At 56.3% G+C, this 62,308-nt stretch overlaps 20 protein-coding genes across 20 annotated transcripts; all 20 read right to left on the bottom strand.

Annotated features, from left to right (window-relative positions):
* Positions 1-11,176: 11,176 nt before the first annotated feature.
* Positions 11,177-11,584, bottom strand: LOC138249345 (apolipoprotein A-IV-like). Its single transcript, XM_069203305.1, has one exon. The coding sequence runs from the start codon at positions 11,582-11,584 to the stop codon at positions 11,177-11,179; it is 408 nt and encodes a 135-aa protein (XP_069059406.1).
* Positions 11,585-12,818: 1,234 nt separating this feature from the next.
* On the bottom strand, positions 12,819-13,940 carry LOC138249344 (apolipoprotein A-IV-like). Its single transcript, XM_069203304.1, has one exon. It carries the CDS (start codon positions 13,938-13,940, stop codon positions 12,819-12,821), a length of 1,122 nt encoding a protein of 373 aa, XP_069059405.1.
* Positions 13,941-14,375: 435 nt separating this feature from the next.
* On the bottom strand, positions 14,376-14,783 carry LOC138249343 (apolipoprotein A-IV-like). Its single transcript, XM_069203303.1, has one exon. The coding sequence runs from the start codon at positions 14,781-14,783 to the stop codon at positions 14,376-14,378; it is 408 nt and encodes a 135-aa protein (XP_069059404.1).
* A 1,421-nt stretch (positions 14,784-16,204) lies between these two features.
* Positions 16,205-16,666, bottom strand: LOC138249342 (apolipoprotein A-IV-like). The gene has a single exon (XM_069203302.1). It carries the CDS (start codon positions 16,664-16,666, stop codon positions 16,205-16,207), a length of 462 nt encoding a protein of 153 aa, XP_069059403.1.
* Positions 16,667-17,450: 784 nt separating this feature from the next.
* On the bottom strand, positions 17,451-17,912 carry LOC138249341 (apolipoprotein A-IV-like). Its single transcript, XM_069203301.1, has one exon. The coding sequence runs from the start codon at positions 17,910-17,912 to the stop codon at positions 17,451-17,453; it is 462 nt and encodes a 153-aa protein (XP_069059402.1).
* Positions 17,913-18,093: 181 nt separating this feature from the next.
* Positions 18,094-19,005, bottom strand: LOC138249340 (uncharacterized). The gene is made up of 2 exons (XM_069203300.1): positions 18,537-19,005; positions 18,094-18,299 (listed from the first exon to the last, which is right to left on the bottom strand). Exons 1-2 carry the CDS (start codon positions 19,003-19,005, stop codon positions 18,094-18,096), a joined length of 675 nt encoding a protein of 224 aa, XP_069059401.1.
* Positions 19,006-19,655: 650 nt separating this feature from the next.
* LOC138249338 (apolipoprotein A-IV-like) lies at positions 19,656-20,087 on the bottom strand. Its single transcript, XM_069203298.1, has one exon. The coding sequence runs from the start codon at positions 20,085-20,087 to the stop codon at positions 19,656-19,658; it is 432 nt and encodes a 143-aa protein (XP_069059399.1).
* A 2,397-nt stretch (positions 20,088-22,484) lies between these two features.
* LOC138249337 (apolipoprotein A-IV-like) lies at positions 22,485-22,946 on the bottom strand. The gene has a single exon (XM_069203297.1). The coding sequence runs from the start codon at positions 22,944-22,946 to the stop codon at positions 22,485-22,487; it is 462 nt and encodes a 153-aa protein (XP_069059398.1).
* Positions 22,947-30,133: 7,187 nt separating this feature from the next.
* LOC138249336 (apolipoprotein A-IV-like) lies at positions 30,134-30,673 on the bottom strand. The gene has a single exon (XM_069203296.1). The coding sequence runs from the start codon at positions 30,671-30,673 to the stop codon at positions 30,134-30,136; it is 540 nt and encodes a 179-aa protein (XP_069059397.1).
* Positions 30,674-31,220: 547 nt separating this feature from the next.
* LOC138249334 (apolipoprotein A-IV-like) lies at positions 31,221-32,111 on the bottom strand. Its single transcript, XM_069203295.1, has one exon. It carries the CDS (start codon positions 32,109-32,111, stop codon positions 31,221-31,223), a length of 891 nt encoding a protein of 296 aa, XP_069059396.1.
* Positions 32,112-34,505: 2,394 nt separating this feature from the next.
* Positions 34,506-35,045, bottom strand: LOC138249333 (apolipoprotein A-IV-like). The gene has a single exon (XM_069203294.1). It carries the CDS (start codon positions 35,043-35,045, stop codon positions 34,506-34,508), a length of 540 nt encoding a protein of 179 aa, XP_069059395.1.
* A 567-nt stretch (positions 35,046-35,612) lies between these two features.
* Positions 35,613-36,020, bottom strand: LOC138249332 (apolipoprotein A-IV-like). Its single transcript, XM_069203293.1, has one exon. It carries the CDS (start codon positions 36,018-36,020, stop codon positions 35,613-35,615), a length of 408 nt encoding a protein of 135 aa, XP_069059394.1.
* A 1,454-nt stretch (positions 36,021-37,474) lies between these two features.
* LOC138249331 (apolipoprotein A-IV-like) lies at positions 37,475-37,969 on the bottom strand. The gene has a single exon (XM_069203292.1). The coding sequence runs from the start codon at positions 37,967-37,969 to the stop codon at positions 37,475-37,477; it is 495 nt and encodes a 164-aa protein (XP_069059393.1).
* A 181-nt stretch (positions 37,970-38,150) lies between these two features.
* On the bottom strand, positions 38,151-39,062 carry LOC138249330 (uncharacterized). Its single transcript, XM_069203291.1, has 2 exons — positions 38,594-39,062; positions 38,151-38,356 (listed from the first exon to the last, which is right to left on the bottom strand). The coding sequence occupies exons 1-2, from the start codon at positions 39,060-39,062 to the stop codon at positions 38,151-38,153; spliced, it is 675 nt and encodes a 224-aa protein (XP_069059392.1).
* A 1,970-nt stretch (positions 39,063-41,032) lies between these two features.
* LOC138249329 (uncharacterized) lies at positions 41,033-41,944 on the bottom strand. The gene is made up of 2 exons (XM_069203290.1): positions 41,476-41,944; positions 41,033-41,403 (listed from the first exon to the last, which is right to left on the bottom strand). Exons 1-2 carry the CDS (start codon positions 41,942-41,944, stop codon positions 41,033-41,035), a joined length of 840 nt encoding a protein of 279 aa, XP_069059391.1.
* A 2,100-nt stretch (positions 41,945-44,044) lies between these two features.
* LOC138249328 (uncharacterized) lies at positions 44,045-45,034 on the bottom strand. The gene is made up of 2 exons (XM_069203289.1): positions 44,521-45,034; positions 44,045-44,250 (listed from the first exon to the last, which is right to left on the bottom strand). Exons 1-2 carry the CDS (start codon positions 45,032-45,034, stop codon positions 44,045-44,047), a joined length of 720 nt encoding a protein of 239 aa, XP_069059390.1.
* Positions 45,035-46,617: 1,583 nt separating this feature from the next.
* Positions 46,618-47,994, bottom strand: LOC138249327 (uncharacterized). The gene is made up of 3 exons (XM_069203287.1): positions 47,693-47,994; positions 47,225-47,448; positions 46,618-46,889 (listed from the first exon to the last, which is right to left on the bottom strand). Exons 1-3 carry the CDS (start codon positions 47,992-47,994, stop codon positions 46,618-46,620), a joined length of 798 nt encoding a protein of 265 aa, XP_069059388.1.
* An 89-nt stretch (positions 47,995-48,083) lies between these two features.
* Positions 48,084-51,266, bottom strand: LOC138249326 (apolipoprotein A-IV-like). The gene is made up of 4 exons (XM_069203286.1): positions 50,965-51,266; positions 50,418-50,708; positions 49,103-49,655; positions 48,084-48,590 (listed from the first exon to the last, which is right to left on the bottom strand). The coding sequence occupies exons 1-4, from the start codon at positions 51,264-51,266 to the stop codon at positions 48,084-48,086; spliced, it is 1,653 nt and encodes a 550-aa protein (XP_069059387.1).
* Positions 51,267-51,355: 89 nt separating this feature from the next.
* Positions 51,356-53,241, bottom strand: LOC138249325 (apolipoprotein A-IV-like). The gene is made up of 3 exons (XM_069203285.1): positions 53,075-53,241; positions 52,375-52,927; positions 51,356-51,862 (listed from the first exon to the last, which is right to left on the bottom strand). The coding sequence occupies exons 1-3, from the start codon at positions 53,239-53,241 to the stop codon at positions 51,356-51,358; spliced, it is 1,227 nt and encodes a 408-aa protein (XP_069059386.1).
* A 521-nt stretch (positions 53,242-53,762) lies between these two features.
* On the bottom strand, positions 53,763-54,524 carry LOC138249324 (apolipoprotein A-IV-like). The gene has a single exon (XM_069203284.1). It carries the CDS (start codon positions 54,522-54,524, stop codon positions 53,763-53,765), a length of 762 nt encoding a protein of 253 aa, XP_069059385.1.
* Positions 54,525-62,308: the final 7,784 nt, after the last annotated feature.

Here is a 62,308-nt window from a genome sequence, read left to right as displayed (position 1 = left end):
ATTAGTTGAGAAAGGTTGGCACCCACATCAGATAATACCATCACTCCTTTTTAGGCGTTACAGTACAAATAGCGCCAAGACGTATAAATTACCAATGATAGTCAAAGGTCACTGTAGACACTGACTGTGATGGAGCATGGGCTGGACACACCAACCAGATTCCTTCTAACTTTAGTCCTTTAAATACCAATTCACCACAAGATTATGGCCCTCATTCTGACCCTGGCAGTCGGTGATAAAGCGGCGGCCAAGCCGCCAACAGGCCGGCGGTCTAAAATATGCAATTCTGACCCTGGCGGGAACCGCCAACACAGCCCGCCAACTTAACACTCCGACCGCCACAGCGGTACAAACAAACAGCGCGGCGGTTCCCGCCAACAGCCCGGCGGCAGACAATGTACCGCCCACCCTATTACGACCCACCAATCTGCCACCTTTTCCGGGGCGGGAGCACCGCCGATAAGAACACGGCGGAAACAGACTACGAACGGGAAAACGCTCACCTCTACGCACTCCACGCGAGATTCCGGCAGTATGGAGCCAGAGTTGCAGGTCATCCCCGCACTCCTATTCCTGCTCATATACCAGGAGCACGCCCGGCGGCGCGGAAGACATCGGTGAGTACTGCACCTACGACACAGGGGAGGGAAAAGATTACCGGCACACACCCACCCACCCACACCCACTACAACACACACATCAATGCATTCCCACAGATCACTGTCACAACCCACAAACCACCCCCCTCCGAAATAATGCAAAGACCAAAAGAAGAGATCATAAACGGGCAGATATATTGAATTATGGACACCAGTAATCCCAATAAATAAATAAACTATGTACAAAATATATACAGCTACTAAATGTAGTCCAACCACTGTCCGTGGATCACAGGGGTCCTGTGCAAAGGGGCAAGGCCCAGTCCCACGACAAGAACTCCACGGAGAGAACACTGCAGGGGCATCAGAAAGAAAATAGGACAGGCACCTCAGGGGGAAGGGAAGGGGGGGCACCTCAGCCACTTGAGTACACGACGCCAGATCCACGAGGGGACTCCATGACCACTGGCCCATCCTGGGGAGAGCAAAGCCACAGTCCATACAGTCCATACAGTGGGTGGCCTGCCCACTGGGCCATCCTGGGGAGAGCAAAGCCACAGTCCATACAGTCCATACAGTGGGTGGCCTGCCCACTGGGCCATCCTGGGGAGAGCAAAGCCACAGTCCATACAGTCCATAACAGACCCCACTGCCACTGGAGGAGGCAAGTTGGCCAGAGGACATCCTGCAGCCCTGCCCGAGATAGATCCTGCCCTGCCACGTCTGCCAAAGGGCCAGCGGTTCTTGCCCTGAAGGGCCCAGTTCAGCGGTTCTTGAGACGGCGGGGCCCAGTTCAGCGCTCCTTGCCTTGAAGGGCCCAGTTCAGCGCTCCTTGCCTTGTAGGGCCCAGTTCAGCGGTCCTTGCCCTGAAGGGCCCAGTTCAGCGGTTCTTGAGACGGCGGGGCCCAGCGGAGCGGTGCGTGAGACGGCGGGGCCCAGTTCAGCGCTCCTTGCCTTGAAGGGCCCAGTTCAGCGGTTCTTGAGACGGCGGGGCCCAGTTCAGCGCTCCTTGCCTTGAAGGGCCCAGTTCAGCGGTTCTTGAGACGGCGGGGCCCAGTTCAGCGCTCCTTGCCTTGAAGGGCCCAGTTCAGCGCTCCTTGCCTTGTAGGGCCCAGTTCAGCGGTCCTTGCCCTGAAGGGCCCAGTTCAGCGGTTCTTGAGACGGCGGGGCCCAGCGGAGCGGTGCGTGAGACGGCGGGGCCCAGTTCAGCGCTCCTTGCCTTGAAGGGCCCAGTTCAGCGGTTCTTGAGACGGCGGGGCCCAGTTCAGCGCTCCTTGCCCTGAAGGGCCCAGTTCAGCGGTTCTTGAGACGGTGGGGCCCAGTTCAGCGCTCCTTGCCCTGAAGGGCCCAGTTCAGCGGTTCTTGAGACGGCGGGGCCCAGTTCAGCGCTCCTTGCCCTGAAGGGCCCAGTTCAGCGGTTCTTGAGACGGCGGGGCCCAGCGGAGCGGTGCGTGAGACGGCGGGGCCCAGTTCAGCGGTTCTTGAGACGGCGGGGCCCAGTTCAGCGGTTCTTGCCCTGAAGGGCCCAGTTCAGCGGTTCTTGAGACGGCGGGGCCCAGTTCAGCGGTTCTTGCCCTGAAGGGCCCAGTTCAGCGGTTCTTGAGACGGCGGGGCCCAGTTCAGCGCTCCTTGCCCTGAAGGGCCCAGTTCAGCGGTTCTTGAGACGGCGGGGCCCAGTTCAGCGGTGCGTGAGACGGCGGGGCCCAGTTCAGCGGTTCTTGAGACGGCGTGGCCCAGTTCAGCGGTCCTTGCCCTGAAGGGCCCAGTTCAGCGGTTCTTGAGACGGCGGACGGTCTATGGCCAACTGCTAATTGCCTGGTGGTGCCCTCCTGGGCAGCGGGGATGGTGCTCCTTCACTGCCCACCTGGGCTGTGGGTGGTGGGGCCCTCCTGGCCAGCTGGGCTGGGTCCTCCCTGGGCAGCGGCTATGGGGGTGGTGGGCTCTCCCGGGGCAGCTGTGCCGGTTCCTCCCGGGGCAGCGGCTATGGGGGTTGTGGGCTCCTCCTGGGCAGCAGGCCTGCTGCCTGACCCCTCCGACTTGCTGCCCTTGCCCTCCTTAGTCGTGGGCCTGTGGCCCTTTCCTCCCTTTGGAGCTGTGGCTGGTGACTGTCTCTGGGTGGTGTCCGGGGGGGATGTAGAAGGCGGGCTCCTGCGGCGACCCTTCCGCCTTCTGCTCCTCTTCCCAGGGGGTGGGCTGGCTGTCCCCTTGCTGCTGGGCGAAGATCCAGACATGCGGGCTGGCGGGCTCCAATACCCCTGCACCCTTGTCAAGGGGGCTGCAGGGCTGGTGGTGGCTGAGGTGCTCTTCTTACCCCGACGAGAAGGAGGGGGGGGCTCAGGGTCAGGAAAGAAGTTAGTAGTGGCGAGGAAGAGCTTCTTGGGACAATGGAGAGTGGCAGGTACAGTGGGAATGGGAGTGGAGGGAGAGGATGTGGTTGTAGGTGAGTCACGTTTGCTGTCTTTGGGTGCAGGTGCAGGAGGGATAGGCTGTCGTGAGGTGGATGGCTGTTGGGTGGGTGGGTGGCTGCGTTTGTGTGGTGTGGAAGAGGGGGTGACAGACACAGTGGGAGAGGGCTCAGGGGACGTGTAAATGGCAGTGGGGGTGGTGACTGCACGTGTGCGGACTGGAGTGGAGGGTGTGCTGGTGATGGAAACACTGGCTGATGGTGAGGTGAATGGAGGTGTGAGTGTAGACGTCACAGGGAGGGAGGAGGGAGACGAGGAGGTGGGGGTCACAGAGGTGGTAGTGACTGTTGGCATGTCTGCATCGGAATGTTGCGTGTGTGAATGTCTGCGTGATCTGTGGTGCTTATGTTTGGATGAGCTTCTCTTGGGTGTTGAGGTGTGTGCAGGCTGGTCTGATGGTGTGGGTGGGACAGGCAGAGGAACAGGAGACTGGGAGGAGGGAGTTAGTAGAGGCAGGCAGGAGACAGGGACAATGGCTGCCGTCAGTGCTGAGGCCAGAGCCTGGAACGATCGCTGATGGGCAGCCTGACCCGAATGAATGCCCTCCAGGTACGCATTGCTGCGATGAACCTCCCTCTCCACCCCCTGGATGGCATTCAAAAGGGTAGTCTGCCCAACAATGAGCGTTCGGAGGAGGTCAATGACCTCCTCACTGAGGGCAGCGGGGGTAACAGGGGCAGGGCCTGAGGTGCCTGGGGCGAAGGAGATGCCCGGCTTCCTGGCAGAGCGGGCACGGGGCGAACGCTGAGGGGCTGCTGGGAGGGCGGAGATGGTGCGCTGGGTGGCGGCTGTACCTGTAATGGCGGGGGGCACGGATGGTGCCACCCCCGCAAGGGAGCCCCCTTCCGAGGACGTGTCCGTGTCGCTGCAGGGTCCAGTCGTCCCCGTCGTGGAGCTCCCCTCGCCCTCCGTCTCACTGGTCCAGTCTGACTCTGTGGCATGGCCCTCCTGGGCCATGTGAGATGCAGCTCCCTCCTGCCCCGATGCCACTTCTCCTCCGCCTGATGATGCTGATGCACACAAGCACAGAAAGACAAACAAAAAGGGGGGGGGAGAGAGAAATAAAGGGATATTGAGTACATGGATCTCCGGTACAGTTAGCGGACATGACAGACACAGATGCCCCCTGCACTAAGTTGCGCACTTGGGGTCCGCTACGCATTCCGTGGAACATGCCCTACACGCCTAGAGTTGACAACTGCACCCATGGATGACACGGCCCAGGGATGGCTGTACTGACAAACTACTGAGGGTGGTGGCTGGGGACACAGGGGCTTACGGGGGTGCCCAGCCTACAGATATCGTCCTGGCCTAGGGGGACCCCCAGCCCTCCTCCCCCACCCAGACACCTCCACTGCGCGACAACAGAGTAGATAATGCTTGTACTCACCCCCTTGTGTCTGCTGTGCTGCCCTCACGCGCCCATCCAATTCAGGGTAGGCCACCGCCAGGATCTGGAACATCAGGGGGCTCAGTTGACGGCAGGCACCCCGCCTACGTTGGGAGGCCATCCCCAGCAGAGACTCGGCGGTCTTCTTGGTCCCGCGGCGGATGTCCTCCCACCTCTTGCGGCAGTGGGTGCCCCGTCGATGGTGGACCCCCAGGGCCCGGACTTCCTTGGCGATGGCACGCCAAATCCCGATCTTCTCATGGGCGCGGACCTATGTGACACGTACAGGGAGGGAGAAATACCACGTTCAAGTTTCTCCGCATTTTCCTTTCCAGTGGCCCAACGCCCCCCATCCCCGCCAGGCCCCCCGCCATGCCCCCGCCATGCCCAACATGCCCCCCATCCCCGTCAGGCCCCCCGCCATGCCCATCGCCAGGCCCAACATGCCCCCCATCCCCGCCAGGCCCCCCGCCATGCCCCCCGCCAGGCCCAACATGCCCCCCATCCCCGCCAGGCCCCCGCCAGGCCCAACATGCCCCCCATCCCCGCCAGGCCCCCCGCCATGCCCCCCGCCAGGCCCAACATGCCCCCCATCCCCGCCAGGCCCCCCGCCATGCCCCCCGCCAGGCCCAACATGCCCCCCATCCCCGCCAGGCCCCCCGCCATGCCCAACATGCCCCCCATCCCCGCCAGGCCCCCCGCCATGCCCCCCGCCAGGCCCAACATGCCCCCCATCCCCGCCAGGCCCCCCACCAGGCCCCCAAGCCAGCCAGTGGCCCCAAATCCATATTGAATTAAACTCACTTGTTGGTCTGGAGGACCGTAGAGTAGCGCATACTGGGGGAGGACCCCATCCACAAGTTTCTCCAACTCCTCTCCAGTGAAGGCAGGGGCCCTTTCCCCAGGCGCAGCAGCCATTGTCCCTTCCAGACCGAGGTCACAGCAACACTTGCAGTATAGGTCCTCTCCTGTGAAAGTTCAAGTCGCAAGTGGATAAGTAGATAGAAAATGGCGGTCACGTCCGCGGCGGTGCGTACCGCGGCGGTGCGTCCCGCCACCGCCGGCGCCCTTCGCCATTGGCTCCTGAAACCCATAGGCTTCAATGTTAACCAATGCGGCTTCGCGCCGCGGTCTTCGCCCGCCGCGGTGTGCCCGCCAGCGCATTGACCTCACATCCCATTGTCACACTTCACAGGTCAGGCAGCCGCCATTTCCAGGGCCCACATGGCTCAATTTCAACTGCGTCACACAGGCCTAGGCCTTGCATAGCCACTCAGACACGCCATTCACTGCATAGAGAATCGTATACTGTGCTAGCTGTGAGTACGTACCTGTGGGTTGCTTGACTGTGTGCTCCATGTTGTCCTTCCTAGGCACCGTCCGCTGGGTTGGGCGAGGAGACGGATGAATCCTCCCGTGTACCGACCGCTGGTGGACCTGTCGACAATGGAAGAACGCCACATTATCCTGACCTACCGTCTTAACCGTGCCACTATCCATGAACTGTGTGCCCAGCTGGAGCCCGACCTGATGTCCCCCATCCGCCAACCCACAGGGATTCCCCCTCTGGTGCAGGTCATGTCAGTACTCCATTTCTTGGCAAGTGGGTCATTTCAGACAACCGTGGGAATTGCTTCTGGGATGTCTCAGCCCATGTTTTCGAAGGTGTTATCCAGAGTGTTGTCTGCCCTGATGAAATCCGTGAGGAACTACATCATTTTCCCTGAGGTGGGCGAATTGGCTACAGTGAAGGGTGATTTCTACGCCCTTGGACATATTCCCAACGTAATTGGTGCCATTGATGGGACCCATGTGGCTTTGGTTCCCCCAAGAGACAGGGAGCAGGTGTACAGGAACAGAAAAAATTACCATTCAATGAACATCCAGGTGGTGTGTTTGGCTGACCAGTACATCTCGCATGTAAATGCCAAATTCCCAGGGTCAGTGCATGACGCCTACATCCTGAGGAATAGCAGCATCCCTTACGTGATGGAACAGCTACAGAGACACCGTGTATGGCTAGTGGGGGACTCTGGGTACCCCAACCTGTCGTGGCTACTGACCCCAGTAAGGAATCCCCGGACCAGGGCAGAGGAACGGTACAATGAGGCCCATGGGCGTACTAGGAGGGTGATCGAACGCACCTTTGGCCTCCTAAAGGCCAGGTTTCGGTGCCTGCATATGACAGGTGGATCCCTAATGTACTCACCTAAGAAGGTGTGTCACATCATCGTGGCCTGCTGCATGCTTCACAACCTGGCTTTGCGCCGCCAGGTGCCTTTCCTGCAGGAGGATGGTCGAGACGGTGGTGTTGTGGCAGCGGTGGAACCTGAGGAGAGTGACGAGGAGGAAGACGACGGGGCTGAAACAGACAACAGGGACAGAATCATTGAACAGTACTTCCAATAGGACACAGGTAACATTTCAAAGATAATTTAGTAAATGTTAACTACTCTCCAGCATCTCTGCTGCCTGTCTATTTGCCCCAGTGTATGATGACTGAGTTTTGGCTTTTCCCTCCCTATTTCAGATCTGGGGTCCCCACTACGAGTCCTGTGCCTCGTTTCCCCATGGACTACAGCTTTGTGGCAGCTGTTTGTTGACTTCACCATGTACAAGGACATATTTGCACTGTCATGTCAATTACAATCTATTGAAATCACAGCCAGACTCCAGATATTTTGGTGCAAAATAGGTGTTTATTTAAGTGCTCAAAATGGGATGGGTGGTTTCAAGTGGGTGGGGGCTATGGTGAAGGAATGTCCATGGCAGAGTCCAGAGTAACAGTCACACAGGTGCATTGTCCAGAGGCCTGTGGAGAGATGGAGCATGGGCAGTTCAAGGATGGACAGGGTGACTATGTGGGACAGTGGGATGACATCAGGTGGTATCCATTGCTGGCGGGGGTCTTGACATCCTACTCTGTCTTCTTGCGAGATCTCAGGGCCCTCTTGCGGGGTGGTTCTTCTCCTGCAGGAGGTGGGGGTCTGGTGGGCTGCTGCTGTGCGGGGGCCTCCTGTCCACTAGCGCCGGCGGAGGTGGTTGGCTGTTCTTGGTCCAGGCTAGTGGCAGGGGCCCTTGGGTGTTGTTCAGTGTCCGCCCTGTTGTTGACGAGGTCCTGCAGCAGCCCTACCATGGTAACCAGGGTGGTGTTGATGGCTCTGATGTCCTCCCTGTACCCCCGATAGTGTTCCTCCTGCAGCGCCTGGATCTCCTGGAACCGGGCCAGTACCGTCGCCATCGTCTCCTGGGAGCGGTTGTATGCTCCCATGATGGTGGTGAGGACCTCGTGGAGAGTGGGTTCCCTGGGCCTCTCCTCCCCCCCCTGTCGCACAGCTGCCCTCCGAGTTCCCCTGTTTCCCTGGGCCTCTGCCCCCTGGCCGGTGTGCCCACTACCACTGCCCCCAGGTCCCTGTTGTTGTTGGGGTGGTGGGTTATCCTGGGTGCCCTGTAGTGGTAGACACACCGCAGATTGACGCGCCCTGGAGACAGAGGCATGGGCCCGCTGGGTGGGAGCTGTGCTGGTGTTCCCAGAGGGGTTTGGGTCTGTAGTGGCCTGGGCCTGTGTGAGGGGAACCGACTGTCCAGAGGTCCCCGATGGTCCGGGCTGGTCATCGGTGTCCAGGTCGACAGAGCTGCTGTCATCGCTGACGGCCTCTTGGGTGGGGGGTGTGGAGAATTCTGGCCCCTCCGCCGCGGTGTGTTGACGGTCGGGTCCTGCAGGGGTATAGAGGTATGGTTATAGTTTCAATGTGTGGCATATGGGTTTATCTGTGGGTTCTCGTGTCCCCAAGTGCTGGCATTCGTGTGTGGGGGCTTTGGTGAGGGTGGCTTGTGGGGGGGATGTGTATATGCATTGGGCATGCTTTGGTGATGGGTGTCCATGCTTAGTGGACGCATGCAGGCCTAGGTTTTGGGATGTGTGGGTTGTGATGGTGAGACATTGGCGGGGAATAGGTGTGCTGGGGCTGGGGGTGAGGATGGTGGTGGGGGTGAGGATGGTGGTGGGGGTGAGGGTGGGGGTGACGATGGGGGTGGGGGTGAGGGTGGGGTTCGAGGATGGGGGTGAGGTTTGGGGTCTGATTTGGCATGCAGGTGGGGGGGAAGCAGCATTGAAGCTTCAACTTACCAGTATCCATTCCTCCGCCGACTCCTGCGAGGCCGTCAGGATGCAGGATGTTCAAGACTTCCTCCTCCCATGATGTGAATTGTGGGGGTTGAGGTGGGGGTCCTCCGCCAGTCTTCTGCACGGCGATGTTGTGCCTGGATACCATGGAACGCACCTTCCCCCGTAGGTCGTTCCATCGCTTCCTGATGTCTTCCCGATTTCTGGGGTGCTGTCCCACTGCGTTCACCCTGTCGACAATCCTCTGCCATAGCTCCGTCCTCCGGGCAATGCTGGTGTATTGTATCTGTGTGCCGAACAGCTGGGGCTCTACCCGAACGATTTCCTCCACCATGACCCTGAGTTCTTCGTCTGTGAAGCGGGGTTGTCTTTGGGGTGCCATGGGGTGGTGTGTATGATGTGTGGGGTGGAGTATGTGTATTTAAGTGAGTTGAGTGTGGTGGTGTGTGTTGTTTTGTGTGTGGATAGTGTGTGGGTGATGGTGTTGAGTGGCTGTGGCTGTTATTTTTTGGATGCTGGTGTCTCGCTCTTGCCTTCTTGACGAATTTTTTAGCGTAGGGGTTTGTGGGTGATGTGGGTGTGTGTTTTATATTGTATTGTGTGTGTGGGAGTGGTGTGTGTATGTGTATCAGGTGTGTGGGATTCAAATCGTCCAATGTGGCTGAGTTTTGTTCGTTTGTGTGTATTCTGACCGCGGCGGTGTGTCCCGCCAATGGAATACCGCGTTTGAATGACAGCTGCGTGGATTCGTGGGTCGTAATGGGATGGGCGTATTTCTGTTGGCGTGACGGTGGAGGTTTGGTCACCTCCACCTTTCCGCCGACCGCTGGTCTGGCGGTCTGTTGTGGCGGTCGGATTTTCGGAGGTTTGCCTTCTGCGGGTCAGAATGACCGTGGCGGGTTTCCGCGACCGCGGCGGGATTATGGAGGATTTCTGACCGGCGGTAGGCGCCTTTTACCGCCGAGGTCAGAATGACCCCCTATATTTCTAAAGCCCTGAGGACCTCAGGGCAGGCACTTTTAGATTCACGGTGTGTCCTTCAGCCGCCTGCATGGTTCTTCAGCCGCTCTTGCAAGGTCCCTGCACGGTACTTCAGCCGCTTTTGCAAGGTCCCTGCATGGTGCTTCAGCCGCTCTTGCAAGGTCCCTGCATGGTCCTTCAGCCGGTCTTGCATGGTCCCTACATGGTCCTTCAGCCGCTCTTCCAAGGTCCCTGCATGGTCATTCAGCCGTTCTTGCAAGGTCCCTGCAAGGTCCTTCAGCCGTTCTTGCAAGGTCCCTGCATGGTCCTTCAGCCGCCTGCATGGTCCTTCAGCTGCTCTTGCAAGGTCCCTGCAAGGACCTCCAGCCGCTCTTGCAAGGTCCCTGCACGGTACTTCAGTCAGTCTTGCAAGTACCCTGCACGGTCGTTCAGCAGCTCTTGCAAGGCCAATGCATGGCCCTTCAGCCGTTCCTGCGTGGTCCCTGCCCGGTGCTTCAGCCGCTCTTGCAAGGTCCCCGTACGGTCCTTCAGCCGCTCTTGCAAGGTCCCTGCACGGTCCTTCAGCCAATCTTGCAAGGTCCGTGGATGGTCCTTCAGCAGCTCTTGCAAGGTCCCTGCATGGTCCTTTGGCCGCTCTTGCAAGGTCCCTGAATGGTCTTTCAGCAGCTCTTGCATGGTCCCTGCATGGTCCTTCAGCCGCTCTTGCATGGTCCCTCCATGGTCCTTCATCCGCTCTTGCAAGGTCCCTGCACAGTCCTTCAGCAGCTCTTGCAAGATTTTGCAAGGTCCCTGCACAGTCCTTCAGCAGCTCTTGCAAGATCCCTACACGGTCCTTCAGCCGCTCTTGCGTGGTCCCTGCATGGTCCTTCAGCCGCTCTTGCAAGGTCCCTGCACGGTACTTCAGCCGCTCTTGCAAGGTCTCTGCACGGTGCTTCAGCCACTCTTGCAAGGTCCCTGCACTGTCCTTCAGCAGCTCTTGCAAGGTCCCTGCATGGTCCTTCAGCTGCTCTTGCAAGGTCCCTGCATGGTCCTTCAGCCGCTCCTGCACGGTCCCTGCATGGTCCTTCGGCCGCTCTTGCACGGTCCCTGCACGGTCCTTCAGCCACTCTTGCAAGGTCACTGCACGGTCCTTCAGCAGCTCTTGCAAGCTCGCTGCACGGTCCTTCAGCCGCTCTTGCATGGTCCCTGCACGGTCGTTCAGCCGCTCTTGCATGGTCCCTGCACGGTCCTTAAGCAGCTCTTGCAAGGTCCCTGCATGGTCCTTCAGCTGCTCTTGCAAGGTCCCTGAATGTTCCTTCAGCAGCCCTTGCAAGGTCCCTGCATGGTCGTTCAGCAGCTCTTGCATGGTCCCTGCATGGTCGTTCAGCAGCTCTTGCAAGGTCCCTGCATGGTCGTTCAGCAGCTCTTGCATGGTCCCTGCATGGTCGTTCAGCAGCTCTTGCATGGTCCCTGCATGGTCCTTCAGCAGCTCTTGCATGGTCCCTGCATGGTCCTTCAGCCGCTCTTGCACCATCCTATCCCAGTCGTGGGGGTTGAGAGTGATGTCCTTCTTCACTATCAGTCATCAGTCACAGATTCAACTGACCTGCCTTGTCTTAGTGCTTTATTTTGTAACTTACTCTTGCAAGGTCGCTGCATGGTCCTTCAGCCGCTCTAGCAAGGCCCCTGCATGGTCGTTCAGCCGCTCTTGCAAGGTCCCTGCATGGTCCTTCAGCCGCTCTTGCAAGGTCCCTGCATGGTTCTTCAGCCGATTCTGTAAAGTCCCTGCATGGTCCTTCAGCCGCTCTTGCAAGTTCCCTGCATGGTCCTTCAGCAGCTCCTGCATGGTCCCTGCATGGTCCTTCAGCCGCTCTTGCAAGGTCCCTGCATGGTTCTTCAGCCGATTTTGTAAAGTCCCTGTATGGTCCTTCAGCAGCTCTTGCATGTTCCCTGCATGGTCTTTCAGCAGCTCTTGCATGGTCCATGCATGGTCCTTCAGACGCTCTTGCAAGGTCCCTACACGGTCCTTCAACCGCTCTTGCATGGTCCCTGCACGGTCCTTCAGCCGCTCTTGCAAGGTCCCTGCGTGGTACTTCAGCTGCTCTTGCAAGGTCCCTGCATGGTACTTCAGCCGCTCTTGCAAGGTCCCTGCATGGTCCTTCAGCTGCCTGCATGGTCCTTCAGCCGCTCTAGCAAGGTCCCTGCACGGTCCTTCAGCTGCTCTCGCAAGGTCCTTGCATGGTTCTTCAGCCGCTCTTGCAAGGTCCCTGCATGGTCCTTCAGCCGCCTGCATGGTCCTTCAGCCGCTCTAGCAAGTTCCCTGTACGGTCCTTCAGCTGCTCTCGCAAGGTCCTTGCATGGTCCTTCAGCCGCTCTTGCAAGGTCCCTGCAAGGTCCTCCAGCCGCTCTTGCAAGGTCCCTGCACGGTCGTTCAGCAGCTCTTGCAAGGCCAATGCATGGCCCTTCAGCCGTTCTTGCGTGGTCCCTGCCCGGTCCTTCAGCCGCTCTTGCAAGGTCCCCGTACGGTCCTTCAGCCACACTTGCAAGGTCCCTGCATGGTCCTTCAGCCAATCTTGCAAGGTCAGTGGATAGTCCTTCAGCAGCTCTTGCAAGGTCCCTGCATGGTCCTTCAGCAGCTCTTGCATGGTCCTTCAGCAGCTCTTGCATGGTCCCTGCATGGTCCTTCAGCCGCTCTTGCATGGTCCCTCCATGGTCCTTCAGCCGCTCTTGCGTGGTCCCTGCATGGTCCTTCAGCCGCTCTTGCAAGGTCCCTGCACAGTACTTCAGCCGCTCTTGCAAGGTCCCTGCACGGTGCTTCAGCCACTCTTGCAAGGTCCCTGCACGGTCCTTCAGCAGCTCTTGCAAGGTCCCTGCATGGTGCTTCAGCTGCTCTTGCAAGGTCCCTGCATGGTCCTTCAGCCGCTCCTGCACGGTCCCTGCATGGTCCTTCAGCCGCTCTTGCACGGTCCCTGTACGGTCCTTCAGCCACTCTTGCAAGGTCCCTGCACGGTCCTTCAGCAGCTCTTGCAAGCTCCCTGCACGGTCCTTCAGCCGCTCTTGCATGGTCCCTGCACGGTCGTTCAGCCGCTCTTGCATGGTCCCTGCACGGTCCTTAAGCAGCTCTTGCAAGGTCCCTGCATGGTCCTTCAGCTGCTCTTGCAAGGTCCCTGAATGTTCCTTCAGCAGCCCTTGCAAGGTCCCTGCATGGTCATTCAGCCGTTCTTGCAAGGTCCCTGCAAGGTCCTTCAGCCGTTCTTGCAAGGTCCCTGCATGGTCCTTCAGCCGCCTGCATGGTCCTTCAGCCGCTCTTGCAAGGTCCCTGCACGGTACTTCAGCCGCTTTTGCAAGGTCCCTGCATGGTGCTTCAGCCGCTCTTGCAAGGTCCCTGCATGGTCCTTCAGCCGGTCTTGCATGGTCCCTACATGGTCCTTCAGCCGCTCTTCCAAGGTCCCTGCATGGTCATTCAGCCGTTCTTGCAAGGTCCCTGCAAGGTCCTTCAGCCGTTCTTGCAAGGTCCCTGCATGGTCCTTCAGCCGCCTGCATGGTCCTTCAGCCGCTCTTGCAAGGTCCCTGCAAGGACCTCCAGCCGCTCTTGCAAGGTCCCTGCACGGTACTTCAGTCAGTCTTGCAAGTACCCTGCATGGTCGTTCAGCAGCTCTTGCAAGGCCAATGCATGGCCCTTCAGCCGTTCCTGCGTGGTCCCTGCCCGGTGCTTCAGCCGCTCTTGCAAGGTCCCTGTACGGTCCTTCAGCCGCACTTGCAAGGTCCCTGCACGGTCCTTCAGCCAATCTTGCAAGGTCCGTGGATGGTCCTTCAGCAGCTCTTGCAAGGTCCCTGCATGGTCCTTTGGCCGCTCTTGCAAGGTCCCTGAATGGTCTTTCAGCAGCTCTTGCATGGTCCCTGCATGGTCCTTCAGCCGCTCTTGCATGGTCCCTCCATGGTCCTTCATCCGCTCTTGCAAGGTCCCTGCACAGTCCTTCAGCAGCTCTTGCAAGATTTTGCAAGGTCCCTGCACAGTCCTTCAGCAGCTCTTGCAAGATCCCTACACGGTCCTTCAGCCGCTCTTGCGTGGTCCCTGCATGGTCCTTCAGCCGCTCTTGCAAGGTCCCTGCACGGTACTTCAGCCGCTCTTGCAAGGTCTCTGCACGGTGCTTCAGCCACTCTTGCAAGGTCCCTGCACTGTCCTTCAGCAGCTCTTGCAAGGTCCCTGCATGGTCCTTCAGCTGCTCTTGCAAGGTCCCTGCATGGTCCTTCAGCCGCTCCTGCACGGTCCCTGCATGGTCCTTCGGCCGCTCTTGCACGGTCCCTGCACGGTCCTTCAGCCACTCTTGCAAGGTCACTGCACGGTCCTTCAGCAGCTCTTGCAAGCTCGCTGCACGGTCCTTCAGCCGCTCTTGCATGGTCCCTGCACGGTCGTTCAGCCGCTCTTGCATGGTCCCTGCACGGTCCTTAAGCAGCTCTTGCAAGGTCCCTGCATGGTCCTTCAGCTGCTCTTGCAAGGTCCCTGAATGTTCCTTCAGCAGCCCTTGCAAGGTCCCTGCATGGTCGTTCAGCAGCTCTTGCATGGTCCCTGCATGGTCGTTCAGCAGCTCTTGCAAGGTCCCTGCATGGTCGTTCAGCAGCTCTTGCATGGTCCCTGCATGGTCGTTCAGCAGCTCTTGCATGGTCCCTGCATGGTCCTTCAGCAGCTCTTGCATGGTCCCTGCATGGTCCTTCAGCCGCTCTTGCACCATCCTATCCCAGTCGTGGGGGTTGAGAGTGATGTCCTTCTTCACTATCAGTCATCAGTCACAGATTCAACTGACCTGCCTTGTCTTAGTGCTTTATTTTGTAACTTACTCTTGCAAGGTCGCTGCATGGTCCTTCAGCCGCTCTAGCAAGGCCCCTGCATGGTCGTTCAGCCGCTCTTGCAAGGTCCCTGCATGGTCCTTCAGCCGCTCTTGCAAGGTCCCTGCATGGTTCTTCAGCCGATTCTGTAAAGTCCCTGCATGGTCCTTCAGCCGCTCTTGCAAGTTCCCTGCATGGTCCTTCAGCAGCTCCTGCATGGTCCCTGCATGGTCCTTCAGCCGCTCTTGCAAGGTCCCTGCATGGTTCTTCAGCCGATTTTGTAAAGTCCCTGTATGGTCCTTCAGCAGCTCTTGCATGTTCCCTGCATGGTCTTTCAGCAGCTCTTGCATGGTCCATGCATGGTCCTTCAGACGCTCTTGCAAGGTCCCTACACGGTCCTTCAACCACTCTTGCATGGTCCCTGCACGGTCCTTCAGCCGCTCTTGCAAGGTCCCTGCGTGGTACTTCAGCTGCTCTTGCAAGGTCCCTGCATGGTACTTCAGCCGCTCTTGCAAGGTCCCTGCATGGTCCTTCAGCTGCCTGCATGGTCCTTCAGCCGCTCTAGCAAGGTCCCTGCACGGTCCTTCAGCTGCTCTCGCAAGGTCCTTGCATGGTTCTTCAGCCGCTCTTGCAAGGTCCCTGCATGGTCCTTCAGCCGCCTGCATGGTCCTTCAGCCGCTCTAGCAAGTTCCCTGTACGGTCCTTCAGCTGCTCTCGCAAGGTCCTTGCATGGTCCTTCAGCCGCTCTTGCAAGGTCCCTGCAAGGTCCTCCAGCCGCTCTTGCAAGGTCCCTGCACGGTCGTTCAGCAGCTCTTGCAAGGCCAATGCATGGCCCTTCAGCCGTTCTTGCGTGGTCCCTGCCCGGTCCTTCAGCCGCTCTTGCAAGGTCCCCGTACGGTCCTTCAGCCGCACTTGCAAGGTCCCTGCATGGTCCTTCAGCCAATCTTGCAAGGTCAGTGGATAGTCCTTCAGCAGCTCTTGCAAGGTCCCTGCATGGTCCTTCAGCAGCTCTTGCATGGTCCTTCAGCAGCTCTTGCATGGTCCCTGCATGGTCCTTCAGCCGCTCTTGCATGGTCCCCCCATGGTCCTTCAGCCGCTCTTGCGTGGTCCCTGCATGGTCCTTCAGCCGCTCTTGCAAGGTCCCTGCACAGTACTTCAGCCGCTCTTGCAAGGTCCCTGCACGGTGCTTCAGCCACTCTTGCAAGGTCCCTGCACGGTCCTTCAGCAGCTCTTGCAAGGTCCCTGCATGGTGCTTCAGCTGCTCTTGCAAGGTCCCTGCATGGTCCTTCAGCCGCTCCTGCACGGTCCCTGCATGGTCCTTCAGCCGCTCTTGCACGGTCCCTGTACGGTCCTTCAGCCACTCTTGCAAGGTCCCTGCACGGTCCTTCAGCAGCTCTTGCAAGCTCCCTGCACGGTCCTTCAGCCGCTCTTGCATGGTCCCTGCACGGTCGTTCAGCCGCTCTTGCATGGTCCCTGCACGGTCCTTAAGCAGCTCTTGCAAGGTCCCTGCATGGTCCTTCAGCTGCTCTTGCAAGGTCCCTGAATGTTCCTTCAGCAGCCCTTGCAAGGTCCCTGCATGGTCGTTCAGCAGCTCTTGCAAGGTCCCTGCATGGTCCTTCAGCAGCTCTTGCATGGTCCCTGCATGGTCGTTCAGCAGCTCTTGCATGGTCCCTGCATGGTCCTTCAGCAGCTCTTGCATGGTCCCTGCATGGTCCTTCAGCCGCTCTTGCACCATCCTATCCCAGTCGTGGGGGTTGAGAGTGATGTCCTTCTTCACTATCAGTCATCAGTCACAGATTCAACTGGCCCGCCTTGTCTTAGTGCTTTATTTTGTAACTTACTCTTGCAAGGTCGCTGCATGGTCCTTCAGCCGCTCTAGCAAGGTCCCTGCATGGTCGTTCAGCCGCTCTTGCAAGGTCCCTGCATGGTGCTTCAGCCGCTCTTGCAAGGTCCCTGCATGGTTCTTCAGCCGATTTTGTAAAGTCCCTGCATGGTCCTTCAGCCGCTCTTGCAAGTTCCCTGCATGGTCCTTCAGCAGCTCCTGCATGGTCCCTGCATGGTCCTTCAGCCGCTCTTGCAAGGTCCCTGCATGGTTCTTCAGCCGATTTTGTAAAGTCCCTGTATGGTCCTCCAGCAGCTCTTGCATGTTCCCTGCATGGTCCTTCAGAAGCTCTTGCATGGTCCCTGCATGGTCCTTCAGACGCTCTTGCAAGGTCCCTACACGGTCCTTCAGCCGCTCTTGCATGGTCCCTGCACGGTCCTTCAGCCGCTCTTGCAAGGTCCCTGCGTGGTACTTCATCCGCTCTTGCAAGGTCCCTGCATGGTACTTCAGCCACTCTTGCAAGGTCCCTGCATGGTCCTTCAGCCGCCTGCATGGTCCTTCAGCCGCTCTAGCAAGGTCCCTGCACGGTCCTTCAGCTGCTCTCCCAAGGTCCTTGCATGGTTCTTCAGCCGCTCTTGCAAGGTCCCTGCATGGTCCTTCAGCCGCCTGCATGGTCCTTCAGCCGCTCTAGCAAGGTCCCTGCACGGTCCTTCAGCTGCTCTCGCAAGGTCCTTGCATGGTTCTTCAGCCGCTCTTGCAAGGTCCCTGCATGGTCGTTCAGCCACTCTTGCAAGGTCCCTGCACGGTCCTTCTGCAGCTCTTGCAAGCTCCCTGCACGGTCCTTCAGCCGCTCTTGCATGGTCCCTGCACGGTCGTTCAGCCGCTCTTGCATGGTCCCTGCACGGTCCTTAAGCAGCTCTTGCAAGGTCCCTGCATGGTCCTTCAGCTGCTCTTGCAAGGTCCCTGAATGTTCCTTCAGCAGCCCTTGCAAGGTCCCTGCATGGTCGTTCAGCAGCTCTTGCAAGGTCCCTGCATGGTCCTTCAGCAGCTCTTGCATGGTCCCTGCATGGTCGTTCAGCAGCTCTTGCATGGTCCCTGCATGGTCCTTCAGCAGCTCTTGCATGGTCCCTGCATGGTCCTTCAGCCGCTCTTGCACCATCCTATCCCAGTCGTGGGGGTTGAGAGTGATGTCCTTCTTCACTATCAGTCATCAGTCACAGATTCAACTGGCCCGCCTTGTCTTAGTGCTTTATTTTGTAACTTACTCTTGCAAGGTCGCTGCATGGTCCTTCAGCCGCTCTAGCAAGGTCCCTGCATGGTCGTTCAGCCGCTCTTGCAAGGTCCCTGCATGGTGCTTCAGCCGCTCTTGCAAGGTCCCTGCATGGTTCTCCAGCCGATTTTGTAAAGTCCCTGCATGGTCCTTCAGCCGCTCTTGCAAGTTCCCTGCATGGTCCTTCAGCAGCTCCTGCATGGTCCCTGCATGGTCCTTCAGCCGCTCTTGCAAGGTCCCTGCATGGTTCTTCAGCCGATTTTGTAAAGTCCCTGTATGGTCCTCCAGCAGCTCTTGCATGTTCCCTGCATGGTCCTTCAGAAGCTCTTGCATGGTCCCTGCATGGTCCTTCAGACGCTCTTGCAAGGTCCCTACACGGTCCTTCAGCCGCTCTTGCATGGTCCCTGCACGGTCCTTCAGCCGCTCTTGCAAGGTCCCTGCGTGGTACTTCATCCGCTCATGCAAGGTCCCTGCATGGTACTTCAGCCACTCTTGCAAGGTCCCTGCATGGTCCTTCAGCCGCCTGCATGGTCCTTCAGCCGCTCTAGCAAGGTCCCTGCACGGTCCTTCAGCTGCTCTCCCAAGGTCCTTGCATGGTTCTTCAGCCGCTCTTGCAAGGTCCCTGCATGGTCCTTCAGCCGTCTGCATGGTCCTTCAGCCGCTCTAGCAAGGTCCCTGCACGGTCCTTCAGCTGCTCTCGCAAGGTCCTTGCATGGTTCTTCAGCCGCTCTTGCAAGGTCCCTGCATGGTCGTTCAGCCACTCTTGCAAAGTCCATGCACGGTCCTTCAGCAGCTCTTGCATGTTCCCTGCATGGTCCTTCAGCCGCTCTTGCATGGTCCCTGCATGGTCCTTCAGCCGCTCTTGCAAGGTCCCTGCATGGTCCTTCAGCAGCTCTTGCAAGGTCCCTGCATGGTACTTCAGCCGCTCTTGCAACGTCCATGCACAGTCCTTCAGCAGCTCTTGCATGTTCCCTGCATGGTCCTTCAGCCGCTCTTGCATGGTCCCTGCATGGTCCTTCAGCCGCTCTTGCAAGGTCCCTGCATGGTCCTTCAGCAGCTCTTGCAAGGTCCCTGCACGGTCCTTCAGCCCCTCTTGCATGGTCCCTGCACTGTCGTTCAGCCGCTCTTGCAAGGTCCCTGCATGGTGCTTCAGCCGCTCCTGCAAGGTCCCTGCACGGTCCTTCAGCCGCTCTAGCAAGGTCCCTGCACGGTCCTTCAGCAGCTCTTGCATGATCCCTGCACGGTCTTTCAGCAGCTCTTGCAAGGTCCCTCCATGGTCCTTCAGCCGCTCTTGCATGGTCCCTGCATGGTCCTTCAGCCGCTCTTTCAAGGTCCCTGCATGGTCCATCACCTGCTCTTGCAAAGTCCCTGCACGGTCCTTCAGCCGCTCTAGCATGGTCCCTGCATGGTCCTTCAGCCGCTCTTGCAATGTCCCTGCACGGTCATTCAGCAGCTCTTGCAAGGTCCCTGCACGCTCCTTCAGCAACTCTTGCAAGGTGCCTGCACAGTCCTTCAGCCGCTCTTTCAAGGTCCCTTCATGGTCCATCAGCTGTTCTTGCAAAGTCCCTGCACTGTCCTTCTAGCAAGGTCCCTGCATCGTCCTTCAGCCGCTCTTGGAAGGTCCCTGCATGGTCGTTCAGCCCCTCTTGCAAGGCCCCTGCACTGTACTCAGCCGCTCTTGCAATGTCCCTGCATGGTACTTCAGCCGCTCTTGCAAGGTCCCTGCATGGTCCTTCAGCCGCTCTTGCAAAGTCCCTGCACGGTCCTCCAGCTGCTCTTGCAAGGTCCCTGCATGGTACTTCAGCCGCTCTTCCAAGGTCCCTGCATGGTCCTTCAGCCGCTCTTGCAAGTTCCCTGCATGGTCCTTCAGCAGCTCCTGCATGGTCCCTGCATGGTCCTTCAGCCGCTCTTGCAAGGTCCCTGCATGGTTCTTCAGCCGATTTTGTAAAGTCCCTGTATGGTCCTTCAGCAGCTCTTGCATGTTCCCTGCATGGTCCTTCAGCAGCTCTTGCATGGTCCCTGCATGGTCCTTCAGACGCTCTTGCAAGGTCCCTACACGGTCCTTCAGCCGCTCTTGCATGGTCCCTGCACGGTCCTTCAGCCGCTCTTGCAAGGTCCCTGCGTGGTACTTCAGCCGCTCTTGCAAGGTCCCTGCATGGTACTTCAGCCACTCTTGCAAGGTCCCTGCATGGTCCTTCAGCCGCCTGCATGGTCCTTCAGCCGCTCTAGCAAGGTCCCTGCACGGTCCTTCAGCTGCTCTCGCAAGGTCCTTGCATGGTCCTTCAGCCACTCTTGCAAGGTCCCTGCATGGTCCTTCAGCCGCTCTAGCAAGGTCCCTGCACGGTCCTTCAGCTGCTCTCGCAAGGTCCTTGCATGGTTCTTCAGCCGCTCTTGCAAGGTCCCTGCATGGTCGTTCAGCCGCTCTTGCAAAGTCCATGCACGGTCCTTCAGCAGCTCTTGCATGTTCCCTGCATGGTCCTTCAGCCGCTCTTGCATGGTCCCTGCATGGTCCTTCAGCTGCTCTTGCAAGGTCCCTGCATGGTCCTTCAGCAGCTCTTGCAAGGTCCCTGCATGGTACTTCAGCCACTCTTGCAAGGTCCATGCACAGTCCTTCAGCAGCTCTTGCATGTTCCCTGCATGGTCCTTCGGCCGCTCTTGCACGGTCCCTGCACGGTCCTTCAGCCACTCTTGCAAGGTCCCTGCACGGTCCTTCAGCAGCTCTTGCAAGCTCGCTGCACGGTCCTTCAGCCGCTCTTGCATGGTCCCTGCACGGTCGTTCAGCCGCTCTTGCATGGTCCCTGCACGGTCCTTAAGCAGCTCTTGCAAGGTCCCAGCATGGTCCTTCAGCTGCTCTTGCAAGGTCCCTGAATGTTCCTTCAGCAGCCCTTGCAAGGTCCCTGCATGGTCGTTCAGCAGCTCTTGCATGGTCCCTGCATGGTCGTTCAGCAGCTCTTGCAAGGTCCCTGCATGGTCGTTCAGCAGCTCTTGCATGGTCCCTGCATGGTCGTTCAGCAGCTCTTGCATGGTCCCTGCATGGTCCTTCAGCAGCTCTTGCATGGTCCCTGCATGGTCCTTCAGCCGCTCTTGCACCATCCTATCCCAGTCGTGGGGGTTGAGAGTGATGTCCTTCTTCACTATCAGTCATCAGTCACAGATTCAACTGACCTGCCTTGTCTTAGTGCTTTATTTTGTAACTTACTCTTGCAAGGTCGCTGCATGGTCCTTCAGCCGCTCTAGCAAGGCGTACTGCATGGTCGTTCAGCCGCTCTTGCAAGGTCCCTGCATGGTCCTTCAGCCGCTCTTGCAAGGTCCCTGCATGGTTCTTCAGCCGATTCTGTAAAGTCCCTGCATGGTCCTTCAGCCGCTCTTGCAAGTTCCCTGCATGGTCCTTCAGCAGCTCCTGCATGGTCCCTGCATGGTCCTTCAGCCGCTCTTGCAAGGTCCCTGCATGGTTCTTCAGCCGATTTTGTAAAGTCCCTGTATGGTCCTTCAGCAGCTCTTGCATGTTCCCTGCATGGTCTTTCAGCAGCTCTTGCATGGTCCATGCATGGTCCTTCAGACGCTCTTGCAAGGTCCCTACACGGTCCTTCAACCGCTCTTGCATGGTCCCTGCACGGTCCTTCAGCCGCTCTTGCAAGGTCCCTGCGTGGTACTTCAGCTGCTCTTGCAAGGTCCCTGCATGGTACTTCAGCCGCTCTTGCAAGGTCCCTGCATGGTCCTTCAGCTGCCTGCATGGTCCTTCAGCCGCTCTAGCAAGGTCCCTGCACGGTCCTTCAGCTGCTCTCGCAAGGTCCTTGCATGGTTCTTCAGCCGCTCTTGCAAGGTCCCTGCATGGTCCTTCAGCCGCCTGCATGGTCCTTCAGCCGCTCTAGCAAGGTCCCTGTACGGTCCTTCAGCTGCTCTCGCAAGGTCCTTGCATGGTCCTTCAGCCGCTCTTGCAAGGTCCCTGCAAGGTCCTCCAGCCGCTCTTGCAAGGTCCCTGCACGGTCGTTCAGCAGCTCTTGCAAGGCCAATGCATGGCCCTTCAGCCGTTCTTGCGTGGTCCCTGCCCGGTCCTTCAGCCGCTCTTGCAAGGTCCCCGTACGGTCCTTCAGCCGCACTTGCAAGGTCCCTGCATGGTCCTTCAGCCAATCTTGCAAGGTCAGTGGATAGTCCTTCAGCAGCTCTTGCAAGGTCCCTGCATGGTCCTTCAGCAGCTCTTGCATGGTCCTTCAGCAGCTCTTGCATGGTCCCTGCATGGTCCTTCAGCCGCTCTTGCATGGTCCCTCCATGGTCCTTCAGCCGCTTTTGCGTGGTCCCTGCATGGTCCTTCAGCCGCTCTTGCAAGGTCCCTGCACAGTACTTCAGCCGCTCTTGCAAGGTCCCTGCATGGTGCTTCAGCCACTCTTGCAAGGTCCCTGCACGGTCCTTCAGCAGCTCTTGCAAGGTCCCTGCATGGTGCTTCAGCTGCTCTTGCAAGGTCCCTGCATGGTCCTTCAGCCGCTCCTGCACGGTCCCTGCATGGTCCTTCAGCCGCTCTTGCACGGTCCCTGTACGGTCCTTCAGCCACTCTTGCAAGGTCCCTGCACGGTCCTTCAGCAGCTCTTGCAAGCTCCCTGCACGGTCCTTCAGCCGCTCTTGCATGGTCCCTGCACGGTCGTTCAGCCGCTCTTGCATGGTCCCTGCACGGTCCTTAAGCAGCTCTTGCAAGGTCCCTGCATGGTCCTTCAGCTGCTCTTGCAAGGTCCCTGAATGTTCCTTCAGCAGCCCTTGCAAGGTCCCTGCATGGTCGTTCAGCAGCTCTTGCAAGGTCCCTGCATGGTCCTTCAGCAGCTCTTGCATGGTCCCTGCATGGTCGTTCAGCAGCTCTTGCATGGTCCCTGCATGGTCCTTCAGCAGCTCTTGCATGGTCCCTGCATGGTCCTTCAGCCGCTCTTGCACCATCCTATCCCAGTCGTGGGGGTTGAGAGTGATGTCCTTCTTCACTATCAGTCATCAGTCACATATTCAACTGGCCCGCCTTGTCTTAGTGCTTTATTTTGTAACTTACTCTTGCAAGGTCGCTGCATGGTCCTTCAGCCGCTCTAGCAAGGTCCCTGCATGGTCGTTCAGCCGCTCTTGCAAGGTCCCTGCATGGTGCTTCAGCCGCTCTTGCAAGGTCCCTGCATGGTTCTTCAGCCGATTTTGTAAAGTCCCTGCATGGTCCTTCAGCCGCTCTTGCAAGTTCCCTGCATGGTCCTTCAGCAGCTCCTGCATGGTCCCTGCATGGTCCTTCAGCCGCTCTTGCAAGGTCCCTGCATGGTTCTTCAGCCGATTTTGTAAAGTCCCTGTATGGTCCTCCAGCAGCTCTTGCATGTTCCCTGCATGGTCCTTCAGAAGCTCTTGCATGGTCCCTGCATGGTCCTTCAGACGCTCTTGCAAGGTCCCTACACGGTCCTTCAGCCGCTCTTGCATGGTCCCTGCACGGTCCTTCAGCCGCTCTTGCAAGGTCCCTGCGTGGTACTTCATCCGCTCTTGCAAGGTCCCTGCATGGTACTTCAGCCACTCTTGCAAGGTCCCTGCATGGTCCTTCAGCCGCCTGCATGGTCCTTCAGCCGCTCTAGCAAGGTCCCTGCACGGTCCTTCAGCTGCTCTCGCAAGGTCCTTGCATGGTTCTTCAGCCGCTCTTGCAAGGTCCCTGCATGGTCCTTCAGCCGCCTGCATGGTCCTTCAGCCGCTCTAGCAAGGTCCCTGCACGGTCCTTCAGCTGCTCTCGCAAGGTCCTTGCATGGTTCTTCAGCCGCTCTTGCAAGGTCCCTGCATGGTCGTTCAGCCACTCTTGCAAAGTCCATGCACGGTCCTTCAGCAGCTCTTGCATGTTCCCTGCATGGTCCTTCAGCCGCTCTTGCATGGTCCCTGCATGGTCCTTCAGCCGCTCTTGCAAGGTCCCTGCATGGTCCTTCAGCAGCTCTTGCAAGGTCCCTGCATGGTACTTCAGCCGCTCTTGCAACGTCCATGCACAGTCCTTCAGCAGCTCTTGCATGTTCCCTGCATGGTCCTTCAGCCGCTCTTGCATGGTCCCTGCATGGTCCTTCAGCCGCTCTTGCAAGGTCCCTGCATGGTCCTTCAGCAGCTCTTGCAAGGTCCCTGCACGGTCCTTCAGCCCCTCTTGCATGGTCCCTGCACTGTCGTTCAGCCGCTCTTGCAAGGTCCCTGCATGGTGCTTCAGCCGCTCCTGCAAGGTCCCTGCACGGTCCTTCAGCCGCTCTAGCAAGGTCCCTGCACGGTCCTTCAGCAGCTCTTGCATGATCCCTGCACGGTCTTTCAGCAGCTCTTGCAAGGTCCCTCCATGGTCCTTCAGCCGCTATTGCATGGTCCCTGCATGGTCCTTCAGCCGCTCTTTCAAGGTCCCTGCATGGTCCATCACCTGCTCTTGCAAAGTCCCTGCACGGTCCTTCAGCCGCTCTAGCATGGTCCCTGCATGGTCCTTCAGCCGCTCTTGCAATGTCCCTGCACGGTCATTCAGCAGCTCTTGCAAGGTCCCTGCACGCTCCTTCAGCAACTCTTGCAAGGTGCCTGCACAGTCCTTCAGCCGCTCTTTCAAGGTCCCTTCATGGTCCATCAGCTGTTCTTGCAAAGTCCCTGCACTGTCCTTCTAGCAAGGTCCCTGCATCGTCCTTCAGCCGCTCTTGGAAGGTCCCTGCATGGTCGTTCAGCCCCTCTTGCAAGGCCCCTGCACTGTACTCAGCCGCTCTTGCAATGTCCCTGCATGGTACTTCAGCCGCTCTTGCAAGGTCCCTGCATGGTCCTTCAGCCGCTCTTGCAAAGTCCCTGCACGGTCCTCCAGCCGCTCTTGCAAGGTCCCTGCATGGTACTTCAGCCGCTCTTCCAAGGTCCCTGCATGGTCCTTCAGCCGCTCTTGCAAGTTCCCTGCATGGTCCTTCAGCAGCTCCTGCATGGTCCCTGCATGGTCCTTCAGCCGCTCTTGCAAGGTCCCTGCATGGTTCTTCAGCCGATTTTGTAAAGTCCCTGTATGGTCCTTCAGCAGCTCTTGCATGTTCCCTGCATGGTCCTTCAGCAGCTCTTGCATGGTCCCTGCATGGTCCTTCAGACGCTCTTGCAAGGTCCCTACACGGTCCTTCAGCCGCTCTTGCATGGTCCCTGCACGGTCCTTCAGCCGCTCTTGCAAGGTCCCTGCGTGGTACTTCAGCCGCTCTTGCAAGGTCCCTGCATGGTACTTCAGCCACTCTTGCAAGGTCCCTGCATGGTCCTTCAGCCGCCTGCATGGTCCTTCAGCCGCTCTAGCAAGGTCCCTGCACGGTCCTTCAGCTGCTCTCGCAAGGTCCTTGCATGGTCCTTCAGCCACTCTTGCAAGGTCCCTGCATGGTCCTTCAGCCACTCTTGCAAGGTCCCTGCACGGTCCTTCAGCAGCTCTTGCAAGCTCCCTGCACGGTCCTTCAGCCGCTCTTGCATGGTCCCTGCACGGTCCTTCAGCCGCTCTTGCATGGTCCCTGCACGGTCCTTAAGCAGCTCTTGCAAGGTCCCTGAATGTTCCTTCAGCAGCCCTTGCAAGGTCCCTGCATGGTCGTTCAGCAGCTCTTGCATGGTCCCTGCATGGTCGTTCAGCAGCTCTTGCAAGGTCCCTGCATTGTCGTTCAGCAGTTCTTGCATGGTCCCTGCATGGTCGTTCAGCAGCTCTTGCATGATCCCTGCATGGTCCTTCAGCAGCTCTTGCATGGTCCCTGCATGGTCCTTCAGCCGCTCTTGCACCATCCTATCCCAGTCGTGGGGGTTGAGAGTGATGTCCTTCTTCACTATCAGTCATCAGTCACAGATTCAACTGGCCCGCCTTGTCTTAGTGCTTTATTTTGTAACTTACTCTTGCAAGGTCGCTGCATGGTCCTTCAGCCGCTCTAGCAAGGTCCCTGCATGGTCGTTCAGCCGCTCTTGCAAGGTCTCTGCATGGTCCTTCAGCCGCTCCTGCATGGTCCCTGCATGGTCCTTCAGCCGCTCTTGCAAGGTCCCTGCATGGTTCTTCAGCCGATTTTGTAAAGTTCCTGCATGGTCCTTCAGCCGCTCTTGCAAGTTCCCTGCATGGTCCTTCAGCAGCTCCTGCATGGTCCCTGCATGGTCCTTCAGCCGCTCTTGCAAGGTCCCTGCATGGTTCTTCAGCCGATTTTGTAAAGTCCCTGTATGGTCCTTCAGCAGCTCTTGCATGTTCCCTGCATGGTCCTTCAGCAGCTCTTGCATGGTCCCTGCATGGTCCTTCAGACGCTCTTGCAAGGTCCCTACACGGTCCTTCAGCCGCTCTTGCATGGTCCCTGCACGGTCCTTCAGCCGCTCGTGCAAGGTCCCTTCGTGGTACTTCAGCCGCTCTTGCAAGGTCCCTGCATGGTACTTCAGCCGCTCTTGCAAGGTCCCTGCATGGTCCTTCAGCCGCCTGCATGGTCCTTCAGCCACTCTAGCAAGGTCCCTGCACGGTCCTTCAGCTGCTCTCGCAAGGTCCTTGCATGGTTCTTCAGCCGCTCTTGCAAGGTCCCTGCATGGTCCTTCAGCCGCCTGCATGGTCCTTCAGCCGCTCTAGCAAGGTCCCTGCACGGTCCTTCAGCTGCTCTCGCAAGGTCCTTGCATGGTTCTTCAGCCGCTCTTGCAAGGTCCCTGCATGGTCGTTCAGCCGCTCTTGCAAAGTCCATGCACGGTCCTTCAGCAGCTCTTGCATGTTCCCTGCATGGTCCTTCAGCCGCTCTTGCATGGTCCCTGCATGGTCCTTCAGCTGCTCTTGCAAGGTCCCTGCATGGTCCTTCAGCAGCTCTTGCAAGGTCCCTGCATGGTACTTCAGCCACTCTTGCAAGGTCCATGCACAGTCCTTCAGCAGCTCTTGCATGTTCCCTGCATGGTCCTTCGGCCGCTCTTGCACGGTCCCTGCACGGTCCTTCAGCCACTCTTGCAAGGTCCCTGCACGGTCCTTCAGCAGCTCTTGCAAGCTCGCTGCACGGTCCTTCAGCCGCTCTTGCATGGTCCCTGCACGGTCGTTCAGCCGCTCTTGCATGGTCCCTGCACGGTCCTTAAGCAGCTCTTGCAAGGTCCCAGCATGGTCCTTCAGCTGCTCTTGCAAGGTCCCTGAATGTTCCTTCAGCAGCCCTTGCAAGGTCCCTGCATGGTCGTTCAGCAGCTCTTGCATGGTCCCTGCATGGTCGTTCAGCAGCTCTTGCAAGGTCCCTGCATGGTCGTTCAGCAGCTCTTGCATGGTCCCTGCATGGTCGTTCAGCAGCTCTTGCATGGTCCCTGCATGGTCCTTCAGCAGCTCTTGCATGGTCCCTGCATGGTCCTTCAGCCGCTCTTGCACCATCCTATCCCAGTCGTGGGGGTTGAGAGTGATGTCCTTCTTCACTATCAGTCATCAGTCACAGATTCAACTGACCTGCCTTGTCTTAGTGCTTTATTTTGTAACTTACTCTTGCAAGGTCGCTGCATGGTCCTTCAGCCGCTCTAGCAAGGCGTACTGCATGGTCGTTCAGCCGCTCTTGCAAGGTCCCTGCATGGTCCTTCAGCCGCTCTTGCAAGGTCCCTGCATGGTTCTTCAGCCGATTCTGTAAAGTCCCTGCATGGTCCTTCAGCCGCTCTTGCAAGTTCCCTGCATGGTCCTTCAGCAGCTCCTGCATGGTCCCTGCATGGTCCTTCAGCCGCTCTTGCAAGGTCCCTGCATGGTTCTTCAGCCGATTTTGTAAAGTCCCTGTATGGTCCTTCAGCAGCTCTTGCATGTTCCCTGCATGGTCTTTCAGCAGCTCTTGCATGGTCCATGCATGGTCCTTCAGACGCTCTTGCAAGGTCCCTACACGGTCCTTCAACCGCTCTTGCATGGTCCCTGCACGGTCCTTCAGCCGCTCTTGCAAGGTCCCTGCATGGTCCTTCAGCAGCTCTTGCAAGGTCCCTGCATGGTACTTCAGCCACTCTTGCAAGGTCCATGCACAGTCCTTCAGCAGCTCTTGCATGTTCCCTGCATGGTCCTTCGGCCGCTCTTGCACGGTCCCTGCACGGTCCTTCAGCCACTCTTGCAAGGTCCCTGCACGGTCCTTCAGCAGCTCTTGCAAGCTCGCTGCACGGTCCTTCAGCCGCTCTTGCATGGTCCCTGCACGGTCGTTCAGCCGCTCTTGCATGGTCCCTGCATGGTCCTTAAGCAGCTCCTGCATGGTCCCTGCATGGTCCTTCAGCCGCTCTTGCAAGGTCCCTGCATGGTTCTTCAGCCGATTTTGTAAAGTCCCTGTATGGTCCTTCAGCAGCTCTTGCATGTTCCCTGCATGGTCCTTCAGCAGCTCTTGCATGGTCCCTGCATGGTCCTTCAGACGCTCTTGCAAGGTCCCTACACGGTCCTTCAGCCGCTCTTGCATGGTCCCTGCACGGTCCTTCAGCCGCTCTTGCAAGGTCCCTGCGTGGTACTTCAGCCGCTCTTGCAAGGTCCCTGCATGGTACTTCAGCCACTCTTGCAAGGTCCCTGCATGGTCCTTCAGCCGCCTGCATGGTCCTTCAGCCGCTCTAGCAAGGTCCCTGCACGGTCCTTCAGCTGCTCTCGCAAGGTCCTTGCATGGTCCTTCAGCCACTCTTGCAAGGTCCCTGCATGGTCCTTCAGCCACTCTTGCAAGGTCCCTGCACGGTCCTTCAGCCGCTCTTGCAAGCTCCCTGCACGGTCCTTCAGCCGCTCTTGCATGGTCCCTGCACGGTCCTTCAGCCGCTCTTGCATGGTCCCTGCACGGTCCTTAAGCAGCTCTTGCAAGGTCCCTGCATGGTCCTTCAGCTGCTCTTGCAAGGTCCCTGAATGTTCCTTCAGCAGCCCTTGCAAGGTCCCTGCATGGTCGTTCAGCAGCTCTTGCATGGTCCCTGCATGGTCGTTCAGCAGCTCTTGCAAGGTCCCTGCATTGTCGTTCAGCAGTTCTTGCATGGTCCCTGCATGGTCGTTCAGCAGCTCTTGCATGATCCCTGCATGGTCCTTCAGCAGCTTTTGCATGGTCCCTGCATGGTCCTTCAGCCGCTCTTGCACCATCCTATCCCAGTCGTGGGGGTTGAGAGTGATGTCCTTCTTCACTATCAGTCATCAGTCACAGATTCAACTGGCCCGCCTTGTCTTAGTGCTTTATTTTGTAACTTACTCTTGCAAGGTCGCTGCATGGTCCTTCAGCCGCTCTAGCAAGGTCCCTGCATGGTCGTTCAGCCGCTCTTGCAAGGTCTCTGCATGGTCCTTCAGCCGCTCCTGCATGGTCCCTGCATGGTCCTTCAGCCGCTCTTGCAAGGTCCCTGCATGGTTCTTCAGCCGATTTTGTAAAGTTCCTGCATGGTCCTTCAGCCGCTCTTGCAAGTTCCCTGCATGGTCCTTCAGCAGCTCCTGCATGGTCCCTGCATGGTCCTTCAGCCGCTCTTGCAAGGTCCCTGCATGGTTCTTCAGCCGATTTTGTTAATTCCCTGTATGGTCCTTCAGCAGCTCTTGCATGTTCCCTGCATGGTCCTTCAGCAGCTCTTGCATGGTCCCTGCATGGTCCTTCAGACGCTCTTGCAAGGTCCCTACACGGTCCTTCAGCCGCTCTTGCATGGTCCCTGCACGGTCCTTCAGCCGCTCTTGCAAGGTCCCTGCGTGGTACTTCAGCCGCTCTTGCAAGGTCCCTGCATGATACTTCAGCCACTCTTGCAAGGTCCCTGCATGGTCCTTCAGCCGCCTGCATGGTCCTTCAGCCACTCTAGCAAGGTCCCTGCACGGTCCTTCAGCTGCTCTCGCAAGGTCCTTGCATGGTTCTTCAGCCGCTCTTGCAAGGTCCCTGCATGGTTCTTTAGCCGCCTGCATGGTCCTTCAGCCGCTCTAGCAAGGTCCCTGCACGGTCCTTCAGCTGCTCTCGCAAGGTCCTTGCATGGTTCTTCAGCCGCTCTTGCAAGGTCCCTGCATGGTCGTTCAGCCGCTCTTGCAAAGTCCATGCACGGTCCTTCAGCAGCTCTTGCATGTTCCCTGCATGGTCCTTCAGCCGCTCTTGCATGGTCCCTGCATGGTCCTTCAGCCGCTCTTGCAAGGTCCCTGCATGGTCCTTCAGCAGCTCTTGCAAGGTCCCTGCATGGTACTTCAGCCACTCTTGCAAGGTCCATGCACAGTCCTTCAGCAGCTCTTGCATGTTCCCTGCATGGTCCTTCGGCCGCTCTTGCACGGTCCCTGCACGGTCCTTCAGCCACTCTTGCAAGGTCCCTGCACGGTCCTTCAGCAGCTCTTGCAAGCTCGCTGCACGGTCCTTCAGCCGCTCTTGCATGGTCCCTGCACGGTCGTTCAGCCGCTCTTGCATGGTCCCTGCACGGTCCTTAAGCAGCTCTTGCAAGGTCCCAGCATGGTCCTTCAGCTGCTCTTGCAAGGTCCCTGAATGTTCCTTCAGCAGCCCTTGCAAGGTCCCTGCATGGTCGTTCAGCAGCTCTTGCATGGTCCCTGCATGGTCGTTCAGCAGCTCTTGCAAGGTCCCTGCATGGTCGTTCAGCAGCTCTTGCATGGTCCCTGCATGGTCGTTCAGCAGCTCTTGCATGGTCCCTGCATGGTCCTTCAGCAGCTCTTGCATGGTCCCTGCATGGTCCTTCAGCCGCTCTTGCACCATCCTATCCCAGTCGTGGGGGTTGAGAGTGATGTCCTTCTTCACTATCAGTCATCAGTCACAGATTCAACTGACCTGCCTTGTCTTAGTGCTTTATTTTGTAACTTACTCTTGCAAGGTCGCTGCATGGTCCTTCAGCCGCTCTAGCAAGGCCCCTGCATGGTCGTTCAGCCGCTCTTGCAAGGTCCCTGCATGGTCCTTCAGCCGCTCTTGCAAGGTCCCTGCATGGTTCTTCAGCCGATTCTGTAAAGTCCCTGCATGGTCCTTCAGCCGCTCTTGCAAGTTCCCTGCATGGTCCTTCAGCAGCTCCTGCATGGTCCCTGCATGGTCCTTCAGCCGCTCTTGCAAGGTCCCTGCATGGTTCTTCAGCCGATTTTGTAAAGTCCCTGTATGGTCCTTCAGCAGCTCTTGCATGTTCCCTGCATGGTCTTTCAGCAGCTCTTGCATGGTCCATGCATGGTCCTTCAGACGCTCTTGCAAGGTCCCTACACGGTCCTTCAACCGCTCTTGCATGGCCCCTTCACGGTCCTTCAGCCGCTCTTGCAAGGTCCCTGCATGGTCCTTCAGCAGCTCTTGCAAGGTCCCTGCATGGTACTTCAGCCACTCTTGCAAGGTCCATGCACAGTCCTTCAGCAGCTCTTGCATGTTCCCTGCATGGTCCTTCGGCCGCTCTTGCACGGTCCCTGCACGGTCCTTCAGCCACTCTTGCAAGGTCCCTGCACGGTCCTTCAGCAGCTCTTGCAAGCTCGCTGCACGGTCCTTCAGCCGCTCTTGCATGGTCCCTGCACGGTCGTTCAGCCGCTCTTGCATGGTCCCTGCACGGTCCTTAAGCAGCTCTTGCAAGGTCCCAGCATGGTCCTTCAGCTGCTCTTGCAAGGTCCCTGAATGTTCCTTCAGCAGCCCTTGCAAGGTCCCTGCATGGTCGTTCAGCAGCTCTTGCATGGTCCCTGCATGGTCGTTCAGCAGCTCTTGCAAGGTCCCTGCATGGTCGTTCAGCAGCTCTTGCATGGTCCCTGCATGGTCGTTCAGCAGCTCTTGCATGGTCCCTGCATGGTCCTTCAGCAGCTCTTGCATGGTCCCTGCATGGTCCTTCAGCCGCTCTTGCACCATCCTATCCCAGTCGTGGGGGTTGAGAGTGATGTCCTTCTTCACTATCAGTCATCAGTCACAGATTCAACTGACCTGCCTTGTCTTAGTGCTTTATTTTGTAACTTACTCTTGCAAGGTCGCTGCATGGTCCTTCAGCCGCTCTAGCAAGGCGTACTGCATGGTCGTTCAGCCGCTCTTGCAAGGTCCCTGCATGGTCCTTCAGCCGCTCTTGCAAGGTCCCTGCATGGTTCTTCAGCCGATTCTGTAAAGTCCCTGCATGGTCCTTCAGCCGCTCTTGCAAGTTCCCTGCATGGTCCTTCAGCAGCTCCTGCATGGTCCCTGCATGGTCCTTCAGCCGCTCTTGCAAGGTCCCTGCATGGTTCTTCAGCCGATTTTGTAAAGTCCCTGTATGGTCCTTCAGCAGCTCTTGCATGTTCCCTGCATGGTCTTTCAGCAGCTCTTGCATGGTCCATGCATGGTCCTTCAGACGCTCTTGCAAGGTCCCTACACGGTCCTTCAACCGCTCTTGCATGGTCCCTGCACGGTCCTTCAGCCGCTCTTGCAAGGTCCCTGCATGGTCCTTCAGCAGCTCTTGCAAGGTCCCTGCATGGTACTTCAGCCACTCTTGCAAGGTCCATGCACAGTCCTTCAGCAGCTCTTGCATGTTCCCTGCATGGTCCTTCGGCCGCTCTTGCACGGTCCCTGCACGGTCCTTCAGCCACTCTTGCAAGGTCCCTGCACGGTCCTTCAGCAGCTCTTGCAAGCTCGCTGCACGGTCCTTCAGCCGCTCTTGCATGGTCCCTGCACGGTCGTTCAGCCGCTCTTGCATGGTCCCTTCATGGTCCTTAAGCAGCTCCTGCATGGTCCCTGCATGGTCCTTCAGCCGCTCTTGCAAGGTCCCTGCATGGTTCTTCAGCCGATTTTGTAAAGTCCCTGTATGGTCCTTCAGCAGCTCTTGCATGTTCCCTGCATGGTCCTTCAGCAGCTCTTGCATGGTCCCTGCATGGTCCTTCAGACGCTCTTGCAAGGTCCCTACACGGTCCTTCAGCCGCTCTTGCATGATCCCTGCACGGTCCTTCAGCCGCTCTTGCAAGGTCCCTGCGTGGTACTTCAGCCGCTCTTGCAAGGTCCCTGCATGGTACTTCAGCCACTCTTGCAAGGTCCCTGCATGGTCCTTCAGCCGCCTGCATGGTCCTTCAGCCGCTCTAGCAAGGTCCCTGCACGGTCCTTCAGCTGCTCTCGCAAGGTCCTTGCATGGTCCTTCAGCCACTCTTGCAAGGTCCCTGCATGGTCCTTCAGCCACTCTTGCAAGGTCCCTGCACGGTCCTTCAGCCGCTCTTGCAAGCTCCCTGCACGGTCCTTCAGCCGCTCTTGCATGGTCCCTGCACGGTCCTTCAGCCGCTCTTGCATGGTCCCTGCACGGTCCTTAAGCAGCTCTTGCAAGGTCCCTGCATGGTCCTTCAGCTGCTCTTGCAAGGTCCCTGAATGTTCCTTCAGCAGCCCTTGCAAGGTCCCTGCATGGTCGTTCAGCAGCTCTTGCATGGTCCCTGCATGGTCGTTCAGCAGCTCTTGCAAGGTCCCTGCATTGTCGTTCAGCAGTTCTTGCATGGTCCCTGCATGGTCGTTCAGCAGCTCTTGCATGATCCCTGCATGGTCCTTCAGCAGCTTTTGCATGGTCCCTGCATGGTCCTTCAGCCGCTCTTGCACCATCCTATCCCAGTCGTGGGGGTTGAGAGTGATGTCCTTCTTCACTATCAGTCATCAGTCACAGATTCAACTGGCCCGCCTTGTCTTAGTGCTTTATTTTGTAACTTACTCTTGCAAGGTCGCTGCATGGTCCTTCAGCCGCTCTAGCAAGGTCCCTGCATGGTCGTTCAGCCGCTCTTGCAAGGTCTCTGCATGGTCCTTCAGCCGCTCCTGCATGGTCCCTGCATGGTCCTTCAGCCGCTCTTGCAAGGTCCCTGCATGGTTCTTCAGCCGATTTTGTAAAGTTCCTGCATGGTCCTTCAGCCGCTCTTGCAAGTTCCCTGCATGGTCCTTCAGCAGCTCCTGCATGGTCCCTGCATGGTTCTTCAGCCGCTCTTGCAAGGTCCCTGCATGGTTCTTCAGCCGATTTTGTTAATTCCCTGTATGGTCCTTCAGCAGCTCTTGCATGTTCCCTGCATGGTCCTTCAGCAGCTCTTGCATGGTCCCTGCATGGTCCTTCAGACGCTCTTGCAAGGTCCCTACACGGTCCTTCAGCCGCTCTTGCATGGTCCCTGCACGGTCCTTCAGCCGCTCTTGCAAGGTCCCTGCGTGGTACTTCAGCCGCTCTTGCAAGGTCCCTGCATGATACTTCAGCCGCTCTTGCAAGGTCCCTGCATGGTCCTTCAGCCGCCTGCATGGTCCTTCAGCCACTCTAGCAAGGTCCCTGCACGGTCCTTCAGCTGCTCTCGCAAGGTCCTTGCATGGTTCTTCAGCCGCTCTTGCAAGGTCCCTGCATGGTTCTTCAGCCGCCTGCATGGTCCTTCAGCCGCTCTAGCAAGGTCCCTGCACGGTCCTTCAGCTGCTCTCGCAAGGTCCTTGCATGGTTCTTCAGCCGCTCTTGCAAGGTCCCTGCATGGTCGTTCAGCCGCTCTTGCAAAGTCCATGCACGGTCCTTCAGCAGCTCTTGCATGTTCCCTGCATGGTCCTTCAGCCGCTCTTGCATGGTCCCTGCATGGTCCTTCAGCCGCTCTTGCAAGGTCCCTGCATGGTCCTTCAGCAGCTCTTGCAAGGTCCCTGCATGGTACTTCAGCCACTCTTGCAAGGTCCATGCACAGTCCTTCAGCAGCTCTTGCATGTTCCCTGCATGGTCCTTCGGCCGCTCTTGCACGGTCCCTGCACGGTCCTTCAGCCACTCTTGCAAGGTCCCTGCACGGTCCTTCAGCAGCTCTTGCAAGCTCGCTGCACGGTCCTTCAGCCGCTCTTGCATGGTCCCTGCACGGTCGTTCAGCCGCTCTTGCATGGTCCCTGCACGGTCCTTAAGCAGCTCTTGCAAGGTCCCAGCATGGTCCTTCAGCTGCTCTTGCAAGGTCCCTGAATGTTCCTTCAGCAGCCCTTGCAAGGTCCCTGCATGGTCGTTCAGCAGCTCTTGCATGGTCCCTGCATGGTCGTTCAGCAGCTCTTGCAAGGTCCCTGCATGGTCGTTCAGCAGCTCTTGCATGGTCCCTGCATGGTCGTTCAGCAGCTCTTGCATGGTCCCTGCATGGTCCTTCAGCAGCTCTTGCATGGTCCCTGCATGGTCCTTCAGCCGCTCTTGCACCATCCTATCCCAGTCGTGGGGGTTGAGAGTGATGTCCTTCTTCACTATCAGTCATCAGTCACAGATTCAACTGACCTGCCTTGTCTTAGTGCTTTATTTTGTAACTTACTCTTGCAAGGTCGCTGCATGGTCCTTCAGCCGCTCTAGCAAGGCCCCTGCATGGTCGTTCAGCCGCTCTTGCAAGGTCCCTGCATGGTCCTTCAGCCGCTCTTGCAAGGTCCCTGCATGGTTCTTCAGCCGATTCTGTAAAGTCCCTGCATGGTCCTTCAGCCGCTCTTGCAAGTTCCCTGCATGGTCCTTCAGCAGCTCCTGCATGGTCCCTGCATGGTCCTTCAGCCGCTCTTGCAAGGTCCCTGCATGGTTCTTCAGCCGATTTTGTAAAGTCCCTGTATGGTCCTTCAGCAGCTCTTGCATGTTCCCTGCATGGTCTTTCAGCAGCTCTTGCATGGTCCATGCATGGTCCTTCAGACGCTCTTGCAAGGTCCCTACACGGTCCTTCAACCGCTCTTGCATGGCCCCTTCACGGTCCTTCAGCCGCTCTTGCAAGGTCCCTGCATGGTCCTTCAGCAGCTCTTGCAAGGTCCCTGCATGGTACTTCAGCCACTCTTGCAAGGTCCATGCACAGTCCTTCAGCAGCTCTTGCATGTTCCCTGCATGGTCCTTTGGCCGCTCTTGCACGGTCCCTGCACGGTCCTTCAGCCACTCTTGCAAGGTCCCTGCACGGTCCTTCAGCAGCTCTTGCAAGCTCGCTGCACGGTCCTTCAGCCGCTCTTGCATGGTCCCTGCACGGTCGTTCAGCCGCTCTTGCATGGTCCCTGCACGGTCCTTAAGCAGCTCTTGCAAGGTCCCAGCATGGTCCTTCAGCTGCTCTTGCAAGGTCCCTGAATGTTCCTTCAGCAGCCCTTGCAAGGTCCCTGCATGGTCGTTCAGCAGCTCTTGCATGGTCCCTGCATGGTCGTTCAGCAGCTCTTGCAAGGTCCCTGCATGGTCGTTCAGCAGCTCTTGCATGGTCCCTGCATGGTCGTTCAGCAGCTCTTGCATGGTCCCTGCATGGTCCTTCAGCAGCTCTTGCATGGTCCCTGCATGGTCCTTCAGCCGCTCTTGCACCATCCTATCCCAGTCGTGGGGGTTGAGAGTGATGTCCTTCTTCACTATCAGTCATCAGTCACAGATTCAACTGACCTGCCTTGTCTTAGTGCTTTATTTTGTAACTTACTCTTGCAAGGTCGCTGCATGGTCCTTCAGCCGCTCTAGCAAGGCCCCTGCATGGTCGTTCAGCCGCTCTTGCAAGGTCCCTGAATGGTCCTTCAGCCGCTCTTGCAAGGTCCCTGCATGGTTCTTCAGCCGATTCTGTAAAGTCCCTGCATGGTCCTTCAGCCGCTCTTGCAAGTTCCCTGCATGGTCCTTCAGCAGCTCCTGCATGGTGCCTGCATGGTCCTTCAGCCGCTCTTGCAAGGTCCCTGCATGGTTCTTCAGCCGATTTTGTAAAGTCCCTGTATGGTCCTTCAGCAGCTCTTGCATGTTCCCTGCATGGTCTTTCAGCAGCTCTTGCATGGTCCATGCATGGTCCTTCAGACGCTCTTGCAAGGTCCCTACACGGTCCTTCAACCGCTCTTGCATGGTCCCTGCACGGTCCTTCAGCCGCTCTTGCAAGGTCCCTGCGTGGTACTTCAGCTGCTCTTGCAAGGTCCCTGCATGGTACTTCAGCCGCTCTTGCAAGGTCCCTGCATGGTCCTTCAGCTGCCTGCATGGTCCTTCAGCCGCTCTAGCAAGGTCCCTGCACGGTCCTTCAGCTGCTCTCACAAGGTCCTTGCATGGTTCTTCAGCCGCTCTTGCAAGGTCCCTGCATGGTCCTTCAGCCGCCTGCATGGTCCTTCAGCCGCTCTAGCAAGGTCCCTGTACGGTCCTTCAGCTGCTCTCGCAAGGTCCTTGCATGGTCCTTCAGCCGCTCTTCCAAGGTCCCTGCAAGGTCCTCCAGCCGCTCTTGCAAGGTCCCTGCACGGTACTTCAGTCGGTCTTGCAAGGTCCGTGCACGGTCGTTCAGCAGCTCTTGCAAGGCCAATGCATGGCCCTTCAGCCGTTCTTGCGTGGTCCCTGCCCGGTCCTTCAGCCGCTCTTGCAAGGTCCCCGTACGGTCCTTCAGCCGCACTTGCAAGGTCCCTGCATGGTCCTTCAGCCAATCTTGCAAGGTCAGTGGATAGTCCTTCAGCAGCTCTTGCAAGGTCCCTGCATGGTCCTTCAGCAGCTCTTGCATGGTCCTTCAGCAGCTCTTGCATGGTCCCTGCATGGTCCTTCAGCCGCTCTTGCATGGTCCCTCCATGGTCCTTCAGCCGCTCTTGCGTGGTCCCTGCATGGTCCTTCAGCCGCTCTTGCAAGGTCCCTGCACGGTACTTCAGCCGCTCTTGCAAGGTCCCTGCACGGTGCTTCAGCCACTCTTGCAAGGTCCCTGCACGGTCCTTCAGCAGCTCTTGCAAGGTCCATGCATGGTGCTTCAGCTGCTCTTGCAAGGTCCCTGCATGGTCCTTCAGCCGCTCCTGCACGGTCCCTGCATGGTCCTTCAGCCGCTCTTGCACGGTCCCTGTACGGTCCTTCAGCCACTCTTGCAAGGTCCCTGCACGGTCCTTCAGCAGCTCTTGCAAGCTCCCTGCACGGTCCTTCAGCCGCTCTTGCATGGTCCCTGCACGGTCGTTCAGCCGCTCTTGCATGGTCCCTGCACGGTCCTTAAGCAGCTCTTGCAAGGTCCCTGCATGGTCCTTCAGCTGCTCTTGCAAGGTCCCTGAATGTTCCTTCAGCAGCCCTTGCAAGGTCCCTGCATGGTCGTTCAGCAGCTCTTGCAAGGTCCCTGCATGGTCCTTCAGCAGCTCTTGCATGGTCCCTGCATGGTCGTTCAGCAGCTCTTGCATGGTCCCTGCATGGTCCTTCAGCAGCTCTTGCATGGTCCCTGCATGGTCCTTCAGCCGCTCTTGCACCATCCTATCCCAGTCGTGGGGGTTGAGAGTGATGTCCTTCTTCACTATCAGTCATCAGTCACAGATTCAACTGGCCCGCCTTGTCTTAGTGCTTTATTTTGTAACTTACTCTTGCAAGGTCGCTGCATGGTCCTTCAGCCGCTCTAGCAAGGTCCCTGCATGGTCGTTCAGCCGCTCTTGCAAGGTCCCTGCATGGTGCTTCAGCCGCTCTTGCAAGGTCCCTGCATGGTTCTTCAGCCGATTTTGTAAAGTCCCTGCATGGTCCTTCAGCCGCTCTTGCAAGTTCCCTGCATGGTCCTTCAGCAGCTCCTGCATGGTCCCTGCATGGTCCTTCAGCCGCTCTTGCAAGGTCCCTGCATGGTTCTTCAGCCGATTTTGTAAAGTCCCTGTATGGTCCTCCAGCAGCTCTTGCATGTTCCCTGCATGGTCCTTCAGAAGCTCTTGCATGGTCCCTGCATGGTGCTTCAGCCGCTCCTGCAAGGTCCCTGCACGGTCCTTCAGACGCTCTTGCAAGGTCCCTACACGGTCCTTCAGCCGCTCTTGCATGGTCCCTGCACGGTCCTTCAGCCGCTCTTGCAAGGTCCCTGCGTGGTACTTCATCCGCTCTTGCAAGGTCCCTGCATGGTACTTCAGCCACTCTTGCAAGGTCCCTGCATGGTCCTTCAGCCGCCTGCATGGTCCTTCAGCCGCTCTAGCAAGGTCCCTGCACGGTCCTTCAGCTGCTCTCGCAAGATCCTTGCATGGTTCTTCAGCAGCTCTTGCTAGGTCCCTGCATGGTCCTTCAGCCGCCTGCATGGTCCTTCAGCCGCTCTAGCAAGGTCCCTGCACGGTCCTTCAGCTGCTCTCGCAAGGTCCTTGCATGGTTCTTCAGCCGCTCTTGCAAGGTCCCTGCATGGTCGTTCAGCCACTCTTGCAAAGTCCATGCACGGTCCTTCAGCAGCTCTTGCATGTTCCCTGCATGGTCCTTCAGCCGCTCTTGCATGGTCCCTGCATGGTCCTTCAGCCGCTCTTGCAAGGTCCCTGCATGGTCCTTCAGCAGCTCTTGCAAGGTCCCTGCATGGTACTTCAGCCGCTCTTGCAACGTCCATGCACAGTCCTTCAGCAGCTCTTGCATGTTCCCTGCATGGTCCTTCAGCCGCTCTTGCATGGTCCCTGCATGGTCCTTCAGCCGCTCTTGCAAGGTCCCTGCATGGTCCTTCAGCAGCTCTTGCAAGGTCCCTGCACGGTCCTTCAGCCGCTCTTGCATGGTCCCTGCACTGTCGTTCAGCCGCTCTTGCAAGGTCCCTGCATGGTGCTTCAGCCGCTCCTGCAAGGTCCCTGCACGGTCCTTCAGCCGCTCTAGCAAGGTCCCTGCACGGTCCTTCAGCAGCTCTTGCATGATCCCTGCACGGTCTTTCAGCAGCTCTTGCAAGGTCCCTCCATGGTCCTTCAGCCGCTCTTGCATGGTCCCTGCATGGTCCTTCAGCCGCTCTTTCAAGGTCCCTGCATGGTCCATCCCCTGCTCTTGCAAAGTCCCTGCACGGTCCTTCAGCCGCTCTAGCATGGTCCCTGCATGGTCCTTCAGCCGCTCTTGCAATGTCCCTGCACGGTCATTCAGCAGCTCTTGCAAGGTCCCTGCACGCTCCTTCAGCAACTCTTGCAAGGTGCCTGCACAGTCCTTCAGCCGCTCTTTCAAGGTCCCTTCATGGTCCATCAGCTGTTCTTGCAAAGTCCCTGCACTGTCCTTCAGCCGCTCTAGCAAGGTCCCTGCATCGTCCTTCAGCCGCTCTTGGAAGGTCCCTGCATGGTCGTTCAGCCCCTCTTGCAAGGCCCCTGCACTGTACTCAGCCGCTCTTGCAATGTCCCTGCATGGTACTTCAGCCGCTCTTGCAAGGTCCCTGCATGGTCCTTCAGCCGCTCTTGCAAAGTCCCTGCACGGTCCTCCAGCCGCTCTTGCAAGGTCCCTGCATGGTACTTCAGCCGCTCTTCCAAGGTCCCTGCATGGTCCTTCAGCCGCTCTTGCAAGTTCCCTGCATGGTCCTTCAGCAGCTCCTGCATGGTCCCTGCATGGTCCTTCAGCCGCTCTTGCAAGGTCCCTGCATGGTTCTTCAGCCGATTTTGTAAAGTCCCTGTATGGTCCTTCAGCAGCTCTTGCATGTTCCCTGCATGGTCCTTCAGCAGCTCTTGCATGGTCCCTGCATGGTCCTTCAGACGCTCTTGCAAGGTCCCTACACGGTCCTTCAGCCGCTCTTGCATGGTCCCTGCACGGTCCTTCAGCCGCTCTTGCAAGGTCCCTGCGTGGTACTTCAGCCGCTCTTGCAAGGTCCCTGCATGGTACTTCAGCCACTCTTGCAAGGTCCCTGCATGGTCCTTCAGCCGCCTGCATGGACCTTCAGCCGCTCTAGCAAGGTCCCTGCACGGTCCTTCAGCTGCTCTCGCAAGGTCCTTGCATGGTCCTTCAGCCACTCTTGCAAGGTCCCTGCATGGTCCTTCAGCCACTCTTGCAAGGTCCCTGCACGGTCCTTCAGCAGCTCTTGCAAGCTCCCTGCACGGTCCTTCAGCCGCTCTTGCATGGTCCCTGCACGGTCGTTCAGCCGCTCTTGCATGGTCCCTGCACGGTCCTTAAGCAGCTCTTGCAAGGTCCCTGCATGGTCCTTCAGCTGCTCTTGCAAGGTCCCTGAATGTTCCTTCAGCAGCCCTTGCAAGGTCCCTGCATGGTCGTTCAGCAGCTCTTGCATGGTCCCTGCATGGTCGTTCAGCAGCTCTTGCAAGGTCCCTGCATGGGCGTTCAGCAGTTCTTGCATGGTCCCTGCATGGTCGTTCAGCAGCTCTTGCATGATCCCTGCATGGTCCTTCAGCAGCTCTTGCATGGTCCCTGCATGGTCCTTCAGCCGCTCTTGCACCATCCTATCCCAGTCGTGGGGGTTGAGAGTGATGTCCTTCTTCACTATCAGTCATCAGTCACAGATTCAACTGGCCCGCCTTGTCTTAGTGCTTTATTTTGTAACTTACTCTTGCAAGGTCGCTGCATGGTCCTTCAGCCGCTCTAGCAAGGTCCCTGCATGGTCGTTCAGCCGCTCTTGCAAGGTCTCTGCATGGTCCTTCAGCCGCTCCTGCATGGTCCCTGCATGGTCCTTCAGCCGCTCTTGCAAGGTCCCTGCATGGTTCTTCAGCCGATTTTGTAAAGTTCCTGCATGGTCCTTCAGCCGCTCTTGCAAATTCCCTGCATGGTCCTTCAGCAGCTCCTGCATGGTCCCTGCATGGTCCTTCAGCCGCTCTTGCAAGGTCCCTGCATGGTTCTTCAGCCGATTTTGTAAAGTCCCTGTATGGTCCTTCAGCAGCTCTTGCATGTTCCCTGCATGGTCCTTCAGCAGCTCTTGCATGGTCCCTGCATGGTCCTTCAGACGCTCTTGCAAGGTCCCTACACGGTCCTTCAGCCGCTCTTGCATGGTCCCTGCACGGTCCTTCAGCCGCTCTTGCAAGGTCCCTGCGTGGTACTTCAGCCGCTCTTGCAAGGTCCCTGCATGGTACTTCAGCCGCTCTTGCAAGGTCCCTGCATGGTCCTTCAGCCGCCTGCATGGTCCTTCAGCCACTCTAGCAAGGTCCCTGCACGGTCCTTCAGCTGCTCTCGCAAGGTCCTTGCATGGTTCTTCAGCCGCTCTTGCAAGGTCCCTGCATGGTCCTTCAGCCGCCTGCATGGTCCTTCAGCCGCTCTAGCAATGTCCCTGCACGGTCCTTCAGCTGCTCTCGCAAGGTCCTTGCATGGTTCTTCAGCCGCTCTTGCAAGGTCCCTGCATGGTCGTTCAGCCGCTCTTGCAAAGTCCATGCACGGTCCTTCAGCAGCTCTTGCATGTTCCCTGCATGGTCCTTCAGCCGCTCTTGCATGGTCCCTGCATGGTCCTTCAGCCGCTCTTGCAAGGTCCCTGCATGGTCCTTCAGCAGCTCTTGCAAGGTCCCTGCATGGTACTTCAGCCACTCTTGCAACGTCCATGCACAGTCCTTCAGCAGCTCTTGCATGTTCCCTGCATGGTCCTTCAGCCGCTCTTGCATGGTCCCTGCATGGTCCTTCAGCCGCTCTTGCAAGGTCCCTGCATGGTCCTTCAGCAGCTCTTGCAAGGTCCCTGCACGGTCATTCAGCCGCTCTTGCATGGTCCCTGCACTGTCGTTCAGCCGCTCTTGCAAGGTCCCTGCATGGTGCTTCAGCCGCTCCTGCAAGGTCCCTGCACGGTCCTTCAGCCGCTCTAGCAAGGTCCCTGCACGGTCCTTCAGCAGCTCTTGCATGATCCCTGCACGGTCTTTCAGCAGCTCTTGCAAGGTCCCTCCATGGTCCTTCAGCCGCTCTTGCATGGTCCCTGCATGGTCCTTCAGACGCTCTTTCAAGGTCCCTGCATGGTCCATCACCTGCTCTTGCAAAGTCCCTGCACGGTCCTTCAGCCACTCTAGCATGGTCCCTGCATGGTCCTTCAGCCGCTCTTGCAATGTCCCTGCACGGTCATTCAGCAGCTCTTGCAAGGTCCCTGCACGCTCCTTCAGCAACTCTTGCAAGGTGCCTGCACAGTCCTTCAGCCGCTCTTTCAAGGTCCCTTCATGGTCCATCAGCTGTTCTTGCAAAGTCCCTGCACTGTCCTTCAGCCGCTCTAGCAAGGTCCCTGCATCGTCCTTCAGCCGCTCTTGGAAGGTCCCTGCATGGTCGTTCAGCCCCTCTTGCAAGGCCCCTGCACTGTACTCAGCCGCTCTTGCAATGTCCCTGCATGGTACTTCAGCCGCTCTTGCAAGGTCCCTGCATGGTCCTTCAGCCACTCTTGCAAAGTCCCTGCACGGTCCTCCAGCCGCTCTTGCAAGGTCCCTGCATGGTACTTCAGCCGCTTTTCCAAGGTCCCTGCATGGTCCTTCAGCCGCTCTTGCAAGTTCCCTGCATGGTCCTTCAGCAGCTCCTGCATGGTCCCTGCATGGTCCTTCAGCCGCTCTTGCAAGGTCCCTGCATGGTTCTTCAGCCGATTTTGTAAAGTCCCTGTATGGTCCTTCAGCAGCTCTTGCATGTTCCCTGCATGGTCCTTCAGCAGCTCTTGCATGGTCCCTGCATGGTCCTTCAGACGCTCTTGCAAGGTCCCTACACGGTCCTTCAGCCGCTCTTGCATGGTCCCTGCACGGTCCTTCAGCCGCTCTTGCAAGGTCCCTGCGTGGTACTTCAGCCGCTCTTGCAAGGTCCCTGCATGGTACTTCAGCCACTCTTGCAAGGTCCCTGCATGGTCCTTCAGCCGCCTGCATGGTCCTTCAGCCGCTCTAGCAAGGTCCCTGCACGGTCCTTCAGCTGCTCTCGCAAGGTCCTTGCATGGTCCTTCAGCCACTCTTGCAAGGTCCCTGCATGGTCCTTCAGCCACTCTTGCAAGGTCCCTGCACGGTCCTTCAGCAGCTCTTGCAAGCTCCCTGCACGGTCCTTCAGCCGCTCTTGCATGGTCCCTGCACGGTCGTTCAGCCGCTCTTGCATGGTCCCTGCACGGTCCTTAAGCAGCTCTTGCAAGGTCCCTGCATGGTCCTTCAGCTGCTCTTGCAAGGTCCCTGAATGTTCCTTCAGCAGCCCTTGCAAGGTCCCTGCATGGTCGTTCAGCAGCTCTTGCATGGTCCCTGCATGGTCGTTCACCAGCTCTTGCAAGGTCCCTGCATGGTCGTTCAGCAGTTCTTGCATGGTCCCTGCATGGTCGTTCAGCAGCTCTTGCATGATCCCTGCATGGTCCTTCAGCAGCTCTTGCATGGTCCCTGCATGGTCCTTCAGCCGCTCTTGCACCATCCTATCCCAGTCGTGGGGGTTGAGAGTGATGTCCTTCTTCACTATCAGTCATCAGTCACAGATTCAACTGGCCCGCCTTGTCTTAGTGCTTTATTTTGTAACTTACTCTTGCAAGGTCGCTGCATGGTCCTTCAGCCGCTCTAGCAAGGTCCCTGCATGGTCGTTCAGCCGCTCTTGCAAGGTCTCTGCATGGTCCTTCAGCTGCTCCTGCATGGTCCCTGCATGGTCCTTCAGCCGCTCTAGCATGGTCCCTGCATGGTCCTTCAGCCGCTCTTGCAAGGTCCCTGCACGGTCATTCAGTAGCTCTTGCAAGGTCCCTGCACGCTCCTTCAGAAACTCTTGCAAGGTGCCTGCACAGTCCTTCAGCCGCTCTTGCACGGTCCCTGCATGGTCCATCAGCTGCTCTTGCAAAGTCCCTGCACTGTCCTTCAGCCGCTCTAGCATGGTCCCTGCATGGTCCTTCAGCCGCTCTTGCAAGGTCCCTGCATGGTCGTTCAGCCCCTCTTGCAAGGCCCCTGCACTGTACTCAGCCGCTCTTGCAATGTCCCTGCATGGTACTTCAGCCGCTCTTGCAAGGTCCCTGCATGGTCCTTCAGCCGCCTGCATGGTCCTTCAGCCGCTCTTGCAAAGTCCCTGCACGGTCCTCCAGCCGCTCTTGCAAGGTCCCTGCATGGTACTTCAGCCGCTCTTCCAAGGTCCCTGCATGGTCCATCAGCTGCTCTTGCAAAGTCCCTGCACTGTCCTTCAGCCGCTCTAGCATGGTCCCTGCATGTTCCTTCAGCCGCTCTTGCAAGGTCCCTGCATGGTCGTTCAGCCCCTCTTGCAAGGCCCCTGCACTGTACTCAGCCGCTCTTGCAATGTCCCTGCATGGTACTTCAGCCGCTCTTGCAAGGTCCCTGCATGGTCCTTCAGCCGCCTGCATGGTCCTTCAGCCGCTCTAGCAAGGTCCCTGCACGGTCCTTCAGCTGCTCTCGCAAGGTCCTTGCATGGTTCTTCAGCCGCTCTTGCAAGGTCCCTGCATGGTCGTTCAGCCGCTCTTGCAAAGTCCATGCACGGTCCTTCAGCAGCTCTTGCATGTTCCCTGCATGGTCCTTCAGCCGCTCTTGCATGGTCCCTGCATGGTCCTTCAGCCGCTCTTGCAAGGTCCCTGCATGGTCCTTCAGCAGCTCTTGCAAGGTCCCTGCATGGTACTTCAGCCGCTCTTGCAAGGTCCATGCACAGTCCTTCAGCAGCTCTTGCATGTTCCCTGCATGGTCCTTCAGCCGCTCTTGCATGGTCCCTGCCTGGTCCTTCAGCCGCTCTTGCAAGGTCCCTGCATGGTCCTTCAGCAGCTCTTGCAAGGTCCCTGCACGGTCCTTCAGCAGCTCTTGCATGATCTCTGCACGGTCCTTCAGCAGCTCTTGCAAGGTCCCTCCATGGTCCTTCAGCCACTCTTGCATGGTCCCTGCATGGTCCTTGAGCCGCTCTTTCAAGGTCCCTGCATGGTCCATCAGCTGCTCTTGCAAAGTCCCTGCACGGTCCTTCAGCCGCTCTAGCATGGTCCCTGCATGGTCCTTCAGCCGCTCTTGCAAGGTCCCTGCACGGTCATTAAGCAGCTCTTGCAAGGTCCCTGCACGCTCCTTCAGCAGCTCTTGCAAGGTGCCTGCACGGTCCTTCAGCCGCTCTTTCAAGGTCCCTGCATGGTCCATCAGCTGCTCTTGCAAAGTCCCTGCACGGTCCTTCAGCCGATCTAGCATGGTCCTCGAATGGTCCTTCAGCCGCTCTTGCAAGGTCCCTGCATGGTCGTTCAGCCCCTCTTGCAAGGCACCTGCACTGTACTCAGCTGCTCTTGCAATGTCCCTGCATGGTACTTCAGCCGCTCTTGCAAGGTCCCTGCATGGTACTTCAGCCGCCTGCATGGTCCTTCAGTCGCTCTTGCAAAGTCCCTGCACGGTCCTCCAGCCGCTCTTGCAAGGTCCCTGCATGGTACTTCAGCCGCTCTTGCAAGGTCCATGCACGGTCCTTCAGCAGCTCTTGCATGTTCCCTGCATGGTCCTTCAGCCGCTCTTGCATGGTCCCTCCATGGTCCTTCAGCCGCTCTTGCAAGGTCCCTGCACGGTCCTTAAGCAGCTCTTGCATGGTCTCTGCACGGTCCTTCAGCAGCTCTTGCATGGTCCCTGCACGGTCCTTAAGCAGCTCTTGCAAGGTCCCTGCATGGTCGTTCAGCCGCTCTTGCAAGGTCCCTGCATGGTCGTTCATCAGCTCTTGCAAGGTCCCTGCATGGTCCTTCAGCCGCTCTTGCAAGTTCCCTACATGGTCCTTCAGCAGCTCTTGCAAGGTCCCTGCATGGTTCTTCAGCCGATTTTGTAAAGTCCCTGTATGGTCCTTCAGCCGCTCTTGCATGGTCCCTGCACAGTCCTTCAGCCGCTCTTGCAAGGTCTCTGCATGGTACTTCAGCCGCTCTTGCAAGGTCCCTGCATGGTCTTTCAGCCGCCTGCATGGTCCTTCAGCCGCTCTAGCAAGGTCCCTGCACGGTCCTTCAGCTGCTCTCGCAAGGTCCTTGCATGGTTCTTCAGCCGCTCTTGCAAGGTCCCTGCATGGTCCTTCAGCCGACTGCATGGTCCTTCAGCCGCTCTAGCAAGTTCCCTGCACGGTCCTTCAGCTGCTCTCGCAAGGTCCTTGCATGGTTCTTCAGCCGCTCTTGCAAGGTCCCTGCATGGTCGTTCAGCCGCTCTTGCAAGATCCCTGCATGGTACTTCAGCCGCTCTTGCAAAGTCCATGCACGGTCCTTCAACAGCTCTTGCATGTTCCCTGCATGGTCCTTCAGCAGCTCTTGCAAGGTCCCTGCATGGTACTTCAGCCGCTCTTGCAAGGTCCATGCACGGTCCTTCAGCAGCTCTTGCATGTTCCCTGCATGGTCCTTCAGCTGCTCTTGCATGGTCCCTGCATGGTCCTTCACCGCTCTTGCAAGGTCCCTGCATGGTCCTTCAGCAGCTCTTGCAAGGTCACTGCACGGTCCTTCAGCCACTCTTGCATGATCCCTGCACGGTCCTTCAGCAGCTCTTGCAAGGTCCCTCCATGGTCCTTCAGCCGCTCTTGCATGGTCCCTGCATGGTCCTTCAGCCGCTCTTTCAAGGTCCCTGCATGGTCCATCAGCTGCTCTTGCAAAGTCCCTGCACAGTCCTTCAGCCGCTCTAGCATGGTCTCTGCATGGTCCTTCAGCCGCTCTTGCAAGGTCCCTGCACAGTCATTCAGCAGCTCTTGCAAGGTCCCTGCACGCTCCTTCAGCAGCTCTTGCAAGGTGCCTGCACGGTCCTTCAGCCGCTCTTGCAAGGTCTCTGCATGATACTTCAGCCGCTCTTGCAAGGTCCCTGCATGGTCTTTCAGCCGCCTGCATGGTCCTTCAGCCGCTCTAGCAAGGTCCCTGCACGGTCCTTCAGCTGCTCTCGCAAGGTCCTTGCATGGTTCTTCAGCCGCTCTTGCAAGGTCCCTGCATGGTCCTTCAGCCGCCTGCATGGTCCTTCAGCCGCTCTAGCAAGTTCCCTGCACGGTCCTTCAGCTGCTCTCGCAAGGTCCTTGCATGGTTCTTCAGCCGCTCTTGCAAGGTCCCTGCATGGTCGTTCAGCCGCTCTTGCAAGATCCCTGCATGGTACTTCAGCCGCTCTTGCAAAGTCCATGCACGGTCCTTCAACAGCTCTTGCATGTTCCCTGCATGGTCCTTCAGCCGCTCTTGCAAGGTCCCTGCATGGTCCTTCAGCAGCTCTTGCAAGGTCCCTGCATGGTACTTCAGCCGCTCTTGCAAGGTCCATGCACGGTCCTTCAGCAGCTCTTGCATGTTCCCTGCATGGTCCTTCAGCTGCTCTTGCATGGTCCCTGCATGGTCCTTCACCGCTCTTGCAAGGTCCCTGCATGGTCCTTCAGCAGCTCTTGCAAGGTCCCTGCACGGTCCTTCAGCCACTCTTGCATGATCCCTGCACGGTCCTTCAGCAGCTCTTGCAAGGTCCCTCCATGGTCCTTCAGCCGCTCTTGCATGGTCCCTGCATGGTCCTTCAGCCGCTCTTTCAAGGTCCCTGCATGGTCCATCAGCTGCTCTTGCAAAGTCCCTGCACAGTCCTTCAGCCGCTCTAGCATGGTCTCTGCATGGTCCTTCAGCCGCTCTTGCAAGGTCCCTGCACGGTCATTCAGCAGCTCTTGCAAGGTCCCTGCATGGTCCTTCAGCCGCTCTTGCAAGGTGCCTGCACGGTCCTTCAGCCGCTCTTGCACGGTGCCTGCATGGTCGTTCAGCCCCTCTTGGAAGGCCCCTGCACTGTACTCAGCCGCTCTTGCAAGGTCCCTGCATGGTACTTCAGCCGCTCTTGCAAGGTCCCTGCATGGTCCTTCAGCCGCCTGCATGGTCCTTCAGCCGCTCTTGCAAAGTCCCTGCACGGTCCTCCAGCCGCTCTTGCAAGGTCCCTGCATGGTACTTCAGCCGCTCTTGCAAGGTCCATGCACGGTCCTTCAGCAGCTCTTGCATGTTCCCTGCATGGTCCTTCAGCCGCTCTTGCATGGTCCCTCCGTGGTCCTTCAGCAGCTCTTGCATGGTCCCTGCATGGTCCTTCAGCCCCTCTTGCAAGGTCCCTGCATGGTCCTTCAGCTGCTCTTGCAAGGCCCCTGAATGTTCCTTCAGCAGCCCTTGCAAGGTCCCTGAATGGTCGTTCAGCAGCTCTTGCATGGTCCCTGCATGGTCGTTCAGCAGCTCTTGGAAGGTCCCTGCATGGTCGTTCAGCAGCTCTTGCATGGTCCCTGCATGGTCGTTCAGCAGCTCTTGCATGGTCCCTGTATGGTCCTTCACCAGCTCTTGCATGGTCCCTGCATGGTCCTTCAGCCGCTCTTGCACCATCCTATCCCAGTCGTGGGGTTGAGAGTGATGTCCTTCTTCACTGTCAGTCATCAGTCACAGATTCAACTGGCCCGCCTTGTCGTAGTGCTTTATTTTGTAACTTCCTCTTGCAAGGTCGAAGCATGGTCCTTCAGCCGCTCTTGCAAGGTCCCTGCATGGTAGTTCAGCCGCTCTTGCAAGGTCCCTGCATGGTCCTTCAGCCGCTCTTGCAAGTTCCCTGCATGGTCCTTCAGCAGCTCCTGCATGGTCTCTGCATGGTCCTTCAGCCGCTCTTGCAAGGTCCCTGCATGGTTCTTCAGCCGATTTTGTAAAGTCCCTGTATGGTCCTTCAGCAGCTCTTGCATGGTCCCTGCATGGTCCTTCAGCAGCTCTTGTATGGTCCGTGCATAGTCCTTCAGCCTCTCTTGCAAGGTCCCTGCATGGTCGTTCACCCGCTCTTTCAAGGTCACTGCATGGTCGTTCAGCAGCTCTTGCAAGGTTCCTGCATGGTCCTTCAGAAGCTCTTGCAAGGTCCCGGCATGGTCCTTCAGCCGCTCTTGCATGGTCCCTCCAAGTTCCTTCAGCCTCTCTTGCAAGGTCCCTACATGGTCCTTCAGCTGCTCTTGCAAGGTCCCTGCACGGTTGCTTCAGCCGCTCTTGCATGGTCCCTGCATGGTCATTCAGCCGCTCTTGCAAGGTCCCTGCACGGTCATTCAGCAGCTTTTGCAAGGTCCCTGCACGGTCCTTCAGCAGCTCTTGCAAGGTCGCTGCATGGTCCTTCAGCAGCTCTTGCATGGTCCCTGCATGGTCCTTCAGCAGCTTTTGGAAGGTCCCTGCATGGTCCTTCAGCCGCTCTTGCAAGGTCCCTGCATGGTCCTTCAGGCGCTCTTGCAAGGTCCTTCAGCCGCTCTTGCAAGGTCCCTGCACGGTCCTTAAGCCGCTCTTGCAAGGTCCCTGCATGGTCCTTCAGCCGCTCTTGCAAGGTCCTCCAGCTGCTCTTGCAAGGTCCCTGCACGGTCGGTCCTTCAGCCGCTCTTGCAAGGTCCCTGCACGGTCCGTCAGCCGCTCTTGCAAGGCCCCTGCATGGTTCTTCAGCCGCTCTTGCAAGGTCCCTGCATGGTCCTTCAACCGCTCTTGCAAGGTCCTTCAGCCGCTTTTGCAAGGTCTCTGCACGGTCCTTCAGCCGCTCTTGCAAGGTCCCTGCACGGTGCTTCAGCCACTCTTGCAAGGTCCCTGCACGGTCCTTCAGCCGCTCTTGCAACGTCCCTGCACGGTCCTTCAGAAGCTCTTGCATGGTCCCTGCACGGTTCTTCAGCACCTCTTGCAAGGTCCCTGCATGGTCCTTCAGCTGCTCTTGCATGGTCCCTGCACGGTCCTTCAGACGCTCTTGCAAGGTCCCTGCACGGTCATTCTGCAGCTCTTGCATGGTCCCTGCACGGTTCTTCAGCCACTCTTGCATGGTCCCTGCATGGTCCTTCAGCTGCTCTTGCATGGTCCCTGCACGGTCCTTCAGCCGCTCTTGCAAGGTCCCTGCACTGTCATTCTGCAGCTCTTGCAAGGTCCCTGCATGGTCCTTCAGCCGCTCTTGCAAGGTCCCTGCATGGTCCTTCAGCCGCCTGCATGGTCCTCCAGCCGCTCTTGCAAGGTCACTGCATGGTCGTTCAGCAGCTCTTGCAAGGTCCCTGCATATTCCATCAGCAGCTCTTGCATGGTCCCTGCCCGGTCCTTCAGCCGCTCTTGCAAGGTCCCTGCACGGTCCTTCAGCCGCTCTTGCAAGGTCCCTGCATGGTCCTTCAGCCGCTCTTGCAAGGTCCTCCAGCCGCTCTTGCAAGGTCCCTGCACGGTCCTTCAGCCGTTCTTGCAAGATCCCTGCATGGTACTTCAGCCGCTGTTGCAAGGTCCCTGCATGGTGCTTCAGCCACTCTTGCAAGGTCCCTGCACGGTTCGTCATCCGCTCTTGCAAGGTCCCTGCACAGTCCTTCAGCAGCTCTTGCATGGTCCCTGCACGGTCCTTCAGCAGCTCTTGCAAGGTCCCTGCACGGTCCTTCAGCCGCACTTGCATGGTCCCTGCACGGTCCTTCAGCAGCTCTTGCAAGGTCCCTCCATGGTCCTTCAGCCGCTCTTGCATGGTCCCTGAGCTGCTCTTGCAAGGTCCCTGCATGGTCCTTCAGCAGCTCTTGCAAGGTCCCTGCATGGTACTTCAGCCGCTCTTGCAAGGTCCATGCACGGTCCTTCAGCAGCTCTTGCATGTTCCCTGCATGGTCCTTCAGCTGCTCTTGCATGGTCCCTGCATGGTCCTTCACCGCTCTTGCAAGGTCCCTGCATGGTCCTTCAGCAGCTCTTGCAAGGTCCCTGCACGGTCCTTCAGCCACTCTTGCATGATCCCTGCACGGTCCTTCAGCAGCTCTTGCAAGGTCCCTCCATGGTCCTTCAGCCGCTCTTGCATGGTCCCTGCATGGTCCTTCAGCCGCTCTTTCAAGGTCCCTGCATGGTCCATCAGCTGCTCTTGCAAAGTCCCTGCACAGTCCTTCAGCCGCTCTAGCATGGTCTCTGCATGGTCCTTCAGCCGCTCTTGCAAGGTCCCTGCACGGTCATTCAGCAGCTCTTGCAAGGTCCCTGCATGGTCCTTCAGCCGCTCTTGCAAGGTGCCTGCACGGTCCTTCAGCCGCTCTTGCACGGTGCCTGCATGGTCGTTCAGCCCCTCTTGGAAGGCCCCTGCACTGTACTCAGCCGCTCTTGCAAGGTCCCTGCATGGTACTTCAGCCGCTCTTGCAAGGTCCCTGCATGGTCCTTCAGCCGCCTGCATGGTCCTTCAGCCGCTCTTGCAAAGTCCCTGCACGGTCCTCCAGCCGCTCTTGCAAGGTCCCTGCATGGTACTTCAGCCGCTCTTGCAAGGTCCATGCACGGTCCTTCAGCAGCTCTTGCATGTTCCCTGCATGGTCCTTCAGCCGCTCTTGCATGGTCCCTCCGTGGTCCTTCAGCAGCTCTTGCATGGTCCCTGCATGGTCCTTCAGCCCCTCTTGCAAGGTCCCTGCATGGTCCTTCAGCTGCTCTTGCAAGGCCCCTGAATGTTCCTTCAGCAGCCCTTGCAAGGTCCCTGAATGGTCGTTCAGCAGCTCTTGCATGGTCCCTGCATGGTCGTTCAGCAGCTCTTGGAAGGTCCCTGCATGGTCGTTCAGCAGCTCTTGCATGGTCCCTGCATGGTCGTTCAGCAGCTCTTGCATGGTCCCTGTATGGTCCTTCACCAGCTCTTGCATGGTCCCTGCATGGTCCTTCAGCCGCTCTTGCACCATCCTATCCCAGTCGTGGGGTTGAGAGTGATGTCCTTCTTCACTGTCAGTCATCAGTCACAGATTCAACTGGCCCGCCTTGTCGTAGTGCTTTATTTTGTAACTTCCTCTTGCAAGGTCGAAGCATGGTCCTTCAGCCGCTCTTGCAAGGTCCCTGCATGGTAGTTCAGCCGCTCTTGCAAGGTCCCTGCATGGTCCTTCAGCCGCTCTTGCAAGTTCCCTGCATGGTCCTTCAGCAGCTCCTGCATGGTCTCTGCATGGTCCTTCAGCCGCTCTTGCAAGGTCCCTGCATGGTTCTTCAGCCGATTTTGTAAAGTCCCTGTATGGTCCTTCAGCAGCTCTTGCATGGTCCCTGCATGGTCCTTCAGCAGCTCTTGTATGGTCCGTGCATAGTCCTTCAGCCTCTCTTGCAAGGTCCCTGCATGGTCGTTCACCCGCTCTTTCAAGGTCACTGCATGGTCGTTCAGCAGCTCTTGCAAGGTTCCTGCATGGTCCTTCAGAAGCTCTTGCAAGGTCCCGGCATGGTCCTTCAGCCGCTCTTGCATGGTCCCTCCAAGTTCCTTCAGCCTCTCTTGCAAGGTCCCTACATGGTCCTTCAGCTGCTCTTGCAAGGTCCCTGCACGGTTGCTTCAGCCGCTCTTGCATGGTCCCTGCATGGTCATTCAGCCGCTCTTGCAAGGTCCCTGCACGGTCATTCAGCAGCTTTTGCAAGGTCCCTGCACGGTCCTTCAGCAGCTCTTGCAAGGTCGCTGCATGGTCCTTCAGCAGCTCTTGCATGGTCCCTGCATGGTCCTTCAGCAGCTTTTGGAAGGTCCCTGCATGGTCCTTCAGCCGCTCTTGCAAGGTCCCTGCATGGTCCTTCAGGCGCTCTTGCAAGGTCCTTCAGCCGCTCTTGCAAGGTCCCTGCACGGTCCTTAAGCCGCTCTTGCAAGGTCCCTGCATGGTCCTTCAGCCGCTCTTGCAAGGTCCTCCAGCTGCTCTTGCAAGGTCCCTGCACGGTCGGTCCTTCAGCCGCTCTTGCAAGGTCCCTGCACGGTCCGTCAGCCGCTCTTGCAAGGCCCCTGCATGGTTCTTCAGCCGCTCTTGCAAGGTCCCTGCATGGTCCTTCAACCGCTCTTGCAAGGTCCTTCAGCCGCTTTTGCAAGGTCTCTGCACGGTCCTTCAGCCGCTCTTGCAAGGTCCCTGCACGGTGCTTCAGCCACTCTTGCAAGGTCCCTGCACGGTCCTTCAGCCGCTCTTGCAACGTCCCTGCACGGTCCTTCAGAAGCTCTTGCATGGTCCCTGCACGGTTCTTCAGCACCTCTTGCAAGGTCCCTGCATGGTCCTTCAGCTGCTCTTGCATGGTCCCTGCACGGTCCTTCAGACGCTCTTGCAAGGTCCCTGCACGGTCATTCTGCAGCTCTTGCATGGTCCCTGCACGGTTCTTCAGCCACTCTTGCATGGTCCCTGCATGGTCCTTCAGCTGCTCTTGCATGGTCCCTGCACGGTCCTTCAGCCGCTCTTGCAAGGTCCCTGCACTGTCATTCTGCAGCTCTTGCAAGGTCCCTGCATGGTCCTTCAGCCGCTCTTGCAAGGTCCCTGCATGGTCCTTCAGCCGCCTGCATGGTCCTCCAGCCGCTCTTGCAAGGTCACTGCATGGTCGTTCAGCAGCTCTTGCAAGGTCCCTGCATATTCCATCAGCAGCTCTTGCATGGTCCCTGCCCGGTCCTTCAGCCGCTCTTGCAAGGTCCCTGCACGGTCCTTCAGCCGCTCTTGCAAGGTCCCTGCATGGTCCTTCAGCCGCTCTTGCAAGGTCCTCCAGCCGCTCTTGCAAGGTCCCTGCACGGTCCTTCAGCCGTTCTTGCAAGATCCCTGCATGGTACTTCAGCCGCTGTTGCAAGGTCCCTGCATGGTGCTTCAGCCACTCTTGCAAGGTCCCTGCACGGTTCGTCATCCGCTCTTGCAAGGTCCCTGCACAGTCCTTCAGCAGCTCTTGCATGGTCCCTGCACGGTCCTTCAGCAGCTCTTGCAAGGTCCCTGCACGGTCCTTCAGCCGCACTTGCATGGTCCCTGCACGGTCCTTCAGCAGCTCTTGCAAGGTCCCTCCATGGTCCTTCAGCCGCTCTTGCATGGTCCCTGAGCTGCTCTTGCAAGGTCCCTGCACGGTCCTTCAGCCGCTTTTGCAAGGTCCCTGCACGGTCCATCAGCCGCTCTTGCAAGGTCCCTGCATGGTCATTCAGCAGTTCTTGCAAGCTCACTGCACTTTCCTTCAGCAACACTTGCAAGGTCCCTGCATGGTCCTTCAGCCGCTCTTGCACGGTCCCTGCATGGTCCTTCATTTGCTCTTGAAAGGTTCCTGCATGGTACTTCAGCCGCTCTTGCAGGGTCCCTGCATGGTCCTTCAGCGGCTCTTTCAAGGTCCCTGCATGGTCCTTCAGTCGCCTGCATGGTCCTTCATGCGCTCTTGCAAGGTCCCTGCACTGTACTTCAGCCGCTTTTGCAAGGTCCCTGAATGGTCCTTCAGTCGCTTGCATGGTCCTTCAGCCGCTCTTGCAAGGTCCCTGCACTGTACTTCAGCCGCTTATGCAAGGTCCCTGCATGGTGCTTCAGCTGCTCTTGCATGGTCCCTGCATGGTCCTTCAGCCGCTCTTGCAAGGTCCCTTCACGGTCCTCAAGCCGCTCTTGCATGGTCCCTGCATGGTCCTTCAGCCGCTCCTTCATGGTCTCTACACGGTCATTCAGCCGCTCTTGCAAGGTCCCTGCATGGTCCTTCAGCCACTCTTGCAAGGTCCCTGCACGGTCCTTCAGCCACTCTTGCAAGGTCCCTGCATGGTCATTCAGCAGCTCTTGCAAGCTCACTGCACTTTCCTTCAGCAACAGTTGCAAGGTCCCTGCATGGTCCTTCAGCCGCTCTTGCACGGTCCCTGCATGGTCCCTCATAGTCTCTTGCAAGTTCCCTGCATGGTCCTTCAGCAGCTCCTGCATGGTCTCTGCATGGTCCTTCAGCCGCTCTTGCAAGGTCCCTGCATGGTTCTTCAACCGATTTTGTAAAGTCCCTGTATGGTCCTTCAGCAGCTCTTGCATGGTCCCTGCATGGTCCTTCAGCAGCTCTTGTATGGTCCGTGCATAGTCCTTCAGCCTCTCTTGCAAGGTCCCTGCATGGTCATTCACCCGCTCTTTCAAGGTCACTGCATGGTCGTTCAGCAGCTCTTGCAAGGTTCCTGCATGGTCCTTCAGAAGCTCTTGCAAGGTCCCAGCATGGTCCTTCAGCCGCTCTTGCATGGTCCCTGCATGGTCCTTCAGCCTCTCTTGCAAGGTCCCTACATGGTCCTTCAGCTGCTCTTGCAAGGTCCCTGCACGGTTGCTTCAGCCGCTCTTGCATGGTCCCTGCATGGTCATTCAGCCGCTCTTGCAAGGTCCCTGCACAGTCATTCAGCAGCTTTTGCAAGGTCCCTGCACGGTCCTTCAGCAGCTCTTGCAAGGTCCCTGCATGTTCCTTCAGCAGCTCTTGCATGGTCCCTGCATGGTCCTTCAGCAGCTCTTGGAAGGTCCCTGCATGGTCCTTCAGCCGCTCTTGCAAGCTCCCTGCATGGTCCTTCAGGCGCTCTTGCAAGGTCCTTCAGCCGCTCTTGCAAGGTCCCTGCACGGTCCTTAAGCCGCTCTTGCAAGGTCCCTGCATGGTCCTTCAGCCGCTCTTGCAAGGTCCTCCAGCCGCTCTTGCAAGGTCCCTGCACGGTCGGTCCTTCAGCCACTCTTGCAAGGTCCCTGCACGGTCCGTCAGCCGCTCTTGCAAGGCCCCTGCATGGTCCTTCAGCCGCTCTTGCAGCATCCTGTCCCAGTCGTGGCGGTTGAGAGTGATGTCCTTCTTCACTGTCAGTCATCAGTCACAGATTCAACTGGCATGCCTTGCTTTAGTGATTTATTGTGTAACTTACCAGCCAGGCTCTTACTCTACGTGTGGCTGCATCATATTCCAGTGCACCTCCACTCTGGTGCAGACAGTGAAGCCACCTTCCAGCAAGCCAGTGACAGAGCTTGTTCACCTGTGGGCAGAATTGCACCTCTTCTATCTCTCTGCTCATAAAGCAAGCTGTCGGCATCCACGGGCATAAGTAATAGGCTCAGGCACACATAATAAGAAGTATATTTTCAGAATTGTTTCAGTGATAAATATAAAAATATTAGGATTTCCTAAAACATAAAGCTTACCAAGTAACCAGCTACCTCCAAACTCTCCTGTTGCTAGCCAGTGATAAAATGCACAGGGACAAAAAATATGTCATGTGTGCTTCCTGGAAAAGTTTGCCACTGTATCAGAGATGAGGCACGAGGCATTACACCTAGGGCCGGATTCACAAAGGTAAACCTAGACCTAACGTCTAAGTTTAGAGCTAAAGTCTACGTTTGGACCTGAAGTCTAAGCTTAGACCTAAAGTTTAAGCAGACCCTAAGTCTAAGTTTAGACCTGAAATCTAAGTTTAGACACAAGGTTTAAACTTAGTCTTCTGGTGTAAACCTAGACTTTAGGTCTTAACTTAGACTTCAGGTCTAAACTTAGATTTATCAGGTGTAAACTTAGACTTTAAGTGTAAACTTATACTTCAGGTCTAAACTTAGACTTTATCAGGTGTAAACTTAGACTTTAAGTGTAAACTTAGACTTCAGGTGTAAACTTAGACTTTATCAGGTGTACACTTAGACTTTAGGTCTTAACTTAGACTTCAGGTCTAACCTTAGACTTTATCAGGTGTAAACTTAGACTTTAAGTGTAAACTTATACTTCAGGTCTAAACTTAGACTTTATCAGGTGTAAACTTAGACTTTAAGTGTAAACTTAGACTTCAGGTGTAAACTTAGACTTTATCAGGTGTACACTTAGACTTTAGGTCTTAACTTAGACTTCAGGTCTAACCTTAGACTTTATCAGGTGTACACTTAGACTTTAAGTCTAAACTTAGACTTCAGGCCTAAACTTAGACTTCAGGTATAAATTTAGACTTTAGGTCTAAACTTAGACTTCAGGTGTAAACTTAGACTTTATCAGGTGTAAACTTAGACTTTATCAGGTGTAAACTTAGACTTCAGGTCTAAACTTAGACTTTAAGTCGAAACTTAGATTTCAGTTCTAAGTTTATCTTTGTGAATCAGGCCCTAAATCTATATATTAAGTAAGTGTTGACCTTTACGATTTTAGTGGATGTAATCCCTTGGGGGCGAGCACTGTATCAACACGTCCAATAACCATTGCAAATTGTGCTATACATAAAAATTGTACCTTTGTTGGATGTTTAAAACAGCAGGGTTGTTAGAAAGTACATCTGTCCATTTATCATTTCTGGCATGACATCTAGAAAGTTCTGGAAGAGTCTAGACAAAGCACTTGGGGAATTCCCCCAGCAACTGCTTCCGTCCACTGGTACCTAGGAGATGCCACGAGGTGAAGCCTACAAACCTAAGTATTTGTCGAGGTCTCTCGCTGCACAGGGTGTACCTGCCTAAAACTACATTCACATTAGAAAATCACATTCTTAATAAAATCTGTTTTAACCATAAGCCTCAGTTTTATCCAATGAAACATAGATAATTATTAAAGGACATTTTGGCCAACAACGCAAAAGTACAGCTGGCTTTCACACAAGCATTGATACAAAAATAAATGAAGTAAAACAAAATCATTAAAGTTAAAAAGAAAATGACTGAATGAGGTCACCTTCATGGACGTCATATAGGGGTCGCCAGGGCTCGCAGCTGCGACCTTTGTCTTTCCCCTTGCAACCCCTGGCACTGCCTTTGCGACAGCTGGCCTGAGATGGCAATATTCAGTGCCAGAAACACAGGGGCAGCTCCTCCTTGTGGACGTCAGTTGGGACCCCGGTCTGTTTTCTGGCAATTTTTTTATCACTAATAGTGAATAATAGTATATTATTCACTACTAGTGTAATAAAAGAACGAGTATAATTACCTGGAATATGCCCTTCCATGGCACGGTCCTTCAGCAGCTCTTGCACGGTCCCTGCACGGTCCTTCAGCAGCTCTTGCAAGGTCCCTGCATGGTCGTTCAGCAGCTCTTGCAAGGTCCCTGCATGGTCCTTCAGCTGCTCTTGCATGGTCCCTGCACAGTCCTTCAGCCACTCTTGCATGGTCCCTGCATGGTCCTTCAGCAGCTCTTGCATGGTCCCTGCATGGTCCTTCAGCCTCTCGTGCATGGTCCCTGCATGGTCCTTCAGCAGCTCTTGCAAGGTCCCTGCATGGTCCTTCAGCAGCTCTTGCATGGTCCCTGCATGGTCGTTCAGCAGCTCTTGCATGGTCCCTGCATGGTCCCTGCATGGTTCTTCAGCCGCTCTTGCAGCATCCTGTCCCAGTCGTGGGGGTTGAGAGTGATATCCTTCTTCACTGTCAGTCATCAGTCACAGATTCAACTGGCCTGCCTTGTCTTAGTGCTTTATTGTGTAACGTACCAGCCAGGCTATTACTCTACATGTGGCTGCATTATATTCCAGTGCACCTCCACTCTGGTGCAGACAGTGAAGCCACCTTTCAGCAAGCCAGTGACAGAGCTTGTTCACCTGTGGGCAGAATTGCACCTCTTTTGTCTCTCTGCTCATAAAGCAAGCTGTCAGCATCCACGGGCATAAGTAATAGGCTCAGGCACACATAATTATAAGTATATTTTCAGAATTGTTTCAGTGATAAATATAAAAATATTAGGATTTCTTAAAACATAAAGCTTACCAAGTAACCAGCTATCTCCAAACTCTCCTGTTGCTAGCCAGTGATAAAATGCACAGGGACAAAAAATATGTCATGTGTGCTTCCTGGAAAAGTTTGCCACTGTATCAGAGATGAGGCACGAGGCATTACACCTAGGGCCCGATTCACAAAGGTAAACCTAGACCTAAAGTCTAAATTTAGAGCTAAAGTCTACGTTTGGACCTGAAGTCTAAGCTTAGACCTAAAGTCTATGCAGACCCTAAGTCTAAGTTTAGACCTGAAGTCTTAGTTTAGACATAAGGTTTAAACTTAGTCTTCTGGTGTAAACCTAGACTTTAGGTCTTAATTTGGACTTCAGGTCTAAACTTAGAATTTATCAGGTGTAAACTTAGACTTTATCAGGTGTACACTTAGACTTCAAGTCTAAACTTAGACTTCAGGCCTAAACTTAGACTTCAGGTATGAATTTAGACTTTAGGTCTAAACTTAGACTTTATCAGGTGTAAACTTAGACTTCAGGTCTAAATTTAGACTTTAAGTCTAAACTTAGATTTCAGTTCTAAGTTTATCTTTGTGAATCAGGCCCTAAATTTATATATTAAGTAAGTGTTGACCTTTATGATTTTAGTGGGTGTAATCCCTTGGGGGCGTGCATTGTATCAACACGTCCAATAACCATTGCAAATTGTGCTATACATAAAAATTGTACCTTTGTTGGATGCTTAAAACAGCAGGGTTGTTAGAAAGTACATTTGTCCATTTATCGTTTCTGGCATGACATCTAGAAAGTTCTGGAAGAGTCTAGACAGAGCACTTGGGGAATTCCCCCAGCAACTGCTTCCGTCCACTGGTACCTAGGAGATGCCACAAGGTGAAGCCTACAAACCTAAGTATGTGTCGAGGTCTCTCGCTGCACAGGGTGTCCCTGCCTAAAACTACATTCACATTAAAAATCACATTCTTAGTAAAATCTGTATTAACCATAAGCCTCAGTTTTATCCAATGAAACATAGATAATTATTAAAGGAGCTTTCAGCCAACAACGCAAAAGTACAGCTGCCTTTCACACAAGCATTGATACAAAAATAAATGAAGTAAAACAAAATCGTTAAAGTTAAAAAGAAAATGACTGAATGAGGTCACCTTCATGGACGTCATATAGGGGTCGCCATGGCTCGCGGCTGCGACCTTTGTCTTTCCCCTTGCGACCCCTGGCACTGCCTTTGCGACGGCTGGCCTGAGATGGCAATATTCAGTGCCAGAAACACAGGGACAGCTCCTCCTTGTGGACGTCAGTTGGGATCCCGGTCTGTTTTCTGGCAATTTTGTATCACTAATAGTGAATAATAGTATATTATTCACTACTAGTGTAATAAAAAAACGAGTAAAATTAGCTGGAATATGCCCTTCCATGGCATGGTCCTTCAGCATCTTTTGCATGGTCCCTGCACGGTCCTTCAGCAGCTCTTGCAAGGTCCCTGCATGGTTGTTAGCAGCTCTTGCAAGGTCCCTGCATGGTCCTTCCTCTGCTCTTGCATGGTCCCTGCATGGTTCTTCAGCAGCTCTTGCATGGTCCCTGCACGGTCCTTCAGCCGCTCTTACAAGGTCCCTGCATGGTCCTTCAGCCGCTCTTGCAAGGTCCCTGCATGGTCATTCAGCCGCTCTTGCATAGTCCCTGCATGGTCCTTCAGCAGCTCTTGCATGGTCCCTGCATGGTCCTTCAGCCACTCGTTCATGGTCGCTGCATGGTTCTTCAGCAGCTTTTGCATGGTCCCTGAATGTTCCTTCAGCAGCCCTTGCAAGGTCCTTGCATGGTCGTTCAGCAGCTCTTGCATGGTCCCTGCATGGTCCTTCAGCCGCTCTTGCATGGTCCCTGCATGGTCCTTCAGCCTCTCTTGTAGCATCCTGTCCCAGTCGTGGGGGTTGAGAGTGATGTCCTTCTTCACTGTCAGTCATCAGTCACAGTTCAACTGGCCTGCCTTGTCTTAGTGCTTTATTGTGTAACGTACCAGCCAGGCTATTACTCTACATGTGGCTGCATTATATTTCAGTGCACCTCCACTCTGGTGCAGACAGTGAAGCCACCTTTCAGCAAGCCAGTGACAGAGCTAGTTCACCTGTGGGCAGAATTGCACCTCTTCTGTCTCTCTGCTCATAAAGCAAGCTGTCAGCATCCACGGGCATAAGTAATAGGCTCAGGCACACATAATTAGAAGTATATTTTCAGAATTGTTTCAGTGATAAATATAAAAATATTAGGATTTCTTAAAACATAAAGCTTACCAAGTAACCAGCTATCTCCAAACTCTCCTGTTGCTAGCCAGTGATAAAATGCACAGGGACAAAAAATATGTCATGTGTGCTTCCTGGAAAAGTTTGCCACTGTATCAGAGATGAGGCACGAGGCATTACACCTAGGGCCCGATTCACAAAGGTAAACCTAGACCTAAAATCTAAGTTTAGAGCTAAAGTCTACGTTTGGACCTGAAGTCTAAGCTTAGACCTAAAGTCTAAGCAGACTCTAAGTCTAAGTTTAGACCCGAAGTCTAAGTTTAGACATAAGCTTTAAACTTAGTCTTCTGGTGTAAACCTAGACTTTAGGTCTTAACTTAGACTTCAGGTCTAAACTTAGACTTTATCAGGTGTAAACTTAGACTTCAGGTGTAAACTTAGACTTTATCAGGTGTACACTTAGACTTTAAGTCTAAACTTACACTTCAGGCCTAAACTTAGACTTGAGGCCTAAACTTAGACTTCAGGTATAAATTTAGACTCTAGGTCTAAACTTAGACTTCAGGCCTAAACTTAGACTTCAGGCCTAAACTTAGACTTCAGGTGTAAACTTAGACTTTATCAGGTGTAAACTTAGACTTCAGGTCTAAACTTAGACTTTAAGTCTAAACTTAGATTTCAGTTCTAAGTTTATCTTTGTGAATCAGGCCCTAAATCTATATATTAAGTAAGTGTTGACCTTTACGATTTTAGTGGATGTAATCCCTTGGGGGCGTGCATTGTATCATCACGTCCAATAACCATTGCAAATTGTGCTATAAATAAAAATTGTACCTTTGTTGGATGCTTAAAACAGCAGGGTTGTTAGAAAGTACATTTGTCCATTTATCGTTTCTGGCATGACATCTATAAAGTTCTGGAAGAGTCTAGACAGAGCACTTGGGGAATTCCCCCAGCAACTGCTTCCGTCCACTGGTACCTAGGAGATGCCACAAGGTGAAGCCTACAAACCTAAGTATGTGTCGAGGTCTCTCGCTGCACAGGGTGTCCCTGCCTAAAACTACATTCACATTAAAAATCACATTCTTAGTAAAATCTGTATTAACCATAAGCCTCAGTTTTATCCAATGAAACATAGATAATTATTAAAGGACATTTCGGCCAACAACGCAAAAGTACAGCTGGCTTTCACACAAGCATTGATACAAAAATAAATGAAGTAAAACAAAATCGTTAAAGTTAAAAAGAATATCACTGAATGAGGTCACCTTCATGGACGTCATATAGGGGTCGCCAGGGCTCGCAGCTGCGACCTTTGTCTTTCCCCTTGCGACCCCTGGCACTGCCTTTGCGACAGCTGGCCTGAGATGGCAATATTCAGTGCCAGAAACACAAGGGCAGCTCCTCCTTGAGGACGTCAGTTGGGACCCCGGTCTGTTTTCTGGCAATTTTTTATCACTAATAGTGAATAATACTATATTATTCACTACTAGTGTAATAAAAAAACGAGTATAATTAGCTGGAATATGCCCTTCCATGGCACGGTCCTTCAGCAGCCCTTGCATGGTCCCTGCACAGTCCTTCAGCAGCTCTTGCAAGGTCCCTGCATGGTCGTTCAGCAGCTCTTGCAAGGTCCCTGCATGGTCCTTCAGCTGCTCTTGCATGGTCCCTGCACGGTCCTTCAGCAGCTCTTGCATGGTCCCTGCATGGTCCTTCAGCAGCTCTTGCATGGTCCCTGCATGGTCCTTCACCCGCTCGTGCATGGTCCCTGCATGGTCCTTCAGCAGCTCTTGCATGGTCCCTGCATGGTCGTTCAGCAGCTCTTGCATGGTCCCTGCATGGTCCTTCAGCCACTCTTGCATGGTCCCTGCATGGTTCTTCAGCCGCTCTTGCAGCATCCTGTCCCAGTCGTGGGGGTTGAGAGTGATATCCTTCTTCACTGTCAGTCATCAGTCACAGATTCAACTGGCCTGCCTTGTCTTAGTGCTTTATTGTGTAACGTACCAGCCAGGCTATTACTCTACGTGTGACTGCATTATATTCCAGTGCACCTCCACTCTGATGCAGACAGTGAAGCCACCTTTCAGCAAGCCAGTGACAGAGCTTGTTCACCTGTGGGCAGA

The sequence above is a fragment of the Pleurodeles waltl genome, chromosome 8 (genome assembly GCF_031143425.1).
Source record: "Pleurodeles waltl isolate 20211129_DDA chromosome 8, aPleWal1.hap1.20221129, whole genome shotgun sequence".
In the NCBI taxonomy this organism is placed as follows: domain Eukaryota; kingdom Metazoa; phylum Chordata; class Amphibia; order Caudata; family Salamandridae; genus Pleurodeles; species Pleurodeles waltl.
The sequence above is the reverse complement of the archived record's forward strand: the minus strand, read 5'-3'. Positions and strand labels throughout refer to the sequence as shown.

Bases quoted from the DNA above. Each gene is read 5' to 3' on its own strand.
- LOC138249345 (XM_069203305.1), bottom strand. From the start codon at position 11,584: ATGCAAGAGCGGTTGAAGGACCGTGTAGGGACCTTGCAAGAGCGTCTG.
- LOC138249344 (XM_069203304.1), bottom strand. From the start codon at position 13,940: ATGCAAGAGCGGCTGAAGGACCGTGCAGCGAGCTTGCAAGAGCTGCTG.
- LOC138249343 (XM_069203303.1), bottom strand. From the start codon at position 14,783: ATGCAAGAGTGGTTGAAGGACCGTGTAGGGACCTTGCAAGAGCGTCTG.
- LOC138249342 (XM_069203302.1), bottom strand. From the start codon at position 16,666: ATGAAGTACCACGCAGGGACCTTGCAAGAGCGGCTGAAGGACCGTGCA.
- LOC138249341 (XM_069203301.1), bottom strand. From the start codon at position 17,912: ATGAAGTACCACGCAGGGACCTTGCAAGAGCGGCTGAAGGACCGTGCA.
- LOC138249340 (XM_069203300.1), bottom strand. From the start codon at position 19,005: ATGGACCATGAAGGGACCTTGAAAGAGCGGCTGAAGGACTGTGCAGGC. The intron at 18,300-18,536 runs GTGCAGGGACCT...AGGACCATGCAG, and splicing joins GCAAGAGGGGCTGAAGGACC to GGACCATGCAAGAGCGGCTG.
- LOC138249338 (XM_069203298.1), bottom strand. From the start codon at position 20,087: ATGCAAGAGCTGCTGAAGGACTGTGCATGGACCTTGCAAGAGTGGCTG.
- LOC138249337 (XM_069203297.1), bottom strand. From the start codon at position 22,946: ATGAAGTACCACGCAGGGACCTTGCAAGAGCGGCTGAAGGACCGTGCA.
- LOC138249336 (XM_069203296.1), bottom strand. From the start codon at position 30,673: ATGCAAGAGCTGCTGAAGGACTGTGCATGGACCTTGCAAGAGTGGCTG.
- LOC138249334 (XM_069203295.1), bottom strand. From the start codon at position 32,111: ATGCAAGAGCTGCTGAAGGACCATGCAGGGAACATGCAAGAGCTGCTG.
- LOC138249333 (XM_069203294.1), bottom strand. From the start codon at position 35,045: ATGCAAGAGCTGCTGAAGGACTGTGCATGGACCTTGCAAGAGTGGCTG.
- LOC138249332 (XM_069203293.1), bottom strand. From the start codon at position 36,020: ATGCAAGAGCGGTTGAAGGACCGTGTAGGGACCTTGCAAGAGCGTCTG.
- LOC138249331 (XM_069203292.1), bottom strand. From the start codon at position 37,969: ATGAAGTACCACGCAGGGACCTTGCAAGAGCGGCTGAAGGACCGTGCA.
- LOC138249330 (XM_069203291.1), bottom strand. From the start codon at position 39,062: ATGGACCATGAAGGGACCTTGAAAGAGCGGCTGAAGGACTGTGCAGGC. The intron at 38,357-38,593 runs GTGCAGGGACCT...AGGACCATGCAG, and splicing joins GCAAGAGCGGCTGAAGGACC to GGACCATGCAAGAGCGGCTG.
- LOC138249329 (XM_069203290.1), bottom strand. From the start codon at position 41,944: ATGGACCATGAAGGGACCTTGAAAGAGCGGCTGAAGGACTGTGCAGGC. The intron at 41,404-41,475 runs GTGCAGGGACCT...AGGACCATGCAG, and splicing joins GCAAGAGCGGCTGAATGACC to GGACCATGCAAGAGCGGCTG.
- LOC138249328 (XM_069203289.1), bottom strand. From the start codon at position 45,034: ATGCAGGCGGCTGAAGTACCATGCAGGGACCTTGCAAGAGCGGCTGAA. The intron at 44,251-44,520 runs GTGCAGAGATCA...AGGACCATGCAG, and splicing joins GCAAGAGCTGCTGAAGGACC to GGACCATGCAAGAGCGGCTG.
- LOC138249327 (XM_069203287.1), bottom strand. From the start codon at position 47,994: ATGGTGCAAGAGCGGCTGAAGGACCATGCAGGGACCATGCAAGAGCTG. The intron at 47,449-47,692 runs GCAAGAGCTGCT...AGTACCATGCAG, and splicing joins AAGGACCATGCAGGGACCAT to GGACCTTGCAAGAGCGGCTG. The intron at 46,890-47,224 runs GTGCAGGGACTT...AGTACCATGCAG, and splicing joins GCTAGAGCGGCTGAAGGACT to GGACCTTGCAAGAGCTGCTG.
- LOC138249326 (XM_069203286.1), bottom strand. From the start codon at position 51,266: ATGGTGCAAGAGCGGCTGAAGGACCATGCAGGGACCATGCAAGAGCTG. The intron at 50,709-50,964 runs GCAAGAGCTGCT...GGACCTTGCAAG, and splicing joins AAGGACCATGCAGGGACCAT to AGCGGCTGAGTACAGTGCAG. The intron at 48,591-49,102 runs GTTGAAGGACCA...TTGCAAGAGCAG, and splicing joins TGAAGGACCTTGCAAGAGCG to CTGAAGGACCATGTAGGGAC.
- LOC138249325 (XM_069203285.1), bottom strand. From the start codon at position 53,241: ATGCAAGAGCTGCTGAAGGACTGTGCAGGGACCTTGCAAGAGCGGATG. The intron at 52,928-53,074 runs GCAAGAGCGGCT...TGGAATATGCAG, and splicing joins AAGGACCGTGCAGGGACCTT to GGACCTTGCAAGAGCTGCTG. The intron at 51,863-52,374 runs GTTGAAGGACCA...TTGCAAGAGCAG, and splicing joins TGAAGGACCTTGCAAGAGCG to CTGAAGGACCATGTAGGGAC.
- LOC138249324 (XM_069203284.1), bottom strand. From the start codon at position 54,524: ATGCAAGAGCGGCTGAAGGACCATGCTGGGACCTTGCAAGAGCTTCTG.